The following is a 71,733-nucleotide window of genomic DNA, read 5'->3' as shown; positions in this document are numbered from 1 at the left end:
TAGCACTCACTTCCGTCAACATGAAGTGCTTTGAGAGACTAGTCAAGGACCATATCACCTCCACCCTACCTGACACCCTAGACCCACTCCAATTTGCTTTACCGCCCAAATAGGTCCACAGACGATGCAATCTCAACCACACTGCACACTGCCCTAACCCATCTGGACAAGAGGAATACCTATGTGAGAATGCTGTTCATCGACTACAGCTCAGCATTTAACACCATAGTACCCTCCAAACTCGTCATCAAGCTTGAGACCCTGGGTCTCGACCCCGCCCTGTGCAACTGGGTACTGGACTTATTGACGGGCCGCCCCCAGGTGGTGAGGGTAGGTAACAACATCTCCACCCCGCTGATCCTCAACACTGGGGCCCCACAAGGGTGAGTTCTGAGCCCTCTCCTGTACTCCCTGTTCACCCACGACTGCGTGGCCACGCGCGCCTCCAACTCAATCATCAAGTTTGCGGACGACACAACAGTGGTAGGCTTGATTACCAACAACGACGAGACGGCTTACAGGGAGGAGGTGAGGGCCCTCGGAGTGTGGTGTCAGGAAAATAACCTCACACTCAACGTCAACAAAACTAAGGGGATGATTGTGGACTTCAGGAAACAACAGAGGGAACACCCCCCTATCCACATCGATGGAACAGTAGTGGAGAGGGTAGTAAGTTTTACGTTCCTCGGCGTACACATCACAGACAAACTGAATTGGTCCACCCACACAGACAGCATCGTGAAGAAGGCTCAGCAGCGCCTCTTCTACCTCAGGAGGCTGAAGAAATTCGGCTTGTCACCAAAAGCACTCACAAACTTCTACAGATGCACAATCGAGAGCATCCTGGCGGGCTGTATCACCGCCTGGTACGGCAACTGCTCCGCCCTCAACCGTAAGGCTCTCCAGAGGGTAGTGAGGTCTGCACAACGCATCACCGGGGCAAACTACCTGCCCTCCAGGACACCTACACCACCCGATGTTACAGGAAGGCCATAAAGATCATCAAGGACATCAACCACCCGAGCCACTGCCTGTTCACCCCGCTATCATCCAGAAGGCGAGGTCAGTACAGGTGCATCAAAGCTGGGACCGAGAGACTGAAAAACAGCTTCTATCTCAAGGCCATCAGACTGTTAAACAGCCACCACTAACATTGAGTGGCTGCTGCCAACACACTGACACTGACACTGACTCAACTCCAGCCACTTTAATAATGGGAATTGATGGGAAATGATGTAAATATATCACTAGCCACTTTAAACAATGCTACCTTATATAATGTTTACATACCCTACATTATTAATCTCATATGCATACGTATATACTGTACTCTATATCATCGACTGCATCCTTATGTAATACATGTATCACTAGCCACTTTAACTGTGCCACTTTGTTTACATACTCATCTCATATGTATATACTGTACTCGATATCAGCTACTGTATCTTGCCTATGCTGCTCTGTACCATCACTCATTCATATATCCTTATGTACATATTCTTTATCCCCTTACACTGTGTATAAGACAGTAGTTTTGGAATTGTTAGTTAGATTACTTGTTGGTTATTACTGCATTGTCGGAACTAGAAGCATAAGCATTTCGCTACACTCGCATTAACATCTGCTAACCATGTGTATGTGACAAATAAAATTTGATTTGATTTGGTAGGCTTGATTACCAACAACGACGAGACGGCCTACAGGGAGGAGGTGAGGGCCCTCGGAGTGTGGTGTCAGGAAAATACCCTCAGGAAACAGCAGAGGGAACACCCCCCTATCCACATCGATGGAACAGTAGTGGAGAGGGTAGTAAGTTTTAAGTTCCTCGGCGTACACATCACAGACAAACTGAATTGGTCCACCCACACAGACAGCATCGTGAAGAAGGCTCAGCAGCGCCTCTTCTACCTCAGGAGGCTGAAGAAATTCGGCTTGTCACCAAAATCACTCACAAACTTATACAGATGCACAATCGAGAGCATCCTGTCGGGCTGTATCACCGCCTGGTACGGCAACTGCTCCGCCCACAACCGTAAGGCTCTCCAGAGGGTAGTGAGGTCTGCACAACGCATCACCGGGGGCAAACTACCTGCCCTCCAGGACACCTACACCACCCGATGTCACAGGAAGGCCATAAAGATCATCAAGTACAACAACCACCCGAGCCACTGCCTGTTCACCCCGCTATCATCCAGAAGGCGAGGTCAGTACAGGTGCATCAAAGCTGGCACCGAGAGACTGAAAAACAGCTTCTATCTCAAGGCCATCAGACTGTTAAACAGCCACCACTAACATTGAGTGGCTGCTGCCAACACACTGACTCAACTCCAGCCACTTTAATAATGGGAATTGATGGGAAATTATGTAAAATATATCACTAGCCACTTTAAACAATGCTACTTAATATAATGTTTACATATCCTACATTATTTATCTCATATGTATACGTATATACTGTACTCTATATCATCTACTGCATCTTTATGTAATACATGTATCACTAGCCACTTTAAACTATGCCACTTTGTTTACATACTCATCTCATATATGTATATACTGTGCTCGATACCATCTACTGCATCTTGCCTATGCCGCTCTGTACCATTACTCATTCATATATCTTTATGTACATATTCTTTATCCCTTTACACTTGTGTGTATAAGGTAGTAGTTTTGGAATTGTTAGCTAGATTACTCGTTGGTTATTACTGCATTGTCGGAACTAGAAGCACAAGCATTTCGCTACACTCGCATTAACATCTGCTAACCATGTGTATGTGACAAATAACATTTGATTTGATTTGATTTATTTTTCCTTCGTTGCTGTCCTCGCTGCTTCTCTTTCCTCTTCTTCTTGAATTGTACATTCTTCCTGTTCACTCTCATCATTCTTTCTACTTTTACTCTGTGTTCGGCTTCAGTGTCACATTTTGCTCCATCCTCTGTTTTCTGCTTTTGTCTTCCATTCCTCTCTTTTCTATGATCCTCTAGCTCTTCTTCTTCATGTTCTCTCTCCTCTTTTTCTCTCTGCTCCTTTGCTCTGGTTCTTGTCTTGGCTGGCTGCGTTCTGTTTTCCGCTCCAGCACCTTCTGCAGCTCCTCCAACAGCTCCTAATCTCACGGCTCCTCCACCTGGCACAGGCCCACCCCCAAGTGGGTTATGAGGGTGTGCGAGGCCACCAACTCTGTCTGGGGGTGGAGGATTTGGCAGTGGCAGATACAAGGGGGGACCCCATGAGAGGGTTCAACTCAGAGAAAGGCCAGCCAGCCAGGCTTTTTTATTTTGTCCTTCTTCCTCTTTCTTCTCCGGTTCCACTTGATTTACCATTAATCGTCTTACAGTTTTATCTTTTGCATTTTCTGCTTCTCACGCCCACTTTCTGAAATCGTCTCACTTCACTATTCATCTTGTTCAGTCTTCTGTTTGGTCCAGTACCCTACCCATTTTTTTTGCCATTACACTACACAGTCCTTTTGGTTCCCAGCACGGATCCTCCATCGTACTCTTACTATTTCCCTTTCCCATACTTACCCTTATGCATCTTCAACGATTCTCTTGTCGTTACCTCCTATGCATACATATGTATCTTTAACGGTTCTCTTGCCGCTACTTCTTATACATATAAAATAACACCAGGTGCTATTACCAGTGGTTCTCAGACACGTAGACACTTCTCATAAATGCCTACAGACAACTGTCAGTGGGGCTTTTCCTGCACTCACTCTAGCCTTCTTCTAAGATGAGCTCTATTCTTCTAAGACTATGGTACATTTCTTAATTTTTATGTTTAGTTTTATTGGTTTTATAATTATTATTATTTTTCATACAAATTCATTTAAATTGACTGTGCCTCAGAGGTTCGTGGATCAGGTATCTTCCCCCGGGCAGCTCACAGTAAAATTCTGGCCTGGGTGGGTCCACGTCAACTTTGGTCAGACGGGAATTTCCTTCACACGGAATGCACCCCTGGTGTTCTCTTGCAGACCTTCACTGGGATGCTCCAAGGGTGGAATCACTGATCCTGTAGAAATTCAACACCAGGGACACCTGAAGTCAATATTAAATGAATCACTCTTTATAGTCAGTTAACTGGAGAGTTTACAACAAACACAGGTACAAAGTACAAGTGTGCCACAAGCTCCCCCAGGGCAGTCCATTCAGTCCTCTTATATACTGCTTCACAAAAAAGCTACATAGGCATGGTTCATAGGGTTGGTTCCTTGCAGGCTGTTATCACACGGGCTCAGTTTCCCAAGAAACTTCTTCTGGGCACATTCTGGGCATTCTGCCAATTGGTCTGAGGAGGAGGTCACAGTCACCTGCACGAACCAAGATCGAGTGAGGGAACATGCATACATACTGTGTACAATTCAAGGCTCTCTTCAGACTATAACATGTTCCCTTACAAAGTGTTGGAAAGACAATGGAAAGATAGGAAGGGTGTTGAACCATCTGATTAGTTAATTATGCATTTTTTCAAGATTATTGATGAGAAAAGTATCATCAAAACCCATCGGGTATCTCATTGCACCCTCGTATGTCATGTTTGTAGATATGCAGACTGTCACGTCCTGACCATGGAGAGCCTTTGGTTCATGGAGAGCCTTTGGTTCTCCATGATGTTTAGGTCAGAGCATGACTAGGTGGGTGTTCTAGTCATTTGGTTTCTATGTTTTGGGATTGAGTATGGTTCCCAATTTGAGGCAGCTGATTATCGTTGTCTCTAATCGGGGGATCATACTTAAGGGTTCCCTGTTTTCACCTGCTTTGTGGGATATTGTTTTTGAGAGAGGGCATGTAGCACTTCAGTACTGCACGGTCAATGTTTGTTTCTTGTGTTGTTTGAAAGTTTCACTAAAATAAAGATGTGGAACTTTAATCATGCTGCGCCTTGGTCCGTCTCTCCACATGACCGTGGCACAGACAAACAGAGGAAAAGTACATTTACATTCCAATACTTCTGACAGCCAACTTACTAACTGTGCCCATAACAAATTCAAAACCACAGAAATCCCATAATTAAAATTCCTCAAACATACAGGTATTTCACACCATTTTAAAGATAAACTTGTTGTAAATCCAGACATCATTCAAGTTTTAGAAACTTCAGAGTGTTTTCTATCAATATCTACTAATTGTATGCATATTTTAGCTTTTAGGACTGAGTAGCAGGCATTTTACTCTGGGCACCTTTTTATCCAAGCTACACAATACTGCCTCCCAGTCCCAAAGAAGTTAAAGTACCAGGCACTTTTGGATGAATGTACTAACAAGGGATTGAAGGCCAAGTGTCTACCAGTGGAGGTTGGGGCAAGAGGCTTCCCAGGCCAGTCATAGTGGAGGGCACTAATGATCCTTGAAGTAAATAGAGTACAGAGGAAGAAGATCTGTCACACAGTTGGGCAGGAAGCAGAGAGGTCAACACAATGGCTTGGCTGAAGAGGAAGGAGAGGTGGTCAAGCCAACCTTGCTCAGATCGGGCTGGATAAAACTGATCGGCGCACTTTTCAGAAGGTGTAGTGAACAGTGCCGGCACACCTAATGAAGAGGGGACCTCACCTGAGTATGAGCCAGGAGCAGCACTACTGCTGTTTGCAGGTAATTCCACAACTGAAAGTTCAGTGACAACCAGGAACAGACTGGTTGGCAACCAAGAAAGATTGGTGACAGCTGGAAAGACAGCATTGGGAGCAGAGGCCTGGCTAGCAAAAGCATGCAATAATGAGGGAGCTCTGTCATGAGAAGTAGTTTGGAGTGCTGCGTTTCAATTTTTAAAAAAATAAGAATTATTATTGTATTTTCAGCACCCATACTTCCTGTGGCTATGACCCAAAAAGCATTGCTATGGAATGATTTATGGAGAGATACCCCATGAGGCACCCGAGAGGGGGGAAGGAAGAACGGCTCAGACTGTCACAAGTGTAGAGAGGCGTAGGCAGGAGGCAGTCGCAGGTTTAGAACTTCTGAGTTTATTAAAGCACTATAACTATAAAAGCGAGACGAAACCCATAGTGCAAAATAATAAAGTACTCAGGAAAATAGTAGGAGAGATTCCTCTCAGGAAAACAAGCAACATTTACAAAGACAAATGACAGAGGGAGTATATACAGTGCCTTGCGAAAGTATTCGGCCCCCTTGAACTTTGCGATCTTTTACCACATTTCAGGCTTCAAACATAAAGATATAAAACTGTATTTTTTTGTGAAGAATCAACAACGAGTGGGACACAATCATGAAGTGGAACGACATTTATTGGATATTTCAAACTTTTTTAACGAATCAAAAACGGAAAAATTGGGCGTGCAAAATTATTCAGCCCCTTTAAGTTAATACTTTGTAGCGCCACCTTTTGCTGCGATTACAGCTGTAAGTCGCTTGGGGTATGTCTCTATCAGTTTTGCACATCGAGAGACTGAAATTTTTTCCCGTTCCTCCTTGCAAAACAGCTCGAGCTCAGTGAGGTTGGATGGAGAGCATTTGTGAACAGCAGTTTTCAGTTCTTTCCACAGATTCTCCATTGGATTCAGGTCTGGACTTTGACTTGGCCATTCTAACACCTGGATATGTTTATTTTTGAACCATTCCATTGTAGATTTTGCTTTATGTTTTGGATCATTGTCTTGTTGGAAGACAAATCTCCATCCCAGTCTCAGGTCTTTTGCAGACTCCATCAGGTTTTCTTCCGGAATGGTCCTGTATTTGGCTCCATCCATCTTCCCATCAATTTTAACCATCTTCCCTGTCACTGCTGAAGAAAAGCAGGCCCAAACCATGATGCTGCCACTACCATGTTTGACAGTGGGGATGGTGTGTTCAGGGTGATGCGCTGTGTTGCTTTTACGCCAAACATAACGTTTTGCATTGTTGCCAAAAAGTTCAATTTTGTTTTCATCTGACCAGAGCACCTTCTTCCACATGTTTGGTGTGTCTCCCAGGTGGCTTGTGGTAAACTTTAAACGACACTTTTTATGGATATCTTTAAGAAATGGCTTTCTTTCAGATTTTGCAATATACGACTGATTGTTGCTCTTCCATAAAGGCCAGATTTGTGAATAATTTTGAATAATTTTGAATAGTGCTCCTTGGGATTTTGCTTGGGAAATCTTTTTGCCCTTTAAACTTCTTTTTCAGTTTTTGATTTAACGGACCTCTGAGAAAAAGTTTGAAATATCATTAGTCAATAAATGATCATTCAGAGATCCTCCACTTCATGATTGTGTCCAATTTTTCAGTTTTTGACTTAAAAAAGTTTGAAATATCCAATAAATTGATTCTTCTTGTTGTTGATTCTTCACAAAAAAATACAGTTTTATATCTTTATGTTTGAAGCCTGAAATGTGGCAAAAGGTCGCAAAGTTCAAGGGGGCCGAATACTTTCACAAGGCACTGTATACGGAGTGTGTATTGGAACCAGGTGTGTGTAACGATGACGAGACAAGTCTGGGGTTGATGAGTGAAGGGCGTTTGCCAGCAGAAGGTTCGGCAGCAGCTAGAAGGCCGGCGACACCGAACGCCTGAGCTGGACAGTAGGGGGAGCCAAAGCGAAGGCTGGTGTGACACAGACACAGATGATGACTTTGCCTAAACAAAGGACAAGGAGAGAGGACTCGGATATAAAACATGCAGTTGTGGAAAAGTGCTTGAGAACCAGAGAGGGCTGAAAATCCACAGCACCAACATGGGCTGTTCAGTGAGCCAACAACAGTCAACACGCACAAGGCGAGACAGAGGAGGAACCAAACCAGGACTCAAACCACAGTTTTAGGAGCCTCCAAGTGCCGGTCGAGGGAAGAGCAGAGAGGGTAGGTGGACCAGTGGAGGCTCCTCAGAAGAGGAAGGGATGGACCTTCCTACTCAGTGAATCTCATAAAAATGGTGAGACATTAAAACCCCCCCGAGTCCAATTTAACACAATAAAAAAAAATCCATAAATATTGGTCAGTTTAAGATAGAGATCTGTCTCGATCCACCGCATCCGCCGATGTCGCTCTTCCGTATCTGCGGTGAAAGGTGACAGAGCTTAAGCGGTGTTTGTCAGACCATAAAACATCCTGAAAATGTCTTCTCACAAAATCGCCTGCAGTGTCCAAACGGTTTGGCCTACAAACTAAATATGAGACTTTCACAAACACGACGGTGTTCTCCATTTTGCTCTATGACCCCCACATGTGTCTTGGGACTTGTCTGAAGTCGGTACAGTCAATCAGCCAAATTCTGTCTGTAACGTCCAAACAGTTTGGGCTACACACTGATATGACCCCTCTGAGGAAAGGTGAGACTCTCGAACACGTACATGTTGATTGTTTTGCTCTAGGACGCCCACAGGCCTCACAAGAATCGTCTGACGGTCCCCTGGTACCAGTTGATAACATGAATGAAATTATGGAGACTGTTTAGTGCCAAAAATACATTGTTTTTTGTAAAAATAAAAAATAAAAATGTTTCCTGATCTTTCATATATCCCTCAGATATAGGACAGACACTTCAGAACAAAAGCCCTTTAGATTTTTTGGGGGAGACTATCTGTTGTTCCTTGTAATCTGTTATTCAATGTGTTTGTACGGGCTAATAGCAGTAAGGACAACAACAACAAAAAATTACATTTTTTTATTTTATTCTTCAAGGGGTACAATTCAAGATCAAACAGCTAAATAGTCTTTGGAATGACCTTCTTTAAACAATTCCATACAGCTTAGTAGAACCCCCCGGCTTAGAGAGGGCTTAGATTGTTATGGGTTAAAAAAGTTATCATTTTTAGATTAAACTATACTAAATATATTCACGTCACCAAATAACTGACTAAAACATTGTTTTGCAATGAAGGTCTCCAGTACCCTCAATGCTCTCTGGAGTAGCACCATGGTGTAGCTGGAAGATAGGTATTTTCCCTCCTCCTCTGGTACTTCAATACAAAACTTAGGTGGCTGATGACTCTCGCCCCCTTCCAAAGCCTTACACAGGACGTCCCCTAACCTATCAGAGCTCTTACAGCATAAACTGACATGTTGTCAACCCAATCAAAGGAATGAATCTAGTAATGAAAGCATAAACTACAGCAAGCTAGCACTGCAGTGCATAAAATGTGGGGAGTAATTGACTCAAAGAGGGAGAAAGACAATAGTTGAACAGTTTTGAACAAATACATTTCTTCAAAAATTAAGGAAAGGTAGCAGAGAGAGAGAATGAGAGAGAGAGAGAGAGAGAGCTAGCTATATTTCGTTGTATTTTTTTCACTTTCACTTACTTAGCTAGCTAATGCAGCTAGCTAATTTAGCCCACTCAAACACCCAGCTCAAACAGTGTAACTGCTAAACTGCTTGCAGTACACTGTACTGCTTGACTGTAGCGGGTTAAGTATCGGGTTAGTTCTAGTAGCTATGTTGACAATGACTTTCGCTTAAATGGTGACGATGATGTAGGCAGTGTGTAGAGTTTAGCGGTTGTCATGACGTTGGCCTGTGGGTAGGTTTATGACAGTCATAAATACCTCTTCAACCCTTTTTCCTCTCTCTACCCTACTGATGTTACATTTGCAAAACCCTTGGTTATTGGTAGATTCTGTAACATAGAGATTCTGGGAACATCAGTAGGTGGGGGGAAATGAACTATATTCTGGTAATCCGACCAACTGAACATATGTGGTGGTACTTAATGAATATGATTCAGTCAGTTCGGTTGTCATATGAGACATTCTCATCAATGATAAGATGACAAACTCTACAGAGGAAAGTCTACACATCAGAGTTATCGGATTCACATGGAATTGTTGTAATTTTAGCTTCTAAAATGTAAGATTTGGGTTTTCATAAGATAGGGCTCTGCTCAATCAGTGGCCCGCCCCTGTGAAGGGACATGGGCTATAAAACTTTTCAAACACGCCCTCCTCTCCCTTCCTATATAAAGCCTTGACAACAATGTAACCTCCTGTTCCGAGGACGTGAGGACGACGGTCCGATGTCAGAGTGGTTCAGATAATAACTACAGTACGAAGACAACAGCAGCGTGAGCTTTGGTTGCGAATGGTATGAACTTTGAACTCTTATTCACTACAGAAGTGATACCTCCTAGCCGTTGAGTTGGCAACAGCCGCTGCAAACAAGGGTTAGGAAGGAACAGACAGAGTATCCCGTCTACCATACAACGACGTTACTACAACGTATTCAATTTGCCAGCAGAGACATTCTTCAAGGGACAAAGGACTCGGTTGGGCAACACAGCCTTCCATCTACCACCAACCTACCGAAGCGCAGATCAGAGTAAATATTTATTGCATTTCCCTTTTCCAAATGGGCGGTAATTTAGAATGCATAAGATACTGTATTTACGATAGCACAGCTTCGCCCTTTGTTCCTCAGTCTTCTCGCTCTTTCACTCAAACCCAGCCCCTTTTCTTTTGTGTAACCAGCTGTCATACCTGTTCCGCCCGCTAGGGACGTTTTCCTTTATGACATAATTTGTAATCAAGTTATGATTTAAATATGTGTTTGTGTAATTCTGTGTGATTAGTTAGGTATTTAGTAAATAAATAATTAAACCCAATTTTGTATTGCTGATTCAACTTGTTAGCCAAGGTTCGTGCAAATAACTAAGAATTTACAACTTTCAGATGAGACTGAATTAAGATGACGATTAATATTGACTGCTATTGATGTAAAATATTACTAGGTCTTTAAGAGTTTATTCAGAAGATCACAGCTCTATAAATATTATTTTGTGGTGCCCGACTCTCTAGTTAATTACATTTACATGATTAGCTTAATCAGGTAATATTAATTACGAAGAAATAATTTTATAGAATAGCATGGGGCGGCAGGGTAGCCTAGTGGTTAGAGCGTTAGACTAGTAACCCGGAAGGTTGCAAGTTAAAATCCCCAAGCTGACAAGGTCCAAATCTGTCGTTCTGCCCCTGAACAGGCAGTTAACCCACTGTTCCTAGGCCGTCATTGAAAATAAGAATTTGTTCTTTAACTGACTTGCCTAGTTAAATAAAGGTAAAATTAAATATCACTTAATCCGGCATAGCCAAAGACAATTTTGGGGCTGTAGGAGCTGTCGTGTTATGCACTGAAGTCCACAAGCAAAGGGAAAAGGTAAGAGGAGGAGAGCGCATAGATGCGAGAAGGAATTATACAACAAGCAAATTGATGATGCTGTTTGTATGGAGCTGCTATGAAAGTGAACTGTGTGCGAGTGAACAGGGGTGTATTCATTCTGCAGATTCTGTAGAATTTTTTTTTTAAATGGAAGCAAACAGAACAAAACTGTGATAAAGTCACTGAATTTGTCCAGTATAAACTCTTGTTTGCAACTGTTTGGACTAATGATTACACCCTTGATCAGCTAGATGCAGGCAAGAGTGTGCAGGGCAGAATTGAAGTGTCACTGTCTGTCACCTTGTGCTACCAACATGGAGTTCTGCCCTAGCTACTCTGGCCCCTAATGGTGTACAAAATCCCAATACAGGCTATGGAAAGGAATATCAGTGGCTATCTTAGAAGATGGCTTGGAGTGCCCCAAAGCTTCAGCAGCATTAACCTCTACAGCCGGGTGGACAAAGTTACAACTGCCATTCCGAGGCCTGAATTAGGAGTACCAAGTGACTAAAGCAAGGCAGGTCCTTATTATCAGCTGGAAACTCACCAATGTACAACCTTGTGTTATGTAGATAAAATTGATGTCTCGAGGGTCTAGCGTTATCGTCTACAGCTGGACAGCCATTCTCACCCATGTACCATAGCAGGAAGGTCCTCATTGAAAGGCTACTGCACATGACACAAGGTTAGGTACATTTATTGAGGGTCTAGCCTGAAAATAATATGAAAAACTAGGATGAAGTGATTGTTATTATGGTAGTCTTTATTGAAATTTGTAAAGTGTGAATAAGAAAAACAGCAAAATCCAAACAGGAAAACCAAGTGTGTAGCTCATAACACGATATGTGAACAGACATCGACCAGAAGAAGAGAACATACAGTTGAAGTCGGAAGTTTTACATACGGTTAGGGTGGAGTCATTAAAACTCATTTTTCAACCACTACACACATTTCTTGTTAATTAACAAACTATAGTTTTGGCAAGTCGGTTAGGACATCTACTTTGTGCATGACACAAGTAATTTATCCAACAATTGTTTACAGACAGATTACTTCACTTATAATTCACTGTACCACAATTCCAGTGGGTCAGAAGTTTACATACACTAACTTGACTTTAAACAGCTTGGAAAATTCCAGAAAATGATGTCAGAAGCTTCTGATAGGATAATTGACATCATTTGAGTACCTGTGGATGTATTTCAAGGCCTACCTTCAAACTCTGCCTCTTTGATTGACATCATGGGAAATCCAAAGAAAACAGACAAAACCTCAGAAAACAAATTGTAGACCTCCACAAGTCTGGTTCATCCTCAGGAGCAATTTCCAAACGCCTGAAGATACCACGTTCATCGGTACAAACAATAGTACGCAAATATAAACACCATGGGACCACGCAGCCATCATACCGCTCAGGAACGAGACGTGTTCTGTCTCCTAGAGATTAACATACTTTGGTGCGAAAAGTGCAAATCAATCCCAGAACAACAGCTAAGGACCTTGTGAAGATGCTGGAGGAAAAAGGTACAAAAGTATCTATATCCACAGTAAAACGAGTCTTATATCGACATAACCTGAAAGGCTGCTCAGCAAGGAAGAAGCCACTGCTCCAAAACCGGCATAAGAAAGCCAGACTACTATTTGTAACTGCACATGGGGACAAAGATCGTACTTTTTGGAGAAATGTCCTCTGGTCTGATGAAACAAAAATAGAACTGTTTGGCCATAATGACCATCTTTATGTTGGGAGGGAAAAGGGGGATGCTTGCAAGCCGAAGAACACCTTCCCAACCGTGGCAGCATCATGTTGTGGGTGTGCTTTGCTGCAGGAGGGACTGGTGCACTTCACAAAATAGATTGCATCATGAGGAAAGGAAAATTATGTGGATATATTGAAGCAACATCTCAAGACATCAGTCAGGAAGTTAAGCTTGGTCGCAAATGGGTCTTCCAAATGGACAATGAACCCAAGCATACTTCCAAAGTTGTGGCAAAATGGCTTAAGGACAACAAAGTCAAGGTATTGGAGTGGCCATCACAAAGCCCTGACCTCAACCCAATAGAAAATTTGTGGTCAGAACTGAAAAACATGTGCGAGCAAGGAGACCTACAAACCTGACTCAGTTACACCAGCTCTGTCAGGAGGAATGGGCCAAAATTCACCCAATTTATCATGGGACGCTTATGGAAGGCTACCCAAAATGTTTGACCCAAGTTAAACATTTTAAAGGCAATGCCACCAAATACTAATAGAGTGTATGTAAACGTCTGACCCACTGGGAATGTGATGAAAGAAACAAAATCTGAAATATATCATTCTCTCTATTATTATTCTGACATTTCACATTCTTAAACTAAAGTGGTGATCCTAACTGACCCTAAAACAGGGAATTTTTACATACATTAAATGTCAGGAATTGTGAAAAACTGAGTTTAAATGTATTTGGCTACGGTGCATGTAAACTTCCAACTTCAAATGTATTTAGAGTATCTTACCTGGATATAGTCACATCCGGTTTCCCCTCAGAGGGAATGCCTCCGACAAAGACATATGGGCATGGTGTTTGGGTCTCCGGCAAGCCCTCTGGCCGTGGTAGCGGCAGCTGGCCTGAAATGAGTTAGGAGCCGAACTTGCTTTGCGAGAAGATTCCCTCATCTCCCTCAAGACCATATCGGGAGGGAGGGAGATGGTGAAGCTGTACCTTGCATCGCAGACAGCCATCAGGACCATTGCGAAAAAGCCCTTGTAGTTTTAGTACTTGCTGCCCGAGTTTGCCAGAGCTCGGATCCAAAAATGTTTTCCATTGGCACCTCCTGCACGAAACTGAGAATTCCAACGATCCACAAAATCTCTGCAGATTTCTGCTCATTTTGCAGCAATTGCAATTCAAAAAATGGCATGTTTACTTCTACTTCTGTGGATAAAAAGTAGTGTCGTAAAGTGTATGACACCAGACTAGGCTGACATGTAGCTAGTTAGTATTTGTAAACAGGCAGAACACCGGATCAGAAGTTTTAAGCCAACCTGGCTCAGATCGTGCATGATCAACACGATAGTATTCAGAAGGTGTAGTAAGCAGCGCGGAAACAGCTAATGAAGAGGGGACCTCACCTGAGGATGAGCTAGGAGCAGCACAACTGCTATTTGCAGGTAGAAGTGTGACAACCAATCTCCCTTACTGTGTATATACTGCAGTGCTGACCCACTCTCTCCATTCTGTGGATCATCTTACACACTTAACTTCTTGCTTTCTTGTATTCTATGATGTCTATTTACACTGTACAGCCCTGATTTATTGAAGGCTTACATCTGATTTGTAGTTAACCCAAATCCATCAACCATTTCACACTTAGTTGGTGTGTATCACTATCGGGCTAGGAAGGTTCACAGTTTTGACACAGAAAAGACCAAGCAATGTTGATTGATAGCTGGTTAAATGTTATGTTTAATATTTAGAATAACACATGGGTAATTACAAAATATGTGCAAAGAAAAAGGTTCATGATATTAAAATGTTTAACACTGAATACATAATAAGTATCAGAAATATTGATTGAATAGGTTATATCTATACATATAATATCTACATCTAAGGTATGTAATCTTTATGTTCATGAGACTCAGAGTATCACCCTGTTGTGCCAGGCCCGATCTCACTCCATTGGTGGTAGTGTGTTACAATGACATCCACTGAAAATATGAACATTTTCAATTAAATCTATCCTGAATATATAACCAGAGCACAGTTGAATTGGAATGTGAGGCTGTATAGGGAACACAACTGAACACACACATGCTACTGTGTATACCAGGGGAAGGCAATCAGATTCAGCCGCTGCTGATTTTTGTCTGAGAGGGTGATCTGCGGGCCGTAACATAATTAGGATAATTTGTACACTGCAAATTAGGCCCCCAAAAAATAATTATTTGAAAATAACAGTCACTGATTACATTGATCACATATCACATGTTTTAATTCGTGGGAATACTTGGGAACAGATTTCCTAAGTTAAACACATTTTTTTCCTAAATTCCTGGTGATTTTACAGTCTTCTTTTATTACCAAAAAATAAATTAAATAAAAATCCACTAAAAACTTTGCGGGGGCCCAATAAAATCACTCGCGTGCTGATTTTGGCCCGCCAGGGAGCCTGTTGCTGACCCCTGCGGTATACAGTGCCATTCATGGATTTGAGGACACAGAGTAACTGGCTCCGTACCTGTGACCTAACTGTGGTATGAAAAGTATTTGGATAGTTGCAGAGGGAAAACACTTCTTTTCCTGTTTAAGTGTCCATCAGCGAAACTTTACTTACTTTAACACAGTGATGTTCCCTCAGCCTCTTTTCACACATTGCAGTTGCACTGTTTATAAATTGCATAAGATGATCATACAACCATAAATTACACCCTTTCACTATTGCTCTACAGTTCATTGCACCCTTCACCTCCACCTCCCCCTTCCCTCCTCCCAGTCCCTCCTCCCATCTTTCCTTCACTCTTTAATCTCCTCTATCGTTGACTCCTTTTTGAAGGGCGTGTGGACAAGTTTCTCGGGCTTATATTCCATGAAGAAGTCGTTGCAGGCCACCGTCAGGGCTCCCATGAGGATGATGAACTCTGTGAAGTCCACCTCACCGTCACTGTTGGCGTCCAGGTCATTCATCACCTTCTCAACCCCTTCTCCATCCCGGGCATTCTGGATGAGAAGAGGGAGAGGAAGAGGGACAGGGACAGGGGGAGAGGGAGGGAGAGGGGTTGAAGAATTGTGTGTATTCTTGTCAGTACATGTATTTTCTTTGCCTGTGAGTGAGTGTTTGTGTATGTTTGCGTGTCTGTGTGTGTCTCGGCTTGTACACTCCTCTTACCCCTAGGTAACTCCCCAGCTCCTCTGTTAACAGCTCTCTCAGCTCTCCACGGCTCAGAGTGTACTTGTCCCCCTCCTTCCCCGAGTACTTGTGGAAGGTTTTGATCAGCATCTGCATTGCGTTCTCCAGGTTGGAAGAGGGTTCTTTGGACATACTGGAGGGAAGGGCAGAGGTCAGAAACTATGACAGGATGCACGCTCCATCCAAACCGCATGTGCGTTCACATGATGGACATGGGTGTGAAGCATCCACCAAGACAGAGTGAAATATACACGCTGGATGGAAGAAGGTCAGCAAACTAGAGAAAGAGGTGACCTAATTCTAAGCCTAGGCTACTATATTGGGAGGTTAAATTGCAGGCTACAAATGAGCTATTCCTTCTCGACATACTGTGGCCACTGGACAGTGTTTTGTAACCTTACTTGGTTTGACGTGAAAGATGTGATGGATGAAAGATGAAGAGACAGCTTTTTAAAAGCAACAGTCTTACACACATTGTGTCCGGCATCTTGGAATCTTCTTGAGTTGGTTTCGTTGGAGAGACTGTGCACACACAGACACAGATAGGTCATTTAATCTCTCTCAGTTGACAGACTTGTAAGCAGCTTGTTAAGTAAAGAAAATGTCACTGAGGTAACTTCAGATGGAGGTTTCAGGGTTTCACAATCATATCAATCATGTGGCAGAAGGAAACCACAAGTGAAACACAAAACTGTCAAAATGCAGATAAACCACCTGGCAATCAGGAACTCAGGCCAGGTGATCTGGTAACCCGAGGCACACACACACGCACAACAATCTGTCTCTAGTCATTCCAAACTCTGAAAAATATTCCTTTGCAGATGTTGACTGTGTGATCAATAATACAGAACTGCTCAATATAATTTTAATGTGAGATGGACTAAATAATCTACTAAGGAATTCAATTTAATCAAATAACTGCAGAATAGATTTTAAAAAGTCTGGTTATAAAATGTTTCTGTCATAGGGCTCATCTGTCTCATTAACAGACGTTACACAATGGGTGGGTCTAATCCCGAATGCTGATTGGTTTAAAGGGCATTCCAGCGGGTGCCTATTCTACAAGTTACCACCGGCTAAATCTATGATGTTAAAATGTCTATATGTTCCATCTGACTGTGCAATCCACTATCTCATCAGCCCAGCCAGGCAATTTATAACCTTGATCTCCACTATAAAAAGTTTCTAGACATCATCTCACATTTCTTTTAGAATAACATCTAGTTTATTCTAAAAGCGTAGATTTGCATAAACCTTGCCTTCTGTCTCTCCGACATTTGCAACATTGTTGCAATATTCAAATTCGATCTCCAGCTGTCCCCTAGTAATGAACGTGTGAGGGTCGGGGGTTGGGTTGAGACAGACAGACAGGCATGCAGCTGTTCTCAGCCAGTCTAAATCATGAATCAGCTGGTATCATTTTTATGGATATATATACAAAGAAATGCCAATTGAAAAAATGTCAAATGAAATGAAGTGCAGCTAGTTTGCAGTCTTTCCAGATTCAGATTCAGATTCAGATTCAGATTCTATGCCAGGCGAAATCGCGCCTCATTAGCTCATTGTGTACGGATGCATCCAAATAAAAGTCACTGGAAAACAGCTTAAACAAATGCAAATGCAGCTACTGTTATTCTTTTTGACGTTTGACGTGACTGTAAGTTAGCCATAGTTGGCTAGCTAGCAAGCAAGGGATAAGAACGTTGCCAGCCAGTATAGCAATGGAACATTTAGAACGAACGACTGGGTCACGTCTCTGTCAACAGAACTAATAGAACAAACGACCAGCCGGCTTGGGTAGCAACCCCAGATTTGGGTCGGGACTATATCTTGTGGAAGGATGACATAGTGTGAATAAATTCATCCAAATAACGTTTTTAATGAAAATATGTCAATCATTATTTGAATATGTTGGTAACTCGTTGTATAAAAGTGATAATGCCCTTGAAGCTGGTGTTTGGACAATATATTGGCATGGCATTATCACTTAAGATGATCACTCTTAAAATTACAATTGTTCATGAATGAAACAATGAAATTGAGTCCATGTCAATGTCCATGTCAAACAGGTTAAATCACATCAGAAGTCCATTTTTTGTTTTGATCTCGAGAGGAAAAAAAACTATCTGGCACTTTAATTGAGTGTCAAGCAAGTGATTGAGTGTCTAGCAAATGAGGAATGTGCCATCTAATGTGCCAGTCTAGTGATGGTTCTGTACTGCTGCTGCTCATTTCATGGCAAAGTTTGCAAATAATAGATACAAATGATATACTTCCTCCTGATATACTTCTGTAAGGTAAGCCTACTTTGCAGTTAACATTTAATAGAGAAGGTTTTGGGGAAAGTATTTATGTCAACCCACAAGATGGTTATCACATCAACTGGCTACACACGGAGTAATAGACAAACGTGCGCACCACACAGACAGACAGGGACAATATTGCTGGAAATTAATTGCCAGATATTGTGTTTGGTGTAGCTTTTTAAGCCAATAGTGGCTAACCAGGGGTGGAATAATGTCAATGTTGCTTTGATTAGATAGTAGCCTGGAGCTTGCGGTGTCTGATACTTGTGTGAGTTGTTTATGACAGTTTGGGTGGAACGTGAAAATTGCATGTACTTTCAGAATTGTTTGGCGATCAACTCATAGGTGGCCTGCGAGATACTGGTAGCTTGCGATCGACCTGTTGGAGACCTCTGTCCTAAGATAACATATGGAATTGTTTTAAGATGGTTACACCATGGATCATTTAGCTATTTGATTTTGAATTCTGGGTGGTATAAAAACATTTTTAACAAATGATTTGAAAAATATAGAAAATATTGTCCTTTAGTAGTATATAGTAGTATAGCCCATAGAAACACATTGAATAACACGTTCATAAATGGCAAAACAGTCAAACAAATATCATAAGGAATAAGGTTTTGAGGTGTCTGTCCTATTAACTAGGAGATGGAGGTAAGCTTTTGTTTTTTGGAAACATATTTAACTTCTTTTTGTTGTTGGCACAAAACTACCTCCATACTGCCTTCCATTTTTTAAACCAGTATGGAGTTACTTTTAGACCAGTCCCATGACACTCGTAGAGCAAAACGGAGAACACCATCGTGTTTGTGAGAGTCTTAACTTTCCATAGAGTGGTATTAGTTTGTTGGCCAAACCGTTTCGGACTCTACAGACGTTTTGAGAAGACCGATTTTCGGGAAGTCTGATGGTCTAAACACCACAGGTGAAGAAGGCTGACAAAGACGGATGTGATAGATTGAGACGCAGCCCATGCAAAAAAACTGATGGATTTCGATGGGGATTTTTGTATTATATTACATAGATTGTCTTAAAATTAAGATATTTCATATATTAGCATTGATGGAACAAGTTAACTGACTTTCTGAGCATTATATAGAAAAAAACATTTTCTTCACAGGTTTTGGTCTGTCCAACTTGAACGTTTTAAACCTCCTTTACAACAGGCAAACCAATTGTAGTTTGAGGTGATGGGCTCAAATTATCGGCCCATAAGTTTTATTGCTCTGGATACCAAAGGTGCTCGCCTGGGTATCTCACTGTGAAAAAGTGTTTCACTATTCGCAATAAGGCACATATATAAAAACATGGGTAAAGCTGATCCCAGAAAACAGTTATCAGTTACAGAGAAGAAATAAGGAGAAGGGCACAACTTTCCTCTAAACTGTCAATCTTACCTTAGTGCTGATGGAGGGCCTCCTTTGTCTTTGGTGAAGAGGGAGGGAGAGAGAGAGATGAGAGAGAGAGAGCCAAGGAAAGATGGATGAGAAAGATGAGGAGAGAGTGGACAGCGGCTTAAATATCACCTGTCCCCTCGTCCTTCTTCTTCCCTTCTCCCACCTACCCACCTACGTACCACCATAGCTGCTTCTATTTCTCTCTCACTCTTTCCTCTCCCCCCTCCCTTCCCTCCCTTTCTTCTCAGGTGCTCACACATACAGACAGAGTGCTTGACCTCAGCACGCAACAGTAGCATCAGGACAGATCAGACAACAGGCTTGCGTCAAAGTATTTTATTTTATTATGGGCTGTTACACAGTGGTTAACATACTGTAAATACTATTAGCATAGTTTAGCGAAAATGATACAGCATTGGTTGTGAAAGTGTAAGATTGGCATAGTGGTTAATTTATTATGGCTTTTGGTGAGCATGGCAGTGGCTCTGTGATAGAGCTTGTGTGCAACAGCATGTCATGTGGTGGGTGGTCTACCTGTAAACACTACGCATGTCTATTTAGTACAGTATACCACTGGAAAAGAGACCTGGAAACGGAAAAGAAAATGTGCATCTGTGTATCCTGTACGAATCAGATTTGGGGTCAATTTGATGTTAATAAGCCAATTCACAAAATTGCTGTTTATTTTTGGTGAGGATTTTTCAATTAATCTACTGAATTGGCTGAGTTGGAATGGAACCCAACCCTGGTACATAGCAGAGTTCTTAAAATACACTGGGGTAGAGCACAGTGTGATAGGTCACATTGTCTATCAAGCTATAGTGTCAGCCTACCTGCATTTAGGTATAGAGTGTCATAGTTTCATCATCCTTGAGTGGACACAATTCTAACACAGGTGTACATAGTGTCGATGTTTAGACTGTGGGGAACTGCAGGAGGGTACACAGCTAGCTCTTGCATACAGTACACTGTGCTAGTGGATGAGGCCTATGTATATTCTGTAGCATTAGCAGGAAATGTTAGCATGTTGCTAACTGCTAGTGAGTGGCATGGTTTTTCACATAGTCGAGATAGGAAAGTAATGTCGTTGTGCATTACTGTTGTGCATTACTGTAAAATACACTGGTTTCCTCAGAAAATAATATTACAGTACAAAATATGCTCTTTAACTAGGTTAAGTTGAAGAAAAAAAGCATGCTCGGATGTGTAAAGAATGCCAGATGAGCATTTGCTTTCCTTAGTTTAAATGAATCATGCAAGCAATGCAGCATAGCAAGAGAAGAGCAAGAGTGTAGTAAAATGCTTGGATAAGTAAAGGGAAGACTTTTTACAAGTGTCAAGGTGCGACATTTTGATTTACATGTAATTCTTATTAGTAGATTGGACATCCTCTGTATTTCACTGAAGGGTTTGAAGCTCAACCTGTCATAATTAAAAAGCATTTATACTGTATATCTCCATGTCTCGGTCGTTGGTCCAATGTGGTTTCATGCGTGATGCAACATGAGATTTTTCCCATGATTGCATTATTAATGAAGGAACCATTTAAAAAAACATTAAACTACAATTAACGAATTGTCTGTATCTATCCGAGAAATATTTAAGTGTGTTGGGCTGTACAGTACAACCCCTGCATTCCATTAAAGTAACTGTACAGGGTCTCCAGATTTCTGTTAAATATGACCTATAATTAATTACAATATGAATGAAACTTAGTCAGGCAGATTTAGTCAGGCAGATGAAGCTGATTGGCCAGCTCAGCAATTAAGCCAACTTGACATCACGTTAAATTAGGAAATGTATGGCCTCTAATACTTTGGCCTCTAATACTAATTTATGCTTTGGCCACAAAACGAATATAGGACGAGTCAACAACATTATTTGGGTATGAGTTAACAGAATATGAGCTTTTAAAAGTGAGATTTCACTGGAGAGTCATTTTAAGGCTTCCAAAACGTGTTAGTGGTCCAATTCAGGACATACTGTACCTACTCTTTCAATGGTTTTCTTTATTTTTACTATTTTCTACATTGTAGAATAATAGTGAAGACATCAAAAATATGAAATAACACCAAAAAAGTGTTAAACAAATCTAAATATATTTGATTTTATATTCTTCAAAGTACTTGGAATGCTTTTCCAACAGTCTTTACCTGGAATGCTTTTCCAACAGTCTTGAAAGAGTTCCCACATATGCTCATATACTCTGTCCAACTCATCCCAAACGGTCTCAATTGGGTTGAGGTCAGATGATTTGTGGAGGCCAGGTCATCTGATGCAGTACTCCATCACTCTCCCTCCTGGTCAAATAGCCCTTACACAGTCTGGAGGTGTGTTCGGTCATTATCCTGTTAAAAAACAAATGATAGTCCCACTAAGCGCAAACCAGATGGGATAGCGTATCGCTGCAGAATGCTGTGGTAGCCATGCTGGTTAAGTGTGACTTGAATTCTAAATAAATCACTGACAGTGTCACCAACAAAGCACCCCCACACCATCACACCTCCTCCTCCATGCTTCATGGGGGGAACCACACATGTGGAAATAATCTGTTCACCTACTCTGCGTCTCACAAAGACACAGCGGTTGAAACCAAAAATCTCAAATTTGGACTCATTACACCAAAGGACAGATTTCCACTGGTCTATTGTCCATTGCTCAAGTTTCTTGGCCCAAGCAAGTCTCTTCGTATTATTGATGTCCTTTAGTAGTGGTTTCTTTGCAGTAATTCGACATCTGAATAGTTGATGTTGAGATGTATCTGTTACTTGAACTCTGTGAAGCATTTATTTGGGCTGCAAATTCTGAGGCTGGTAACTCTAATGAACTTATCCTCTGCAGCAGAGGTAACTCTGGGTCTTCCTTTCCTGTGGCAGTCCTCATGAGAGCCAGTTTCATCATAGCGCTTGATGGTTTTCAGACTGCACTTGAAGAAACTTGTCACAACAAAACTGATTGGCTCAAACGCATTAAGAAGGACATCAATTGCACAAATTAACTTTTAACAAGGCACACCTGTTAATTGAAATGCATTCCAGGTGACTACCTCATGAAGCTGGTTGAGAGAATGCCAAGAGTGTGCAAAGCTGTCAAGGCAAAGGGTGGCTACTTTGAAGAATGTCAAATATGAAATATATTTTGATTTGTTTAACACTTTTTTGTTTACTACATGAATCCATATGTGTTATTTCATAGTTTTGATGTCTTCACCGTTATTCTACAATGTATAAAAACCCTTGAATGAGTAGGTGTCCAAACTTTTGACTGGTACTATACTTGCTAAAAATAGTATAATATACTCTCTGTAACACTACTGGTTTAAGGATTATATCAGTTTACAGACCTCGATTAAAATACTATTTGAAATAAATTGCCAAGGTTGCCTGGTGTAATGGACCGATAGAATAGTCCAAAAACGTCAAACCCCGCCCACCTGGCACTCCAGGCGGGCTAAAGCAAACACTCCCAGCATTTAAAAGATTTAAAATAGTATTTGAAGTCTGGCAAATTCGTTGCAACTCAGGAAATTCAGATGAGTTACAGATAGCTATCAGTAATCAAGTAACTCTTGTGTTGGTTTTGTCCAAGGGTGTGCCCACTATGGTTAAGTCAATGGTTTTAAGCACTAGGATGTAATTTCAGGTCAAACAGGGTCTCTCAACACAGAGAACAGGGGTGTGACCAGGTAACCCAGCAAACCTGATGGTAACAGAACTAGGAGGAAAACAACAACAAAAATACACTTGAAAAAAGGGTTTCAAAAGGGTTCTTCAGCTGTCCCCATAGGATAATCCTTTTCGGTTCCAGATCAAAACCATTTTGGCTCTCTGTGGAAAGGGTTCTACATGTAACCAAAAAATAGTTCTTCAAAGGTTCTCATGTGGGGACAGCGGAAGAACGCTTTTCGTTTCTAGATAGGAACTTTTTTTCTAAGAGTGTAGAAACAATACAAACACATTACCTATACAAGGGTCAAGTTTCTGTTGTGACTTTTCACATCAGGTGTAACGTTTCAGGCTATAAGAGACACTTTTCTTCAAGTTTGGGTGTCTGTTTCGTTTTCCTTTCCTCTTGGTTCTGGTGGATTGGGTTGCATGGAGAAACGGCTCACGACCCATATCAAGGGCCCCTAGTGGCCTCCCCGGGTCAGCGGCCTGCTGCTTAAGGGCTATTTTGGGCTCCCTTGGGGCTGCAAGGATCCTGGCAAGGGTTCTGGTGTTGATTCCATCCTGGGCCCTCAATTATTTACTAGAAGGCCAATATTAGGACACACCACACCTGATCTTCCATGGCTATTGGCTAGCTAGTTGTGGAGAGGAGTCCATAAACTCCAGATGCTGCCCTGCCTGGATTTTCCAGGAAATTAGATTGACGAAACAAAGACAGAGACAGAGAGAGACTAGTCTGAACTAAGAACCCTAGCAACACAATTTGTTTATTGTCATTCATGCCATGTCAGAGCTTAATATCAATGACAGAGTTGCAAGGGAAGAAAAGAGAGAGAGAGCACTTAGACAATCTTGCAAAGCAAATTGGTCAATGTAACATTTCTAATGTTAAGTCATGTTAAATTCTCTCTTTAATTGTTAAATGAACACTCATTGGTGTAAAAGAATACCAGTGTTGATGTTAATAACCAGTGTTAAACCAAAACCACGCCCATCATTATCATATTTCCCAGCATGATCTACTGCAGGCATATTTTTAGAATTGTTTCAATATCTATGTATTTGCATGTACATTCATTAATCTTATTCTTCTCAAATATAACTAACATACATTTTTCTAAACTAATCCAATCTGGTACTTGGACTTCCGCACCATTACTGAAATAGTTGTTCCAGTTAAAATGGTTAAGTTGGCCTTATATGCTAATCTTCTCAACCCAGTAGTTGTTCTGAATGCAGGATGAGTGTCATTAAAAATTCTAAATGTTTTATATCCACACTCTGGCTGGATTCCAATAGAAATTACACATCGCTTTGCAAGCCAGCCTAATGTGACTTGCAGGCATGATGTGGCCTGTAAACAATGAGTTTCAGGTCACTGTTTAATGGTAAAAGGCCTTAAGAAATACATGATATATTGTGTTACATAATAAAAACTGTATGATAATGTATTCACTTATGTATTCACTTGGTGGAGGCCACAGGGCTGAAAATGGATGAATGCAACAACCATGTCTCTGTCACTAACAAATACAGTCATGGGTGGTAACTCTAAACTTCACTCGAAAGGCAAGGCGGGCCTTCTGGGAAATTTGAAAATAAGGCTTTTACACTGAGCAGTGTGTTAATTTAACACTGAAAAGTGTGGATCTGTATAGACACTGGACCTGTGTTAAATGTAACGCTATCTGTGTTGATTTAACACTGTCAGTGTTAATCTAACACTGGAGAATTTGATGTGTAGCAAATGTCATGCAACATCTCAAGAACAACTTGAGATGGCCTGACTTGACTGTACATTGTGGAATGTACTGTAGTATAGTGTTGCATTGCGTCATAGATGGGCAAAGGGAGAAAGAAGGAATGCAAATATAAAAACATTTAGTATTGCATGTGTGTCAGTGTATATCAAGATTAATCAGCTCTACAGGTGTGTAAATGTGTCAAAATTTCACATCAATGAATGGCAGAATGAATTATATATACATATAATAAAGTATAGTGTGCTATATAGGGGGGAAGTATATCAACATAATGGCATGTACTGCTGCAATGTAAGTAATTGTAGTGTAGTTTATTTTAGTACCAAATACTGGGTTTATGTATGTGTGTATGAACATGTATGTGCTATTATGGTGTTGCAACATATACTGTACTGCATGGTATTATTATTATTATGGTATTAGCACTCCTGTTTGAAGGGTGGGTTGTATAATGTACTGTAGTTTGTATTAGGGTAGTGAGGTGTCTATCAGTTTGGTGTTGGTGTGTATTGTAATGTCCGGACTGGACCGGTGGTAAACTCCTATGAGGCCTCCTTTGTCTTCTCCTCCTCGGTTGCTGCTGGTGCTGGCTCCTCCACCTTTTTCACCTCTTCCACCTTTTCTGCCTCTACGACTGCCTCTGCTGGTGCCTCTACAGTTGTGGCTGTCTCTGGCTCAGCCTGTGCCTCCTCTGGCTGTGCCTCAGCTTCTGCCTTCTCTTCCTTTACCTCTGTTGCTGCTGGTGCTGGTGCATTCTTGGTCTCTGTTGTAGCGGCCGCACTCTCAGCTGGCGTGTCCACGGCAGCGGTGCATTGCACGCTCAGGGAGGTTGCTAGGTAGCCCACCAGCTTCATGTACTCCTCGAAGTTGACTTTACCGTCCTGGTTAGCATCCAGGCCCTGTTGCATTTTCTTCACCGCCTCGGAGCTGTCAGTGTCCTGGGTACAGAGTAGAGACGGGCAGACGTGACTCAAAGGTGACACCAGCAGAGGTGACCTCTGTAGTAACTGACCCCTTACATCACAAAATGCAGTACTGTTTGTGCAGCCTGATTAATACATAGACCTTGATTTAACCAAGTTTAAGAGTTAATCCATGTTGGTGCAACACACCCTATTTTATATGTTGGTCTGTAGTGTCTCCTATTTCATACATACCATAGATATCTTACTAGTGCAGCAGGCAGCATAGCGGTTAGAGAAATAAGCCAGCAACCGGAGGTTTGCCAGATTGTATCCCAGGTCTGATGGGAAAAATCTGGTGGGAAGTGAGCTGGCAACCGAAGGGTTGCTGGTATTAAATCCTAGACACTGTTGCCTGCTGTTGTGCCCATGAGCAGGGTACTTAACCTCCCACAACTGCTACAGGGCGCCCAGTATGACAGCTCCCTGCTCCAACCTGTATATGTACAGTGGCGTCCAAATGTATTGACACCCTTGATAAATATGAGCAATAATATATAAAATAACGAATTCAAATACTGAGCTATATTGAACGCTTAAAAAAAATTGGGAAATTATATTAATTTATACTAATGAAATTGCTCAGAGAAAGAGATTTAGTTAACAATTAATACTTTTTTCTCTCAAAAAAGGTAGGGGTCAAAATTGTCACCCCTATCCATGCTAACCTTCCCTCTTATTTATTAATGGTGAGAGGTTAGCATTTCTTTGGGGTATGATCTTTGACCCTCTGTAAATTTCTCACGTATCATTATCATTCATTCAGGATTATCCGTAATCATGATAGCATCCACATTAATGCAGAAGTGTTTAGAAACGTATTCTGTTCTTATTTATAATAAACGTGACTCCAAAATGACACAATACATTACTTATAATACATTTGGACACAAATAATCTGAAACGCAACCAAAACTAACTGCAAATGCATCCAACAAGTCGCAAACTTGATGTAGTCATTGCATGCTAGGAATATGGGACCAAATACTCAACTTTTGACTGCTTCATTTTAAGAATCTTTAGGGGTGTCAATTATTTGGACCCCTACATTTTTTAGATTTGTTTGTATTACTTAGAGAAATATATTTTGTTCAATATTTTTGTATGAGTAATTGAATTAGTATAAAATAATATAATTCCCCCTTGACTTTTTCCACATTTTGTTACATTTCAGCCTTATTCTAAAATTGATTAAATTGTTTTGTTTTTACTCATCAATCTACACACAATACCCCATAATGACAAAGCAAAAACAGGTTTTAAATTTATTTGTAAAATGTATCAAAAAAAGAAACTGAAATATTACATTTACATAAATATTCAATCCCTTTACTCAGTACTTTGTTGTAGCACCTTTGGCAGCGATTACAGCCTTGAACCTTCTTAGGTTTGACGGTACAAGCTTGGCACCTCTGTATTTGGGGAGTTTCTCCCATTCTTCTCTGCAGATCTCTCAAGCTCTGTCAGGTTGGATGGGGAGCGTTGCTGCACAGCTATTTTTAGGTCTTTCCAGAGATGTTCGATTGGGTTCAAGTCCGGGCCACTCAAGGATATTCAGAGACTTGTCCCGAAGCAACTCCTGCGTTGTCTTGTCTGTGCGCTTAGAGTCGTTGTCCTGTTGGAAGGTGAACCTTCGCCCCAGTCTGGGGTCCTAAGCACTCTGGGGAAGATTTTCATCAAGGAGCTCTCTGTACATTGCTCCGTTCATCTTTCCCTCAATTAAAATCAAATCAAATTTTATTTGTCACATACACATGGTTAGCAGATGTTAATGTGAGTGTAGCGAAATGCTTGTGCTTCTAGTTCCGACAATGCAGTAATAACCAACAAGTAATCTAGCTAACAATTCCAAAACTACTACCTTATAGACACAAGTGTAAGGGGATAAAGAATATGTACATAAAGATATATGAATGAGTGATGGTACAGAGCGGCAATTCTGACTAGTCCTCCAGTCCCTGCAGCTGAAAAACATCCCAACAAAAACATCCCACAGCCCACAGCATGATGCTGCCACCACCATGCTTCACCGTAGGAATGCTGCCAGGTTTCCTCCAGACGTGACGCTTGGCATTCAGGCTAAAGAGTTCAATCTTGGTGTCATCAGACCAGAGAATCTTGTTTCTTATGGTCTGAGAGTCCTTTAGGTGACTTTTGGCAAGCAGGCTGTCATGTGCCTTTTACTGAGGAGTGGCTTCTGTCTTGCCACTCTACCATGAAGTGCTGCAGAGAATGTTGTCCTTCTGGAAGGTTCTCCCATCTCCACAGAGGAACTCTGGAGCTCTATCAGAGTGACCATTAGGTTCTTGGTCACCTCCCTGAACAAGGCCCTTCTCCCCTGATTGCTCAGTCTGGCCATTTGGCCAGCTCTAGGTAGAGTCTTGGTGGTTCCAAACTTCATGAAAGCTAACTGTGTTCTTGAGGACCTTCTATGCTGCAGACATGTTTGTGCACCCTTCCCCAGATCTGTGCCTCGACACAATCCTCAATCTCAAGGTTCTACGGACAATTCCTTCGACCTCATGACTTGGTTTTTGCTCTGACATACACCGTCAACTGTGGGACTTTATATAGACAAGTGTGTGCCTCTCTAAATCATGTCCAATCAATTGAATTTACAACAGGTGGACTCCAATCAAGTTGTAGAAACATCTCAAGGATGTTCAATGGAAACAGGATGCACCTGAGCTCAAATTCGAGTCTCATAGCAAAGGGTAGAATACGTATGTAAATAAGATATTCCTGTTTTTTAATTTTAATACATTTGCAAAAAAAACAACAAAAAATGTTTTCAGTTTGTCATTATGGGGTATTGTGTGTCGATTGATGAGGGAAAAAAAATATTTAATACATTTTAGAATAATGCTGTAACGTAACAACATTTGGAAAAAGGGAAGGGGTCTGAACACTTTCCAAATGCCCTGTAGCTCAATCAAAGTGTTCAAAAAAGGTGTAGTGTTTATAGCTGGTTTATAACCATGGTGAGTGTACAGGCTGCTAACTGACCATCATGATGTTGTGGAGCTGGCTCTTCACCAGCTTCTGGAAGTCATTCCCTCCCAAACTCTCCTTCCCTTTGGCTGATTTCAGGAAGACACCCACTACCGTCTGAATGGCTGACTCCATGACTGCTGTCTCTCTCTGCCCCGAGATAGAGGGGTATGGTTTTGTAGAGAGGGATGAACAGGGTGATTGGGGGAAAGGGGGGAGAGGAAGCAGGTAAGAAGGAATGAGAGAGAGAAAACAGAGATGGTACGAGATATTGAGTGACACAGGCAATGCACATTTGACAAAATTATTTCCATAACAATCTATTTTAAGGAGATAAAGATAGGACACCACAGTGGGAAAAAGAAACGGTGGATGTCCTTGAGATACACAAAGGCTTGTCATTTCAGGTGTTGAGTCTGGAACTCCTTGGTAGAATAGGGTAGGTACGCAATGGATAGGCGATGTGCGATAAACTAAGAGGGCGAGAGAGTCTGACTGAAAGACAAGCGGCGATGCGCAATGGAAGTTCGGATCTTTGATTGGTCATCTGATCTACTGAAGCCACTATTGGTCCAAGGTTTCAGATTACCTCAGGGATTACCTGCCATCTGTCTCTCTACCTTTCTATCTCTCTCTCTCTTTATATGTCTCTCTCTCTTTCTTTATCTGTCTTGCTTTATCTCTGTTGCCTCCTCACACCCTTATGCACTCTCATGTGACAAAAAAAAGTATGATTTTTTTGAGGGACAGACATTTTACATCGTGAATATGTTAGTATGTGTGCGTGCATGCGTGTTAGTGTGTGCTGTATGCGCCTTTATATGTGAGTAATCCGGTATGTATGTAATATAGCCCGTAAGCGTTGGCCTGATTGAATGAGATATGCGTGATGTGTCCTATTAATCACAATAGACAGCTGTATGTGTAAGATGGCCCTCACATGGAGCACAAAATACAATGCATGCCAGTGAGTGACACATCCATGCAGGAATTCCCATTCCTTTCTGTCAGAGGAGATCACTTAAACAGGATAGGAATGTACAGGCCACACTAGTTTGCCCCAAAGCAGTGGAGGGAGATGTTTGCTCGTTTAATGAACCAACCTCACTCGATTGTCAACTTTAGTATTTAAATGTAGCACACACACTACACACACACGACCGCCAAGAAAAAGCATACACTGTAAAGGGATTACTGTGAATTTGACAGTAGCTTACAGGCAGCTCGGTGGCAAGTCAAATTCTGTATTTCATATTACAGTACACCTACTGAAATACAAATACAGTATCAGAGCAAGTCCAGTGTAATGATACACAGTACAATATGTAAAATTCACTGCATTATAGTGTAAAAAAGTATATGCTACCATAATCGGAATCAATACAAATATGAATTCATTAATACAATTCATTGAGGGGTTTGTATTTCACAGTATTTTACTGTAAATACAAGGGATTAATGCAAGCAGGTTAGCTCCTGGGTAACTTGTTAACAAATACAGTATATTATTGTATATTTGGTGTTTTATAATACTTGCACTTCTAGAGGCTTTAACAAAGGCTTCCAAACTATAGGAACTACAGGGCAAAACAGACCAAAAGGACGTTGCAAAATGCTCAACCATTTTGTTGTGTTACTAACATGCTGACCACACATACACTACCGTTCAAAAGTTTGAGGTCACTTAGAAATGTCTGTGTTTTTGAAAGAAAAGCAAATTTTTTGTCCATTAAAATAACATCAAAGTGATCAGAAATACAGTGTAGACATTGTTAATGTTGTAAATGACTATTGTAGCTGGAAACGGCTGATTTTTAATGGAATACAGTGCCTTGCGAAAGTATTCGGCCCCCTTGAACTTTGCGACCTTTTGCCACATTTCAGGCTTCAAACATAAAGATATAAAACTGTATTTTTTGTGAAGAATCAACAACAAGTGGGACACAATCATGAAGTGGAACGACATTTATTGGATATTTCAAACTTTTTTAACAAATCAAAAACTGAAAAATTGGGCATGCAAAATTATTCAGCCCCCTTAAGTTAATACTTTGTAGCGCAACCTTTTGCTGCGATTACAGCTATAAGTCGCTTGGGGTATGTCTCTATCAGTTTTGCACAGAGAGACTGAAATTTTTTCCCATTCCTCCTTGCAAAACAGCTCGAGCTCAGTGAGGTTGGATGGAGAGCATTTGTGAACAGCAGTTTTCAGTTCTTTCCACAGATTCTCCATTGGATTCAGGTCTGGACTTTGACTTGGCCATTCTAACACCTGGATATGTTTATTTTTGAACCATTCCATTGTAGATTTTGCTTTATGTTTTGGATCATTGTCTTGTTGGAAGACAAATCTCCGTCCCAGTCTCAGGTCTTTTGCAGACTCCATCAGGTTTTCTTCCAGAGTGGTGCTGTATTTGACTCCATCCATCTTCCCATCAATTTTAACCATCTTCCCTGTCCCTGCTGAAGAAAAGCAGGCCCAAACCATGATGCTGCCACCACCATGTTTGACAGTGGGGATAGTGTGTTCAGGGTGATGAGCTGTGATGCTTTTACGCCAAACATAACATTTTGCATTGTTGCCAAAACGTTCAATTTTGGTTTCATCTGACCAGAGCACCTTCTTCCACATATTTGGTGTGCCTCCCAGGTGGCTTGTGGCAAACTTTAAACGACACTTTTTATGGATATCTTTAAGAAATGGCTTTCTTCTTGCCACTCTTCCATAAAAGGCCAGATTTGTGCAATATACGACTGATTGTTGTCCTATGGACAGAGTCTCCCACCTCAGCTGTAGATCTCTGCAGTTCATCCAGAGTGATCATGGGCCTCTTGGCTGCATCTCTGATCAGTCTTCTCCTTGTATGAGCTGAAGGTTTAGAGGGACGGCCAGGTCTTGGTAGATTTGCAGTGGTCTGATACTCCTTCCATTTCAATATTATCGCTTGCACAGTGCTCCTTGGGATGTTTAAAGCTTGGGAAATCTTTTTGTATCCAAATCCGGCTTTAAACTTCTTCACAACAGTATCTCGGACCTGCCTGGTGTGTTCCTTGTTCTTCATGATGCTCTCTGCGCTTTTAACGGACCTCTGAGACTATCACAGTGCAGGTGCATTTATACGGAGACTTGATTACACACAGGTGGATTGTATTTATCATCATTAGTCATTTAGGTCAACATTGGATCATTCAGAGATCCTCACTGAACTTCTGGAGAGTTTGCTGCACTGAAAGTAAAGGGGCTGAATAATTTTGCACGCCCCATTTTTCAGTTTTTGATTTGTTAAAAAAGTTTGAAATATCCAATAAATGTCGTTCCACTTCATGATTGTGTCCCACTTGTTGTTGATTCTTCACAAAAAAATACAGTTTTATATATTTATGTTTGAAGCCTGAAATGTGGCAAAAGGTCGCAAAGTTCAAGGGGGCCGAATACTTTCGCAAGGCACTGTATCTACATTGGCGTACAGAGGCCACCATCACTCCTGTGTTCCAATGGCATGTTGTGTTAGCTAATCCAAATGTATCATTTTAAATGGGTAATTGATCATTAGAAAACCCTTTTGCAATTATGTTAGCGCAGCTGAAAAATGTTGCGCTTATTAAAAGAAGCAATAAAACTGACCTTTTGGCTAGATGAGTATCTGGAGCATCAACATTTGTGGGTTCGATTACAGGCTCAAAATGGCAAGAAACAAATAACTTTATTCCGAGAAATGTTCTTGTTCTGAGAAATGAAGGCTATTCCATGCGAGACATTGCCAAGAAACTGAAGATCTCATACAATGCTGTGTACTACTCCCTTCACAGAACAGCACAAACTGTCTCTAGCCAGAATAGAAAGAGTGGGAGGTCCCGGGGCACAACTGAACAAGAGGACAAGAACATTTGAGTGTCTAGTTTGAGAAACAGACGCCTCACAAGTCCTCAACTGGCAGCTTCATTAAATAGTACCCGCAAAACACATGTCTCAATGTCAACAGTGAAGAGGCGAGTCCGGGATGCTGGCAGCAAGTCCTGCCACTCACATCTCCTCATTGGGGTTTAGGAGCATATACCCACGTCGGTGATTGAAAGATGAACTGAGCTGAATATGTGTTTAAAATTCACTGCTCGATTGAGGGACCTTACAGATAATTGTATGTGTGGGGTACAGAGATGAGGTAGTCATTCAAAAATCATGTTAAACACTATTATTGCACACAAGAGTGAGTCCTTGCAACTTCAGTGACTTGTTAATATTTAAAAAAAACTTGATTAGGCTTGCCATAACAAAAGGGTTGAATACTTATTGAATCAAGACATTTCAGCTTTTAATTTTGAATGAATAAAAAAAAGGTTATAAAATAATTCCACAATTTAATCCATTTTAAATCTGGGCTGGAACACAACAAAATGTGGAAAAATTCAAGGGGTGTGAATACTTTCTGAAGGCACTGTATAAATTGATATATCCACGTATGAGTTAAATTGGTACAGTCACGATTCTTGCATTTCCATTTCTGTCCTATTCTTACATGTATTATTTACTTGGTGGCCTGGCTGCAACCTGGCTATGCCTTCTCACGGTCAGGGTCAGTGACAGTCGACCTCATCTCCAAACGGTCGCCAGACAGCATGTGTCGAGCCGCACCACTCCCTAAATCTGATTAATGAACACAGGGCTTCTATTATTTAGCCAACGTCACAAGGACAGCTCTGACCCCGCCTCAGTTCCGACACACCAACTAATTCCTATTATTTGGAGCAAAAGGCAAACAAACTACTCAGCAAATAATTAAATATAGACAGAGGTTTCCCGTTTCACTCCAGAGCCCAAAGGAGATTGAGTGTTGTGTTTCCAAATGGGTGAATGTGATACAGTATGTGTTCTGAGTAATGGCAATACTACCACTCGTGTGGCATGAAATATTAAGAGAGGAACAAGTTAGGTTGTGGCTATATACTGCACCGAACAGGCTTGCAGTGCCTCTCTAACTTATCACATAGGTCTACTAAAATACTGCTGAACATCAATGGTGCACCAAGCTAAGAATGAGAATTCTGAGCCAGTTGAAGAGTGCCTTGAGCTCTGGTTGTTTACACAGGTTTTACTTTTGGACATTTATCATCATTGTAGATCTTTTAGGAAATAGGTTGTAGTATGTAGACTATGACAATTTATTTTATTTATTTAACCTATATTTAACTAGGCAAGTCAGTTAAGAACAAATTGTTATTTACAATGACGGCCTACTCTGGACAAACCCTAACCCGTACGACGCTGGGCCAATTGTGCACCGCCCTATGGGAATCCTCAATGCCTTAGACCACTGCTCCACTCGGGAGCAAGGCACAATGCGAATTATCACCCTTACACATACAATGTAACGGATAACTGTAAATGATAGACTGTAAATGATAGATTTCTTTTGTATTATCAACAGTATAATACTCTGAAACATTTTAATGCAGCATACTGTAAATTATGGTGCATTGTGGGAAAATGTTCTGGGTGGGGAAATAATTGCTGTATTTCTTATGGTACTGCAATTCCGCCCCACAGAATACAGTACCGTACCATATTTTTGGAGTGCAAAAAAACCACCTTTTGACCATTAGTGGGTGCATGGTATTGTTGTTTCTATCTCATTAACATATTTTGAGGCATGCCTTGTAAAACGCTATATTTGTTGCACCAGTGAGTGGGAATGCTGTACCAATTTAACTCATATGTGGTTATAATGCCCCATCAATTAAAAATGTATAGGGGACAGATTCAAGTGGCAGCAAGTCTTAAACTGTTAAGCATTTTGCCATGTCCCTTTGATCTGTTTTGCCCTTTAGTCGCTGCCAGTTCGCAAGCCTAAACTAAGGCCTCTAGAATGTGAAAGTGCTAAAAACACAAAATATTCATTAATATGCTGTAATGTTTGTAAACACCTTACCTAGCAGCCAACCTGCTTGCACCAAGCTCTTGTAATTATAGTAAAATACTTTGAAATACAAACCCTTCCCCTCAATGAATTTCATTCATTCATCCATTAACTCATTTATTAGTTCATTCCGATTATGGGAGCGTTTACTCTTTTTTTTCTTCTTAAACTTTGTGTCATTGCAGTGGTTTCTTTGATATTATATTTACTTTAGTGGGTGTACTGTAATATGACAAACATAATTGTACTTGCCACCGAGCTGCCTGTAAGCTACTGTCAAAATCACGGTAACCCCTTTACAGTGTAGGTTTACCCATAGGTTATATGTTCTTTCGGATAGTCCATACATTTTATGCCAGTTGTACAAACCAGACAGGCTCATATGGCCCACGGTAGGCTAGATAACAGCTGATCGATCCGTTTACAAAAGAGGCTCACTTATCTCAGGTATGTTTTGTTTGAGTGTGCACACGCTATGACTGATCAATAGCTATGCGTTTATGATAAATAATGCACTAACGTAGTTAAATCGTTTTTCCCCCTTTGAATTCAAACGTTATCGGCTACTTGCAACGTAAAAAATAACGAGTCTTTCTTGGAGTCTCCAAAAGCGTCGTCGTTGGCACTGTCCCTCGATGAGAGCGTGTAGAAAGTTCCTGCGAGGGTGAATCTAAAACGTGGCACACGCGTTATGATTTAAGCAAGTTTACAGTACAAAACCTTTTCAATAAAATATGGACAAAATGTATAACTCACCATATACTTCCTACAGGACAAGCGAACAGATCAAATGTGCCCAACTTTGTGTTTGTTTTCCTTCTTTTCCGTCTATCTCCGCTGCTTTGAGACCGCAAAAGAAACTTGCCAAACTAGCGCTGCATAATCTCTTCCGTGATTTAGTTTTTTCTTCTACTTTTTTTCCTGACAAGGCAAAGGGCGTGTACCTGGAAGAGTGCGACAAAATAAAGGGGGAATGTGGAAAAGATAAGACACTTTTTTTATGAGGGGCAGAAATGTGTATCACAACCTTGGAACCTAATTCCTATTTATTCTATTATCTTTGGTATGTGGTGCTAGTTTAGATTATGTGTGATTTGTATTGTTCCACGCCAATAATTCGAATTCATAGAAGGCTGTGTTGAGGAGACATTGAGGTTTGAGTGTTGAGCTGCTTTTAACCCTTTTGTATCCAACATTGACTTCCAGCTGCATTTTATTAAATGAACACAAGTCTAGCTGTTAGCCTACTGTATGTTTGGACAGTAGTGATCTTTACCCCCCTCATACACCCAGACTCATGGGAGTGGCAACTGCCTCAGGAGCATATCCAGACCACTCCAGGACCACAACACTAAAATGCATGTAGACACACACGCCCTGAGGGAGTGTTTCATGCTGTATCAGTGTGTCATTGTTTGTCAGAGTAGACACAGTCATTAGTCATCAGTCACACCCACACTGGCACCTTGCTGTGTTTAATTAGGATACAAAGTCTACAGTTGCCCCGTATCAAAATTGCAATGGAAATGCCTAACTTGTGAAGCATCGCTTAGCAGAATAAAATGGAGGGAAGTGTATGCTATAACACAGCGGGTGAGCATGCCAGAGAAAATAGCAGTGAATGTGTCCCAAATGGCACCCTATTCCCCATATAGGGCACTATTTTTGACCTTTCACTAAACAAACAACTTCATTAAACAATAGAGTACAGGGACAGGTAGTATTTGTACAGACACCAAGCAGCTCTCCTTTATCCAATGTATTGTTGTTGACCTAGGAAAAACGTATATTGGTAATGGAGACACAGAGATGGTAAATAGCAGCAGGGATGTAGACTGCATTTACATCACTGTGTAACACTTGGAAAGGCAGCGTTGTATAGGCATTATAAACCCGTATGGAATCGTTTTGCTGTACCTGGTGTAGTTGTGGGAGCAGTGTAGGGTTATGATCCAATTATGCTATTAAATCAATGTTGTAATACAGCCACACTAAATGAGAGAATGCACAAGAGGGGGGTGGACAGAGCCAGACTGGGACCAGAGATTGAGCCCGGCATTTCTAGCACAGGCACATTTCCCCCCCTCTAGGCTTCCACCTGAGTAATATATGTCATATACTGAGGCCAGTGAACCATAGGAGACAGAATGCGAGTTAAGACAATGGATCCTTTTATTCAAAGTCACCTGCTTTAGAAAATGATCAACTAAAGAATTGTGCATGTCAATTCAGATCAAAAGTTTACCACACAGCTACATTCAGGATAATTTAATTGGACTGTAGCCTAATGCACAATGCTAGTCCAACAGATTCCCATGAAGTCTTTTTATTGGCTAAAAGCCCCCTTGCTTGTTGGCAAGTTTTCCAATCAGCTGCCAAAACTCCAAAAATGTCAGCTCCCCATCATTGTTTTCGTCCAACGAGCCCATGAGCTGCTCGATCACGGCTGGATCGCTGGCGTTCTGCAGGCAATCAGAGAGGAGAAAGGGGACAGTGATCCATTCAGGCCCAGACTGGGTTAACAATGAGCTGCATGGTTAAGGCTACTCTGCCATCTAATGGTAAATAATAGTACAGTACTATAGAACAAATGGCACAGAGTTCCACAAACTTTGGTTGCAAAGTGCTGTTTTTGATATCACGTCATTCAGCCACTCACTCACGGCTCTAGATAATTTATTGCGAAATGGATGCCAAGTATGAAGTGGGTGCTGAAGAGGACTAAGGCTTGTGTCCCAAATGGTACCCTATTCCCTGTGTAGTGCACTACTTTTGGCCAGGGCCCATAAGGTTCCGGTCTAAAGAAGTGCACTACATATAAAATAGGGTGCCATTTGGGACTCAGTCAGATTTACCTTGACAAAAGTAGGTAGTTGAAAGGCCACCAGGCTGCTGAACTCCCCTTTGCTCAAGGTGTTTGAGGATCCATCCTTTCCAGCAAAGGTCTTGAACTGGGAGACAAGTACATTGATGGCAGATTCCATTGTAGTGAGTCTGTATGAAGGAGTTGACTGCAAATACATGACAAGAGAAAGAAACCAGTCTGCTTATGAATTGTCAATACATGTTATTACAAAGTTTTTATACATTGTTGAAGCAGACTTTAAAATAAAGCCAGCAGTAAATTAAGAAAAACCAGAAAATCATGTGAAATCAGATTCAGAGAGAAGACAGACAGAACAGCATTAAAGGAAAACCAGTCATATGTCGTCTCACCTGATGAGGTATGGTCTGGTTGCAGCAGGTATGGAGAACCTTGTCTTGTCTTTCCAATCTTTCTTCCCCTCTTTTATTGTCTCCATCCCCCCTTGATGATGCAGACGTCAGCGGAAAACCAACAAGTTTCCATCAGGATATTCTTATCTAGCTTTCTAATTTTCCATCACACCTTCTGGAAGGCACACAATCACTCCCAGACCCAAATGCACATACAAATTTGACATACCGCTGGACATAAACAAATATATTGATACAATGGGAGTTTACTACAGTCCAATTCAATACTATTCTGTAGTTTTGATGTTATAAACAATTGATCAAAAGTCAGCAAATAACTTCTGCAATATTGCTGACAGGACAATTTATTTCAGTTGGTTTCCTTGCAGTGTTGTGGACTTAGGATAACATCTCTGTCAGCTCCCTTTAATCAGGAACCTGAATCAAAACTGAATCAGCATAGATGCATTCATACATAACATCTCTCAAACCCTACATTGATGACAAAATGGTTTGAAGAAAATGTTGTATCATCAAATGATAGTGATCCAGGAGTGTAAGTCTGCACACGAATGTATGCATATCGGAGAGAGAGAGCGAGAACACAAGAGAGAGAACGTGTGTGTGTGTATGCATCTCTGAGAAAAAGTGTGCGGTGGTGTTTCCTCAGGTTTTAAAATGGGAGGCCTGTTGACTATGTATCTAGGCCTAGTGGGGAGGCCCAGTAGTAAAGCTTCTGCTTGACCAGTTGTTTGGGAGATGTAGAATGTTAGGTATGGACAGGAATCATCCATCATTACTGACAGCTTTACTAATCAGTTAATCTAATCAGGACTGGTACAGACTCACTGCTTCAGTCACACATAGGTTACCTCCCCAACAGAACCCTAATTCCCTGTATAGGCCACTACTACCCACAATGGTGGAAAAAGTACCAAATTGTCATACTTGAGTAAAAGTAAAAAGATACCTTAATAGAAAAGTTACCCAGTAAAATACTACCTGAGTAAAAGTAAAAGTATTTTGTTTTAAATATACTTAAATATCAAAAGTAAATGTAATTACTAAAATATACATAAGTATCAAAAGTAAAAGTCTAAATAATTTAAGATTCCTTTATATTAAGCAAACCAGACGTCAATCCAACGCTCAGCCTTAATTTACAAACTAAGCATGTGTGTTTAGTGAATCCCCAGATCAGAGGCATGACCAGGGATGTATTCCTGGCCGGCTAAGAATTCAAAATGTAATGAGTAATGTAGTGAAGTAAAAGTTATCAATAATATAAATAGTAAAGAACCCCCCCCCCCAAAAAACAAATCTACTTAAGTAGTCCTTTAAAATATTTTTACATAAGTGCTTTACACTGCTGACTACCCATATGGCCAAAAGGTCAAAAGTAGTGGACTATAAAAGGAATTGTAGGGTGCCATTTCAGAAGCAGTCACAGTGCTGTGCTTATGTGTGCTGCGTGTGGACATGTGTGGACATGTCTTTGTGTGCATGCTTCTTAGAGGTTCTTACAAGGTTTTATTATTACTTACAGGGGATTAGTCTGTGTCATAAATACTTTTGTCTAGTAATATGGACTCAACAAAATATTAATTCCCCACTTCCCCCTCTGCCAGTAGCCTAAGTGACACACACTTAAGCCTGGTTCACACTACAGGCCTTAATGCTGATTGTTCAAACAGCAAGTTACAAGTGACCAAATCAGATGTGTTCAGACAGCAGTCATTTGCTGGCATGGCTACGCTTGTTGTCATAGCGTAGCCATAACGGCAGGTGTATGTGCAGTGGTGCAGGTTGATTGGTGGTGCTTGTGCTTCCTATTCCTCAGAAGTTATGTAGCAAGCTAAGGTGACAACAATGCCTGCCTTATACGTTTCCAAGTGGCTTTGAATGTTCAAAATCATAGTGTAAGAACACAAACTTTCAAAGGGAGTCATTTTTGGCAAGTCACAACAGTCAGCTATAGCTAGGTAGCTGTTTAGCTTTCTGGTACATTCACTCATTTTGTTTGTAAACAATTAACAAGCTAGTTAGCTACAACCTCCATGTTCTTGTCAAACTCAACAGAGTAGCTAGCAAGCAACAAGAAATGACAAATGAGTCCAAAAACCACTTGATGGCAAATAAATCAGATTTGACCGTTCAGACAAGTTGCTTGGCCAGGAATGAGATTTATATCTGAATTCAAATCACCTACAAAGGTGGTTTTGAAATGTGGCTTGAAATATCAGATTCCATGTGCTTTTTGGCTGTTCAGACTGCAAGAAAATTAACAGATTTTAATACTCCCCCCAAATTAATTTGAGTCACTTCAAACTACCAGAGTGAACAAGGCTTTAGACAGAGGAAAATATATAATTCGTACAAAAATGACCACATATATTATCACTCAAGATTCTGATTTTTTTAATTGAAAGTCCAACACAAACCCACTATAAAGGAGAAATGGCTGCGGAGACGACTCATTCAGCTTAACTCAAAATTGTCACAGGATTCAGGACTTTCTTTACATGTATCAATTAAATGCTAAACTGGGATATGTCCTGACTCCTAAATTATATGGACATTGTAAAATAAAATTTTGATAAAACAATATATATCTTCCACTTGAATGAATACCCCCCCCATTTTTTTTTTTTTTTTTTAAATATACTCTGAACATTTTATTGTGTGCATTTGGGGAGTTAAACTTAATTTCCTCAGCTTATGCAGTTTGTTTATAATCTCTCAAGTTGCTTTTTTAAGTCTTTATCCACATCAGCTAGACTTCTTTGGTCAAAAAGCTTTAACAATTAATTAACATTTACAGGTTTTTTAATTCAACCAAAAACAAAGATGACATACTATATTTAATTAAATTCCCAAATGGAGTAACCTACATTTTCTCTCTTCATAAAATACCATAAAATAACCAGACCATAGCCAATCAAGTTTAAAAATAGCATGAATTCTTAAGCTTACAGAATCAAACCAATTTAGTTGCCTGTCAAACACTGAAACCAAGTGTATAAAAGGCAAATTGCTGGCAGAAACAAAATCTTCACTAAAGAAAATGGTAGAGACTTTCAAGCAATTTCTTTCACAATATATACTGTCTGGGACAGACACATGACATTTGAACAGCTAGAGTTGGTTTTATGTTAAAACCATAAATGTGTTGAGGCCAGGACAAGCAAAATTAGGGACGAGTTTTATGTTTCTGTAAAACACAAATAAGCTATGAAAACCTGAATAAATATCAGGATAACAAAACACTTCACACCTAATGTAATTGATAGTGATTGTTACAACAGATGAACATAAAAACAAGGGAAACAGTCCTTGTCTACAGATTCAACTCTCTTGTAAAGTACCAACCCATGACTTGTAATATGTACTAATATCCTAACCATGTACTTAATTTGACTTTCAAATCTGGCATAAACTCTATGTAAATGGCATTGCTTGATAAAACACCAGTTAAACACCACTTTCTTATATAGACACATCCAACAATCGTGTTATTGGGTATTTTCTAGGTTACACCACAGTAACCAAAATAACTTTAAAGAGGAAAATGCAACCGATAACAGTGCTCATTGAAAATCCAAATGATCAAAGCGTGTCAAAAACAATAGTTCAGATATGTCAAATTGCCAATATGGTTTTGCACTCCATTTACTGTATAAGTCCATGCATGGCTAACTCAGCACCACATAGTACACTGAAATATATTAGAATCGATTCATGCTACATTAGGACAGCACAATCATGGTCTCAGCGTTAATAAGAAGTAAGAACTACTGCTTGTGTCAAAAAGATTGAGGCAGTAGCGCTGGGCCGCCATCCTGTCTGTTCAGATAGTACCGGTGCATTAAGTCTGACATCAGTGGGCTCATTGAACAGCTTCTATCCCCAAGCAATACGACTGATAAATAGCTACGCGTAGTATCTGAGTTTACCTTGTATCTATATTGACCTTTTATTTCAATATTTGCACGGTCTCTATGCACATTCACAGGGCCCTACACACACACGCAAACACTCACTCCATGATTTGCTCACTCACAAATACATTTCTACTGACTCTACACACCCGCACAAGCTGATGCTAATCTGTTTCTTGTATCCTGATGTCTAGTCCCCTTACCACTATACTGGTCTACCTCCATTCCTCCAGTATACCTGCACATGTAAAATATGGTATTGGATCTGACTTTAAAATATTTCCTGTATATAGTATGCTTGCTTAATTGTGTACTTCATATTTCCTATTATTGTTTTTTTCTAATAATACATTGTTATTGATTATTGCATTGTGGGTTATTGAGTTTGCAAGAAAGGCATTTCACTGTACTTGTGCATGTGACATTAAAACTTTAAATTGTTCCAGAATGTTCTGCTTTCACTGACAGTTATACTCAAAAGGGTAAGACAATTAGTGAAAACCAGAAACCGAGCACTAAGGGCCAAGCGCCTACACAGCACTGTATGTTTGCAGAGCTGATACAACAGAAGCTAACAGAGCCGACAAAACCGGTTCAACTAGATCTGATCCTAACCATAACAACGGCGAAGAGACTGATCAGGATTCAGTTGTGGGAGCAAAGAGTTCACATTGCTGTGTATCTGATTATGTTTTGATCTTGAATTGTGACATTCAATTTTAGAAGTGCCAAACACTATAGGTAAATCAACTCCACACAACTGTCAATATGTAGGCCTTGACATTGAAGTCATGACACAGGTAGGCAACAACTGATTCCCAACAGACAAGAATGACTTCAGCTAATTAGATGCAGAGCTAGGGACATGTTTACGAGATGCAAGATCACTCCTTCTCATGCAGGAATCCCTTCAAAGGCAACAACACCTGCTGTTAACCACCATGTAATACCATTGCTGTATCTTGGTGTTCCATTTGTCTGGTTTATTTCTATCTATGCAGTGGCTGCAAACTTCCACAAAGCTTCTCGCTCAAACTCCTCCATCGCCTCCTCCAGGGCTTCATCATCCTGCCCATCAACCTCCAAGATGTCTGCCATGTCCTCTAAAATGTCCGCCACATCTTCAGCGAAGTCACTGAAGAGAACTTTGTCATGGAGGAACACACCGTCTTGAAAAAACATGCCGACCAACTTCTGAATCTCGGCTTTGCTGTCCGGCGTAGCCCTCTCCAGCTTGCTCAGGTAGCCGTCTAATAACTCCTCGAATTCAGACAGTTCCACAGGAAAGAGCCCTTCCTGGCTAGCGCAGTCCTCAACACTGCTACAGCCCGCCAGGGGGCGAACATTGCGTCCAAGTTTCTCCTCCTGGTGCTTCCAGAAGCTGGTGTGGTCATACTGGTGGGTCTGGTGGTGGTGGTGATGTTGCTGCTGATGGTTGGAGTCTTGTTGATGGTGATGATTGGACTCTTTCTTGTAGTCTTTCCTGGACTGCCAGGGCCTCTCCTGCTTTCTTTTATCCCTGTCCATCCTGCGCTCATTCTTCTTTCTCTCCCACTCATCCTGGGATTTCCTCCAGGCCTCTTTATGAGAGTTTTGTTTGTTTGCCTTCCAGTCCCTGTCCTTCCTCTTGTCTTTCTCTTTCCATCCACACGCATTCTTGTCTTTGCAGTGTTTCCAGTCTTTCTCTCCCTTCCACTCCTTCTTCTCCTTTTTCCAGTGGTCTTTGCTGTTGTCCTTGGCTTTCCTCCCGTCCCTCTTGTTCCCGCTCTCCCTTGGCTTCTTCTTGCCCTCAATCCTGTTCCCCATCTTCTCCACCTGCTCACTGAGCCTCTTCTGGATCTCAGCCAGGCTCTCCCTCACCGTCTTCTGGTACCCACCATCCTTCTTATACCCACCATCCTTCTTCATCTCCTCCAGTCTCTTCCTGCTTTCCTCCAACAGCACCTTCTGCCTCTGAAGCTCTTCCTTCACCCTGGCCCCCTCTCTCGGAACCCTCCTCTTTTCGGGCCCTGCTGTGGTGCTACTCTGGTTGCTAATCCCAGGTTGACCAGTAGGGGGTGGAGTTGAGCTTGAGGGAGGTGGGGGTGTTTCCTTGTTGGCTGAGGTAGACATATCAGAACAAAAATCAGTGAGTTACCGGTAGCTAAATCCGTTCCATACATATGAAGGCAATCGCGGCATTCAAAAAAGACTGCAATGAAAACTAATGGGACTGAAGCGAATGTTGGCATCAAAATCCAGGGTGTGAACTAAGTTTGGATTCAGCATTAATTGACATGGTAATGGACCAATACTAACTGACCCCTCTGATGCTGTACGTTAAAGTGTGATGTGTCACGATGTAACGTACAGCAGCATAATGCAACTCATTCTGTGTCATACAGCCTCTCTCCACCAGGTGTAGCACTTCTCTCGCAGATTAAAAACAAGAAATTATCAATGGTGAGTGTAAAGTTATTTACTTGTGAATTCATCAATAGTTAATTCAATCAATTGTTAATTTTTCGTGTAAACACTGCGAACCTTCATGACTCAAAAACCATGACACCCAGTTTAATTGTGAAGATAAATTTAGCGCCACCCTATGTATGTAATGAGACATTATATAAACTCTTTATATAGTGTTTTATTTACATTTTAGAGGTGATAAGTTGGACAAAACTTGTGAAAAAAGCCCTTTCACTATGATGCAGTAGCTTTCGCTTCCCCACCCGGAAAGGGGATCAATTGTGCTTTACAATGGTATTCATATTACAGTTGACCTGGAAGTATTACGTTTTTTGGGGCTCTAAAATAAAGGTCAAATGTACAGAACAGCGCAATGTACAAAAGTGAATTAGTTACAGTTACAGCATTGAGCTACCATACCAGAGAATTATGTTACATACATGTTAAAGAAGAGATTCACAACAGTAATTAAACCTCCACTGAACCATACAGTTAATTTTGATCAGGGTTGGGGTAAATTCAAATTGAAGGCAGTCAATTTAGGAATTGATTTGAATAAAACATTTTTAACATAAAACATTTTAAACTTTTGAAATAAATTGCTTCTAGTTTTCAGTTTATTTAGAAGTCACTGGAATGTCCATTCACTTCCTGAATGAACTGCCTTACTCGAATTAACCAAAATACTGACATATTTATAGATTATCAAACAAATGATGGATATTATCAATGGAAGAAAGACTAATGAATAACAATGTGTTCACAGTGAAATGAAAATACTGTACCTTCTGTGATTTGGGACAGTTCGGTCACTCTGGCCCTCAGCGACTCCAGCTCCTCCTTCAGGCCAGGCAGGGATGACAGCTCTTCTTTCATATCATTTTCTTGCTCCAGATCTCCTTTTCCGTTTTCATTACCCTTTGCGGATCCTGCATTTAGGACGGAGTCAAGTTCCTCTTTATGGGCCTGTAACAGAGAGGGGAAAATGTTGCTTTATTTCTCAGAAGGTAGGACATAATAATAAAGACTCCAAAAAGATTTAAATGTAAAATAATTAGACTGTGGATCAGACTTTTTCAGGATGTTTTAGTCCAAAGATCCTGAGCTTTACGAAGCTCTGGCGCATGTGTATATTCTCTACTTTATGCGCAGAGAACAGGCTACTCAGGCGAATGGTGCTCGTTTCATAAAGTTAGATCAAAACTGAATCAATGTCTGCAAGATCACATAATGGTCACTGTATTCAAGGGTGAGACAGGATTTGCCCTTTGGCGAGTGAGAATTAGCAATCATAAAAGCTAACACTGCCATTTCTTATTTTTCTCCTGACCTAGTCATCCAGATCAGAGAAACAACCTGTTGGTACAACACATCTTAGCCATAGAGCCTCAAAGTCTTTGTATAGGCCCTACAGGCGCCGAGGCACTTGAATAAAGAGTTGATTCCCAATATAAAAAGACTGAAGGCATTGCGGTCTGTATTGCATTCCTGATCTTGAATGGTCATGTGTCAGCTCAGCTGGTCTCATCTCAGTTTTCAAATTATTAACACATTTACAGTTGTGTTACACCTCAGGTCCTCTGCGCTGCAGGACGAAACAGAACTCCCTGTTGCAATGACGTCTGCAGATGATTACTAGATACAGAGCTTATACTTTTGAAAAATGTTGCATTACGAAGTGGGATTGAAATAGATTGAATTGTAATTTGTCAAGTTCCTCTTTATGGGCCTGTAACAGAGAGGGGAAAACGTTTCTTTATTCTTAGTAAGGTAGGATCTTTTAGTCCAAAGATCCGGAGCTTCCCTAAGCTTCTGCGTGTGACAAGCATTTCTCTACATTCGCATTAACATCTGCTAACCATGTGTATGTGACCAATAAAATTTGATTTGATGTGTGGATCATGTTTTGAGCATGTGTATATTCTCTACGCGCAGAGAACAGGCTGCTCAGGTGAATGGTGCTCGTTAAATACTGAATCAATGTCTGCAAGATCACATAATGATCACAGTATTCTACAAAACAGAAACAAATATAATAGTGATGATTTATTCTGTTATGTGGAATACTGTCATCAGAACGTGATCTTGCAGACATTAATTCAGCTTTGATCCAACTTTATTAAAACGAGTACCATTCGCCCGAGTAGCCTGTTCTCTGCCCGTAAAGTAGAGAATATACACATGCGCAGAAGCGTCGGAAGCCCCGGATATTCTAGTCCAGCGGACTGGAGATCCTGAAAAAGTTGGATCCACAGCCATTCCCAAAAAATTATATGGTTCATGGGCTGACCTGGAGTTGTGTTTCTAACTGGGAGATCTGCAGATTTTCTTGTGCCAGTTTATCCAAAAGCTCCTTCATCTCCTGAGGATCGTTTAGCCAGTCCTGGTCCAGCAGAATACAAATCACAGACAATCAACACAGCATTATATACACTACCATTCAAAAGTTTAGGGTCACTTAGAAATGTCCTTGTTTTTAAATGAAAAGCAAATTTTTTGTCAATTAAAATAACAAATTGATCAGAAATACAGTGTAGACATTGTTGATGTTGTAAATTACTATTGTAGCTGGAAACGGCTGATTTTAAATGGAATATCTACATAGGCGTACAGAGGCCCATTATCAGCAACCGTCACTCCTGTGTTCCAGTGGCACGTTGCATTAGCTAATCCAAGTTAATAATTTTAAAAAGGCTAATTGATCATTAGAAAACCATTTTGCAATTATGTTAGCACAGCTGAAACTGTTGTCCTGATTAAAGAAACAATAAAACTCGCCTTCTTTAGGCTAGTTGAGTATCTGGAGCATTAGCATTTGTGGGTCCGATTACAGGCTCAAAATGGCCAGAAACAAAGTACTTTCTTCTGAAACTCATCAGTCTATTCTTGTTCTGAGAAATGAAGGCTAATCCATGCAAGAAATTGCCAAGAAACTGAAGTTCTCGTACAACGCTGTGTACTACTCCCTTCACAGAACAGCGCAAACTGGCTCTAGCCAGAATAGAAAGAGTGGGAGGTCCCGGGGCACAACTGAGCAAGAGGACAAGAACATTCGAGTGTCTAGTTTGAGAAACAGACACCTCACAAGTCCTCAACTGGCAGCTTCATTAAATAGTACCCGCAAAACACCAGTCTCAATGTCAACAGTGAAGAGGCGACTACGGGGCATGCCCCTTTTTATATCATTCCATTACACATTCTTATCTCTAAGTTTGTCCAGTTCCTTTAACTTCCATCCCAATACAACATCGTTGAAAGTGACGATGACCGAGAAGGTAGGATAGAGCAACAGACCTGGTTTTGTTCTTTTCCACTCAGCTCATCCGAGTCATCTGTCAAAAAAGAAAACAGTACATCAAACCACATTTTCCAAACTTATGTAACGTACATCAACACACCTGTATATATTTGATCATCCAAAAGGCAAAGCCCATTTTTAACTACTCTACCAGAGCATAACATTGTTGGGAAGTTATTTGGTCATTGGCACAATCTCTGACTATTTGAAAGGTTCTTCCATCTCCATAGAGGAACTCTGGAGCGCTTTCAGAGTGACCTTCGGGTTCTTGGTCACATCCCTGACCAAGGCCGTTCTCCCTCAATTGCTCAGTTTGGCCGGGCGGCCAGCTCTAGGAAGAGTCTTGGTGGTTTCAAACTTCTTCCATTTAAGAATGATGTGGGCCACTGTGTTCTTGGGGACCTTCAATGCTGAAGAAAGCTTTTGGTACCCTTCCCCAGATCTATGACTCGACACAATCCTGTCGTCTCGGAGCTCTACAGACAATTCCTTCGACCTCATGGCTTGGTTTTTGCTCTGACTTGCACTGTCAACTGTGGGTCCTTACATAGACAGGTGTGCCTTTCCAAATCATGTCCAACCAATTGAATTGACCACAGATCGACACCAATCAAGTTGTAGAAACATCTCAAGGATGATCAATGGAAACAGGATGCACCTGAGCTCGATTACAAGTCTCATAGCAAAGGGTCTGAATACTTGTGTAAATAAGGTATCTGTTTTTTATATTTAATACATTTGCAAACATTTCTAAAAACCTGTTTTCACTTTGTCATTATAGGGTATTGATGTGTAGACTGATAAGAAAAAAAAAATCTTGAAACAGTTTTAGAATAAGGCTGTAACAAAATGTGGAAAAAGTCGTCAAGGGGTCTGAATACTTCCGAATGCATTAAGTCATAGATTTTATCATAAGAATGAAATTGACGCATTGTTCAGTCTGTGTGTATTAAAAAATGTCCATTCCATAAGAAAAGAAATGGAAAAAGATTACACAAGCAAAAATCTGGTTTAGGTTGAACTCACCAGAGAGGAAGAGGGACCCTAGACAGAGCAGGACAAGGGCACACACAATGCATGTATTCATAGAGAAGCCCTTCTCTTTCCTCTCTGCCATTTTGAACTCCACCTCTTCATCTTCCGATGTCATTTCTGGTGGCACATATCTCCTCCTCAGAGCAACTCCTTCCTCAGAACTTGTGTCAGCTCTTCCAAAGTCAAAGCTACTGGGAGATTCTAGCAGAGGAACAGACAAGAATAACAGAAATATCGATGATAAGCTAAATTAAAGAAAATCATGCACTAAAGCTATTGAACATTTTATACAAAAGTGTTAGATGGTAGAATGCTCTGAATGTAGATATATCTTGTGTGTAATTCTAGCGCAAATGTTGTTTTTGTAACTGTTCAATGAGTCGGGGTGTGTTAACACCCATGTGTTTTTTGAATTTGGATGAGCCGGAGTCAGATGGAGGACTGGATACTGATCCTGAAATCGACTATGGCGATGACTGAATGTGGGGTCTTCATCTGATTCTGATGTTGATTTTCTTTCACATTTCTGTTTTGCATTATTTAGCAACCATTGGTGTTTATGGCAAAATTTTAACTGGATTGGATTCTATTACTCATCAAATGTACAAATAAAATGTGTTGCAGTAGACCTTTGTAGAATAATAAAGAACACATTCGTAGGTGCATGTTATGTACTTAAAAATATACAAATATTCAATATAAACTAAATATTCTTAAGACAACTAGAGTCAATCAAATTATTATTTTGTACAATGGTATTTATTTAGTTACAACCCAGTAGGTGAATCTGATGCGTAGACTAAAGGAGACACCAGACAACATTCTTTATCAGGTACTTGTAGGATGAGAAACCATGTTGTTCTAGGGTTAATTGTATGCCATATCTCAGAAAATGTTTTCTGATTTCCGACCTAGTGTACAAATCCATACCGTCTTCCTTTGGTATATCAGTCACTTTTTCAGGCAATTCAGTCTCCTCCTTTTCCACTGCTGGATCTTCTGCTGCCTCCTCTGAACCAATGGTCTCTGGAGGAGGACCATCAGGGTCTGGGCTTTCTGGAACAGCATGGGGTTCTGGGGCAGGGCTTAGAGGCTCCTCAGAGCTCTCTGGGAGGGGGCCAATATCAGTGACAGTGTCAGATTGGGAGCCCGTTGGGATGAAAGAGTCTGTGTGAATGCTTATGTCAGATTCGGCACTAGTTTCTAGGGCAAGACTCTCAGGTACAGGGCCTAGAACAGTGTGGGTATCAAGAGTGGAGCTCTCAGGGACAGGGCTTAACTCAGGCTCAACCTCTGAGGGGGGTGGTTCTGTGAAGGGAACATTCAGTGGCACAACCATGTCGACATGAGTGACAAAGGGCATGGCAGCGAGTTGCTCATTGTCAGTGGGGGAGCTGGTTACCATATCATGGATAATGGGGGGTTCAGGTTGACTCGCCAGGTCAGGGTCAAGGGGCGCATGGCTAGACAGGGATGGGCTTAACAGGGTAGGGATGGAGGGGACAGGGCCCTCGCAGATTTCAGGAGTTGTTTCCTGGCAAACCTGGGAATCAGAGGAGAATAAAAGCACAAACATTTATAGTAATTGGTAATAATGAGTTATAACCATAGACATCATATGCCATATAGCATAAGACACCATTTTGAACGTTGTATTATGAAAGATTATGCTGTGAGAACGATACCCTCAGAAAGCATTGTGTTCATCAGGGACTCACAGTACAGACCTGTTGGCCCTCCTCTGACAGAACTGTTTGTACTGGAGTCTCCGGGTCACTTGGCTTAGACTCCACAGTGGCCCCTGGAACAGCATCCAACAAAACATTAATAACACAACATGAACAACATCCACACAAGTTCATTATGCAACATCTATACATTTGGACAACAACAGAATACACCACACAGAAAGCATAGGGAAACCGTATCATTGTAAGATTGAGATCAGGTACCTGTGACTTCCTCTGACAGACTAGGGACATCACAAAGACTCTCAGTCCCATCATCCACTGGACCCACGCTCTCAGCAGCTTCCTAAGGGCATAGGGTTCTCACGGTCAACTCAACCTTTGTCTATTCACCTCACCATTCATTCATTCACACTGCCACAGAATGTGGGTAAAGTGGAAATATAATTTAAAACTCACAGCATTGAACACCAATCTATAATCAAATGCTGTGTTGGGGTGATCAGCCTATTCTTTCATCATAACATTTGGCAAGGTGTCAGCACCAGACCTCAATTTCAAATACTGAGCATTTGCTCGAGTATGCCTGGAGCAGAGTTGCCATGGCCACGGTTTTCCACAAATTGGGCTACTTTGAAAAACAATGTCGTGGGTGAAATTGTATTGGTTGCGGGTTTTTGGGCTACTTCTAAGTTGCACTGCAGCCGCTATGACATTTCTCTTTAAAAATATATATATTTCACTGTGACCTGATGCTGTTGACTATCAGGCAGTGAGGCAGGCTGTTGCAGTGTCTGTGTGAGCCTGATGGGGAGGGCTGTCTGAGAGTGTGTTGAGAGCGCTGCAGCAGGCAGCCGAGTGCACTAGTCGAGTGAGTGAAGACAGAGCAGAACGCGTGCAATCGTGACAACTTTTTACCAGTTGTAGGACATTTAGATTGTCCTTATGGAGACCTCTTTTTTACCAATCCCTTTTCCATAAAACATTAACAAGCTAGAACTGATGCACATCAAGAAATAACAGCGAAAAAGCACTGGAAAACAACTATTTTATATTATAGATATATTTGCTCGGAGGTGGTTTAAATTCCATTCAAATGTCGACTTTGCTTACAAACCGTTACAAGCGAAGTGTTTAACCCATATTCAGTTCTAGGGTCTCGAGGGCTGGAAATTTGAAATGGAAGTTATGAACCTCTCTTGCGTGCTTCTGTTATGGGAGGAAAAAGTCCTCAATAAAACTGACATTAAAATGTGGAGAATTATACAGTGGGGCAAAAAAGTATTTAGTCAGCCACCAATTTTGCAAGTTCTCCCACTTAAAAAGATGAGAGAGGCCTGTAATTTTCATCATAGGTACACTTCAACTATGACAGACAAAATGCGGAAAATAAATCCAGAAAATCACATTGTAGGATTTTCTTATGAATTTATTTGCAAATTATGGTGGAAAATAAGTATTTGGTCACCTACAAACAAGATTTCTGGCTCTCACAGACCTGTAACTTCTTCTTTAAGAGGCTCCTCTGTCCTCCACTCGTTACCTGTATTAATGGCACCTGTTTGAACACCTATCCACAACCTCAAACAGTCACACTCCAAACTCCACTATGGCCAAGACCAAAGAGCTGTCAAAGGACACCAGAAACGAAATTGTAGACCTGCACCAGGCTGTGAAGACTGAATCTGCAATAGGTAAGCAGCTTGGTTTGAAGAAATCAACTGTGGGAGAAATTATTAGGAAATGGAAGACATACAAGACCACTGATAATCTCCCTCGATCTGGGGCTCCACACAAGATCTCACCCCGTGGGGTCAAAATTATCACAAGAACGGTGAGCAAAAATCCCAGAACCACACGGGGGGACTTAGTGAATGACCTGCAGAGAGCTGGGACCACACTACGCCGCCAGTGACTAAAATCCTGCAGTGCCAGACGTGTCCCCCTGCTTAAGCCAGTACATGTCCAGGTCCGTCTGAAGTTTGCTAGAGAGCATTTGAATGATCCAGAAGAAGATTGGGAGAATGTCATATGGTCAGATCAAGAAAATCTTTGGAGGGAGTTGAAAGTCCATGTTGCCCAGCAACAGCCCCAAAACATCACTGCTCTAGAGGAGATCTGCATGGAGGAATGGGCCAAAATACCAGCAACAGTGTGTGTAGACTTACAGAAAACGTTTGACCTCTGTCATTGCCAACAAAGGGTATATAACAAAGTATTGAGATAAACTTTTGTTATTGACCAAATACGTATTTTCCACCATAATTTGCAAATAAATTCCTTAAAAATCCTACAATGTGATTTTCTAGATTTTTTTTCTCATTTTGTTGGTCATAGTTGAAGTGTACCTATGATGAAAATTACAGGACTCTCTCATCTTTTTAAGTGGGAGAACTTGCACAATTGGTGGCTGACTAAATACTTTTTTGCCCCACTGTACATTTGCATCTGTAGCCTATTAATTTATATGCCATTGTTGGCTACTTGAGCCTATCATTTGATCCAATAAATGTAAAAATGAAGCCATTACCTGAGCCATCTCAAATCAATGTGTGCCTCATGTGTAGCCTACTTGGACATGGCAAACAGATTTAAATAGTCTATAACTTCAGTTTATTGTTGTTGTAGCCCTTTGTTATTATGCAATTATTGATGGCCATGTTTAGTTAATTAAATTGGAAGTCATCAAAGCTCTATCGCATTTGCCGATCAGTTGTTAGAAAACAATTAGATTGACGTAACAGTCAAATTAGGTTACAGTTTTTTTTAAATGATAAAAAACACTGGCTGTTGTTGACAAGCAAATTCAGTTCCTAGCCATATTATTTATATTTGATTAAAATTACACCATCGTCAGTAGCCTATACGAGCAGGTTACTGGGCGACACGCACTTATCTCAAAACCGCCTTGCTATTCAAGTTGAATAAATTAATCTGTCAATTTGAACTAAGCAAGCTGCTAAATCATTCAGCTTACATATTGGCCTATCGGGGTCTGTAGGGTCGGCAAACAAGCCATTTATAACGGTTTGTATACACCGCAAAAATGCAAACCTAAGATCAAATATCTTAAATCAAGACAATATATGCTTGATTTTTTGTCTGACAAGATATGTCTTCTTACCAGGCAGTTATGTTAGAGCATTTCACTTGTTTCAAGCTTTTTTGTCCTTAATTCTTTTAATAAGATATAACTTGTTACTGAGATTGTATTACTGGTTCTGAGTAACTTAATGCTCGAAACTAGAATTACCAGAATTATAAAGCTGTTTGATCAACACTGACAAGTACAAAACTGCTTTGTCAAAGTCAGAATTTCTTATTTCAAGCATCTTATCCCTTTCATCTCTTCACATATTAAGAACAGATAATGACCAAGTAGAATTCACTGTTTTATTGTCAATCTTACACACAGCACAGCAATCATGTAGACAAAATACAGTACAGAACAAAGACAGTACACTTTTCATATCTGGGGAACACACGGAGTCATTTGAACTGTTGTACAATTCTATTACATCCCCAAGATGGTATTTGACTTGTACATAAAGTTCGGCTCTTGTTGCTAATTGTGTAATAGGAGGTAAACTCAACCAGCTTTTCAGCATCCGCTAACTCAGTGGCCTGTGTAAGGTGTGGGACCTCAACTTGACAAGCCATGATGTTTCTATCAAAGCATATCATTTGAAATGGTTGATATTCCAAACAATAAAGCCTAGAATCAACAGGAAATATGTTTTTGACCAGTCCAAATTGTGGAATTCAGAACTTTAGCAAAGATCATGGACTTCTGAGTTATGTATTTATTACAAGCCATTTGACAGATACAGCATGGTTTACTTCATTGAAATCTAGGAAGTCCCTCAATGTTCCACATGAATAAATCTTCAACCAAAGATCTTCAACCTTTGATACAGGTCACACCTCCCTTTCATTTGAAAAAAATTGGTTGCATTGAACTGTCAACATTTTGGCAGCTTCATATATTTGGTTCTGATTGATCAAAGACTTGAAAATATTTTTTAAATTGAGCTTGGAGGTGCATTGTTTAAAGAAACAATGTTTAGACTCAAACCGCATACACGTCTTACCATTGGACCCAATGACTATCTGTGGTGGCAAATGTATCATATAATGCTGTTTAGGTGTAACATTGCAGTCTGGAAAAAGCTCCTTCAAATGCTTCAAATGATTTTCAATGAGTAACTTCAACCCAGACACAGTCGCAATGGAAAGAACAGGTGCAAATACTATCTGTACAATCTCTATTAGCTCAATTATCAGTTGTGTATGTTCCCCAGTATGTATGCATGTATGTATGTTTTTCAGGAAATGGCTTCCTGGATTCCCCCAAGCAGCTGATTGGTTGGCCCCATTGCAGAGTGGAGGTCTGATCCCACCCTTTCGTTAGGGGATCCAGCTGTTGGAAATGACAAACTCCTTCTGCAGCTGGATAAAAGCCTGTGTTCCTTTGTTAGGAAGGAGAGCGCTTCTTTGTATGTCCTGTGTTTCGTTGTTGGTCTGTAAAGGATTTTGTAGCCGGTCCTACTGAGGTATGTGTATGCCAAAAGGACTGCGTTTGTAATTATTGAAATTGTTCACTTTAAAGTTAGTAATTATTTCATTTCTTCCCAGGGGGGAAGGGGAAGGCACCTTGGGTGTGCTTAGGCAAGAAGCCTGCGGGCATATATATACCCGTAGTGTGTAACTCTGTCTATGCACACAAGGTAAGACCTGGGCGGACCACCCCCTATATTTTGGTTAGCGCACCAGGTGGCGTTAAGGTTAGGTAAGTAGTGGCTAGGCAGGTATGGTAGAGGACTAACATTTACTTTCTTTGCTTTGGTTCCATCCAGCCCCTTTTCCCAAATTACCGTGTGAAGGAAATACATTCCCTGGTAACAGTAAAGTTCTTTGCCATCCTTACCCGCACCTGCAATCCCATACTACTTTCACTCCACAGGGAGCTAAGTGTAGCAGGGTGTTGCGTTCCCACATTGCTACTAGGGAACGATATCGCTGGTGGTAACGTCACTCCTGTGTTAGGTAGTAGACAAATTGGTTCAAGCATTTCCCTATTTTTCCTGCTTGTGTGTTAATAAGGGCACAATCTCACAAGCTGGGAAATGTGGTGGATTTGTCTAGTTCCATTTTTGAGAATGTTGAGGTAGAAGACACTGCACCTAGTATTCCTTCTGCAATGCTGATGGTTTTTACCCCTGTAAAAACTATGGCAAGGGAAAGTGAAATCGTGCACCAATTACATGACATTGTCTGTCACCCCCAAGAAGGTGATTGAATGTCAGAAGGGAGACACTAGTCTTCAAGTGTTTTGCTTCAGTAATTTCCACTGAGGAAGCTAAAACTAGGGAGACCGCCTACTTCATGGAAGCAGGAGTTTTGATGTGTAAATGGGAAGCTCATAACAGTGACTGGAGTGAAGTGTGTCAAGTGGTTGTTCCGACAGCTGGTGCTGTCACTCGCCCATGACCAGGCGTGGTCTGGACATTTGGGGATCACAAAGACTTTAAACAGAGCCCTTCAACATTTTTTCTGGCCAAGTTTGAAGTCTGCCGTGGTCTAATTTTGTAAAACATAATACAATACATCAAAATCAATTTAGCCTCAAGTAAATAATTAAACGTGTTCAATTTGGTTTAAATAATGCAAAAAAAAGTGTTGGAGAAGAAAGTAAAAGTGCAATGTAAGAAAGCTAACGTTTAAGTTCCTTGCTCAGAACATGAGAACATATGAAAGCTGGTGGTTCCTTTTAAACATGAGTCTCCAATATTCCCAGGTAAGACGTTTTAGGTTGTAGTTATTATAGGACTATTTCCCTCTATACCATTTATATTTCATTAACCTTTGACTATTAGATGTTCTTATAGGCACTTTATTGCCAGTGTAACAGTATAGCTTCCGTCCTTGTCCTCGCTCCCTGGGGTCGAACCAGCAACAACGACAACAGCCACCATCGGATCAGCGTTACCGATGCAGAGCAAGGGGAATAACTACTAGAAGGCTTAGAGCGAGTGAAGTTTGAAACGCTATTAGCGCGCGCCAACTAGCCAGCCATTTCACTTCGGTTACACCAGCCTCATCTCGGGAGTTGATAGGCTTGAAGTCATAAATAGTGCAATGCTTGACGCACAACGAAGTGCTGCTGGCAAAACGCACGGAAGTGCTGTTTGAATGAATGTTTACGCGCCTGCTTCTGCCTAGCACCGCTCAATCAGATACTTGTATGCTCAGTCAGATTATATGCAACGCAGGACACGCTAGATAATATCAACCATGTGTAGTTAATCACTAGTTATGATTTATTTTTTATAAGATAAGTTTAATGCTAGCTAGCAACTTACCTTGGCTTACTGCATTTGCGTAACAGGCAGTCTCCTTGTGGAGTGCAACGAGAGAGGCAGGTCGTTATTGCGTTGGACTAGTTAACTGTAAGGTTGCAAGATTGGATCCCCCGAGCTGACAAGGTGAAAATCTGTCGTTCTGCCCCTGAACGAGGCAGTTAACCCACCATTCCTAGGCAGTCATTGAAAATAAGAATGTGTTAACTGACTTGCCTAATTAAATAAGGTGTATTATATATATATATATATATATATAAAGTGTTTAAAATCGGCGCTCAAATATCGATTTCCGATTATGAAAACTTGAAATCGGCCCTAATTAAATCGGTCGACCTCTACTTTAGCACTCCCTCCACCTGCTTCCTGAGGTTGTCCAATAGTGATGATTGATACTGCTGTACCCCAGCAACCATGTCATTCACGCCTTTCTGAGTGAGAGAGAAAGATCAATCATGGAGGTTGGAACACCATGTATACAGAATTTGCTTATGACATTAACATAAGGGATCAACAATTGTAAGGCGGACAACCTAGCACTAAGAATAAACTTAACCATCACTGAACCACTACAAAATGTTCTGCATAATGCAACTAACCAAATGCTGTGCTCTGTTCAGAAAAAACATCTTACCTGTGAGACAATGCTTGGCTCTGGCATTTATCACAAAAGCAGTGGCATGTGCTGTCAGATCCAAAAAATAGAGTTGACATTGAATGTTCCTGACATGAACTAGTAATGTCCAGCCTGCACATGACAAGTATAATGTTTGTGACAGAAGTGATTGTGAAGTCTATGAATGCTATTAGTATAGCCAAGTACTTAATATGGTCAATTTCAGTAGATTGCCACCAACAGAGTAACTTACTTGTTGCACTGACAGCTCCATGTTGGTCAATGCCCCTTTGCCCTTCATCCAAGTCAGGTGTTTGGAGTTAGCTAGAAGCTGATCGGGATGAATGTTGTCCTGTGTACCACATATCAAAGAGATTATTATTTGAAATTGTATTTAGTTTCACCAAGAGCTTTAAGTGTTTTGCACCCATTTATCATTGATTCTTTTCACATTAATCCAGCTTTAGAAATTATAGCTGCAATTATCAAATAGTTCATAAAATATATTTTTTTAAATCCAGGAGAAAAAAATCTTAACTAGCTACCTACTTGTTCCGGTGGTAGTGGGCTTTCCTCCGATGGCTGTTCACCTGGTCTGGTGCCTTCAAGTAGGTGTTGAAGGTGTCTTCTCTTTACATGATAGAAGGAATTGTACACTATATTCCTCAGTGCATCCGTCAATACCACAGAGCAACTGGAAATCAGGGCTGCGACTGTGCAATATTGATATGGCTCAGTTTCAATTAAAAAGTAATGAAAACGCAGCAGATAACGCACCGCCAAAGCATCTTGAACGTTACTAAAAGCAAGTAAAACGGTCCCACTGCTTTCGATGAAAAGAGCGTAAATAACTGAATGTTCACAAGTATTTATAATACGACCAAGTAATTTGATTGGAGTAGAGTATAACAGCACGGACTTTTAACTATACATGCATCACTCCGCTTTACAGGTGTTCTAATAACCGTTAATTACATTAACGATCGTTATCTTAGATTGTTACAAACTTCGCACCGCAAAGATGAACATATTCCCACAAATAACATTTGAGTTAAATTATGAAGGATTATGAGAGGACGGTAACGTGTAGACCTACAGAAAGTAGCTTGGCTCCAGTTCCGTTGTGGAACTTGTTGGCGGAGCCAAATAAAATATTTTGGTGCTCATTACTGTCAACTAATAAATGGCGCTTGTAGAACTGTTGTATAAAATCAACATCACACTCAAGGTCATGCTGTTACAATGACTATTATCCTCAGTGTTAAGGTGTAAATGTGCCCCAATGACTGACAGTCGATTATTTAGCGTTGCTGTCTTTGGAGTCCTTTCTGTTGACAATAGAAATGAAATAGAACGGGCGCCAAAGACTGCGAAGATAATGACTGACAAGTCGATAATTTGTCTACAATCTTAGTTACGTTAATATTTGCTTGCCTAGCTAAGATTTTCAATATGGGCGACAATTTAGCGTTAACGTTATTTTCATTAGGGAGGTGACAAAACCCAATGGTCACTCAAAGCGCTCCAGAGCTCCTCTGTGGAGAACCTTCCAGAAGGACAAACATCTCTGTAGCACTCTACCAATCAGGCCTTTATGGGAGAGTGGCCAGACGGAAGCCACTCCTCAGTAAAAAGCCACACGACAACCCGCTTGGAGTTTGCCAAAAGGCACCTAAAGACTCAGACCATGAGAAACAAGAGATTCTCTGGTCTGATGAAACCAAGATTTAACTCTTTGGCCTGAATGCCAAACATCACATCTGGAAGAAACCTGCCACCATCCCTACGGTGAAGCGTGGTGGCAGTATCATGCTGTGGGGATGTTTTTCAGCAACAGGGAGACCAGTCAGTATCGAGGGAAAGATGAACAGAGCAAAGTACAGAGAGATCCTTGATGAAAATCTGCTCAGGACAGGCTGGGGGCAAAGGTTAACCTTCCAACAGGACAACTACCCTAAGCACACAGCCAAGACAACGTAGGAGAGTCTTAGGGACACTCACGTCCTGGAGTGGCCCAACCTGAGCCTGATCGAAGTTCTGTGGAGAGACCTGAAAATAGCTGTGCAGCAACCCTTCCCATCCAACCTGACAGAGCTTGATAGGATCTGCAGAGAAGAATGGGAGAAACTCCCCCAAATACAGGTGTGCCAGGCTTGTAGTGTCATACCCAAGTAGACTCGGGGCTGTAATCGCTGCTGAAGGTGCTTCAACAAAGTACTGAGTAAAGGGTCTGAATACTTGGGATATTTCAGTGTTATTTTTAATATATTTGTAAAAATGTCTAAACCTGTTTTTACTTTGTCATAATGGGGATAATGTAGATTGAAGCAACCCAGATTTAAGTCAATTTTAGAATAAGGCTGTAAAGTAACAAAATGTGAAAGTGAAGGGGTCTGAATACTTTCCAAATGCATTGTAGTTATGCACATGCAGAAAAGGGATTTATTTCAAATTATACACCAAAATTAGCTTCTGAAGTCCTTACAAGTTCCGTTGATATTCTTTCCTAATTGGCTCTAATGCTATGGAAAAAGGGTTTATTGGATAAATGCTGCAACACCTCTCTCTCAGTGTAAAGAAATGTTGTCCTAGTTTTCAGGCCTTTTGGGCAGGTTTAAGTGGTCATAGGGCTAGAGATTTTAGCTAGACCTGGCATGGAATGTCAGGTGGGGTTTGCAGTTTGGGGACTTTACTATTGATTTATTAAATAAGGCAAGCTCAAACAGGCAAAGTATTTAAAACCCAGGTCTGGCTGGCACACCATAGGTTGGTAGGGGGTGTATATCAGGGATCAACTAGATTCAGCCGCGGGCCGATTTATTCTTGAGTGGATGGTCGGGGGGCCGGAACACAATTACAAATAATTTGTAGACTGCAAATTGACTGCAAGAAGGCCAAACAGATACAGTATAATGTTTGCATAAAACAATAATTTCAAACCTTGCTTATTTGTATACAATCACTTATGCGTGGGAATACTTGGGAACAGATTTCTTAAATGAAAATCACTTGGCGCTGATTTCCTGGTGTTATTGCAGTCTTATGTCCTACTATGAAACAAAAAAGTATTATATTTGTATTTTGGGGGGGCAAATAAAACAATTTGGCCCACGGGCCACCAGTTGGGAAACCCTGGTGTATATCTTACCTCTGGGGACAGCATGGTCCAACTGTTGGTTGAGGATCCACTGCGGCTGCTGCCTGTGCTGCTGCTGTCAGACATTGCCCCCTTGATGCTCAGCACAGCAACTACAACTTATTCTGCAGAGGACAGAGATTCACTGACTCATGTAACAAATGTCATTATGAATCACCCAATAACTCATTATGTGGTTTTAAAAAATGTCTGCAGTTTCTACATATAGGCCACTAGAACTGTGGCCTACCTGCACTGTGTTCCCATTATGCAATTGAACAAACTATTCATATAGGCCTAAAGAATCAAGAAATATCACGACAGTATATTATCACGGTATTGGTAAAGTGATTTTTTTCAAACCAAATTCAGAAATTGAATTAAACCAAATTGTCAATTGTTGGGCTACAGTGAAGAATTTAACATTAAGAAAACCATCTGAGAAATAGACTGCATAGCCTACCTTAAACTCCAGTTGCAATAATTATATAGCCTACACAAAAGCCTATAGGCCCTACAAAAAGTAAGAAATAGCTCAAATGTAGCCTGAGACATTGATAACATTGGCAAACAGTTAGCGAATCACGATGGAGGGAGTGGCCATTTTAAAAACAGACGGATCCTTTTTTGTATTCTCACTTGTATAATCTATTCGCATATACTTCAGACACGCCACTATGGGTTTCTTTACAGTACCCACGCCAAAAACAGATTTAATGCATCGCTTAGTTATGTGTAGAGCCATGTCATCAGAATGGTCTGGCACGAGGTTACTCAGGCAAAAAAGTTTAGCTTTAAAAACATTGTATCACGGCGCCTCTCCTATTTCTAAATGATCCAATTTAAACTGCATTGTATTTAAATGTACATATGAAGTGTGTAAACAGTATTTTTACACACACACACCAGTAACTCTTATACTATCTATAGGTATGCGCTTGGGTAAAATTAACATTTTTGTTTTATTCTACAAACTGACATTTTTTTGCAGAAAATGACAATTGGTCAAAATAAAGATGCAGTGTTGTCAGACCTTGAATAATGCAAAGAAAATAAGTTCATATTCATTTTTAAACAAATGTTTTAATTTAGGAAGAGTTCAGAAATCAATATTTGGTGGAATAACCCTGATTTTCAAATCACACCTTTCATGAGTCTTGGCATGCTCTCCACCAGTCTTTCACATTGATGTTGGGTGACTTTATGCCATTGCTGGCGCAAAAGTTCAAGCAGCTCAGCTTTGTTTGATGGCTTGTGACCATCCATCTTCCTCTTGATCACATTCTAGAGGTTTTCAATGATTTCAGGTCTGGAGTTTGGGCTGGCCATGACAGGGTCTTGATCTGGTGATCCTCCATCTACACTTTGATTGCCCTGGCTGTGTGGCATGGAGCATTGGCCTGCTGGAAAAACCAATCCTCAGAGTTGGGGAACATTGCCAGAGCCGAAAAGAAGCAAGTTCTTCCAGGACAACCTTGTAGATGGCTTGAATAATGCGTCCGTCAAAGATTCCAGCCTTGCTGAAGCACCCCCAGATCATCTCCGATCCTCCACAAAATTTCACAGTGGGTGCGAGACCTGGAGAGGCCTACAAGCCAGTGTCTCACACCCACTGTGAAATTTGGATCAAGACCCTGTCATGGACAGCCCAATCCCCAGACCTGAAACCCATTGAAAACGTTATATATATATATATATAAACGTTATGTTATTCGAGGTCTGGCAAAATGGCATCTTTTGTTATTTTGACCAGTTGTAATTTTCTGCAAATAAATGCTCTAAATGACAATATTTGGGGGGAGGGGGGGGTGTTGTCAGTAGTTTATAGAATAAAGCCAAAATGCTCATGTTACCCAAACACATACCTAAAAATTGGTAAAACTGAGTTTTGCAGTGGTCTCTTAATTTTACATACATATATTGGGCCAGTAACCGAAAGGTTGCTAGATCGAATCCCTGAGCTGACAAGGTAAAAATCTGTTATTCTGCCCCTGAACAAGCAGTTAATCATTGTAAATAAGAATGTGTTAACCTTTTCAACTAGGCAAGTCAGTTAACATAAATATTTGTACTTTTTATGCGGACCCCAGGTAGAGTAGCCGCTGCATGTGCAGTAGCTAATGAGGCTCCTAATAAACTAATCTCCTTCTTGCTTGATTAGGGCCTCACGCTGTAGCCTAAATGGCATCTAATCGTATCTGTGCCGTTCAGATATGAGCAAAAAGTCAGATCCAGTTGGAATTTAGGATGGAGGCTAGTTGTTAGCTTGGTAGCTAAACAAAACCTGAGCTTTGGATTAGTCTTCGACAAAACCAGGACGACGTGTTCTCTTTTTAGCCAGAGGCTTTACATTTCAGCTGTGTGAATTGTCCCCGTTTGCTCCAGCGAGCGGTGAAATAAGAGTAGAAGTCATGACACCAAACTCAAAGGAAATAAATGTTTGTAGACACATGCAGCATATTTTGATCAGCTTACCATGGTAAACAAAGGCAGAATGCAATCACTCCCACAGTTAACCCCTCTCTCTTCCGCTTCCAATAGCGTTGACCACACAAAATACATTTTCCAAAGGTAATATTAGACATGTTCTTACCCTGCGGACTTCAATTCAATTTCACCGTTATAGCTCGAATATGTCCTGGTATTCTTTTACAGACAGCTTTCCTGTCGTGAACATCGGAAAATGTGGGAATTCCAAGCTGCGTCACTCCAATGCCTCACAGTCTTTTCCAATGGGATGTCAATATGGCCGTTTGCGTCACCTCCCTCAAACAGAACAGCCAACCAGGGTGAAGTGTTGTGTCAGGAAAACGGCTTGATTGACGCGCGCAGGTGAAAGTGGTAGGTAATGGATACAGACCCTTCCTTCACGGATGATAAGATGCTTGCATGTGCACATTATATACGGGAGGGGAGGCAACTTCAACCAGCCTTACATTGACGTGTTTGCAGTGAGCTATATTTTGTCGGAACTTCCAGCCTGGCTATCCCACTTCAACCCTGTTGCATGAGATTGCCCATCTGTTTCATTATTGCAACCCCTACTTTCGTCCGATTCTAAAATAAACTGTACCGTTTTGTCTCTGTCGGACACCTGGAGGCCTATTGTCATTTATTGTAACCATTAAATCTCACCCCAAACTACATTTGACCTCCTTAAATTCACATACCGAATAAAAATCTAAAGTGCAATGTGTTTCCATCACATTTTTAACTCTACGGATAGTTTTGTCACGAAAACTGTTGCGTTAAATGCAAATGTGCCTACTCGTCTTGGCACGTGTGCTCTAGCCAACAGCTGGCAGATACAGTGCGGGAAGGCTTTGCGTAGGCCAGTCTACATAATGAGATTATTATGAATAAGAGGGAGAATATTTGTATTTGTCAAATGGCAGTCAAGCATTGTCATGTCACCAGAATCAGACCCTTGATATTTCTTGGAAGGGAGCATCTAGATCACCGTGCACTTTCACCACCTGTGAAGTTCATCATAAGTAATGCAATCTTTAGCCTAATAAACTGCATAGTTTCCCGAGTTGTAGTGGGAGGACCACACACCATATCATCGCGTGACTCAAAGTTTACTTCGATACGATGGTTTTTATATCAATAATTGAGCATTTTGCGTTTCCACCGCCATTCAACCGAAGAAAAATCTTACCATGTCGAACAAACAAATGATCTGTCGGCATTTACAAAAATGCACTGAAACTTCCTGCTTCCATCACAGCTGTTGTGATTTTTTTTCTTTCGTTATGTCTTAACTTGCATAAGAGCTGTGGATGGAAACGTGTCGAATTTAGTCAACAAAAAATGTAATTGCTAATTTGCTACATGAGGCTTATTTGATCAAGTATACATTTTGTAATGGTTAGGTTGTTACGAATGCACTGATAAAAGTGGACCACATGAGGCATTTCAGCAACTTTGGGGAAAAAAAGACTATATCAGAGTTGTGCCTGTTGTCATAGAGATATCTCCTGTTGTCATAGATACAGGACTCATCATGGCTATAACCTGTTTTAACATGGACATTGCCATTGAAGGATTCTACCATTTTAAAGTAGTCAACTGGGTGGGGATTACTATAAATTGGGAGCAATCAGCCAATGAAAAAGATGATTGACCACTTTAAAACGGAGATTGCATGGGCAGTTCCATTGAGGTTTATCACAGACTGTAATGGAGCCTATATCTATCTCGATTTTATTTATATTTGACCTTTTAACTAGGCAAGTCAGTTAAGAAGAAATTATTATTTTCAATGAGGGCCTAGGAACAGTGGTTCACTGCTTTGTTCAGGGGCAGAAAGACAGAATTTTACCTTGTCAGCTCAGGGATTTGATTTTGCAACCTTTTGGTTACTAGTCTAACGCTCTAACCACTAGGCTACATGCCACCGATGAGTCCCATCTTTCTCTGTAGCCTGCTGTTAAATGGTGTACGTGTCCTCTCATTGGCTAGAATGGTCACAGCAGATCTCGCCTCCTCCCGCCTGCTTTCCATCTTTGAGGACTTGTATTTCCATCGTTAGAGCGGTCCCTTCTTATCTTATAAATATATGTATAAAATGATACCATTAGTGCTCCTTCAGAAAGTAACAGATGTAAGACTTTTGTGTTCAAATACTTTTTTTAAAGACAATTATGCATAACATAGGTTTTCTTCGTTTAGTAAATGTGCATGCAATATTAAAGTTTTATTTAAGCGAAAAAGTACATTTTGTGTGTACTACGTCACCACACACAGATTTTTATCAGCAACAAGTCAGTTTGGTGGAAACACACCACTTGTGGGAAAATGTGCATATTTTCTTTATGCAGATTTTATAAGATTCACATGAAAATCTGTTGCCAATTGGATGGAAGCCTAGCTACTGAGCTCCATATCAAAATTCCTCACTTCGTGGGCTGTTTGGGCAGAGTAAAACTTATCTATTCGCCTCTTCCTCAGTGTGGAACTACACTGAGCCTACTACATTTCCTATAAGTAATAATCAAGTTCAAATTGGAAAATCTATAGGACTATAATGATGTGGATCAAATTAAGCAACTAAAATACAAAAAAGTGCTTAACATTGTGACACAAGCTTAAATCTTCCCCTGCTAGATTTCTGTCCATCAGAATTCTTAGCTTAATCTTTTATCCTTCAATATTCTTTTCTTCAGGCAGTCTTCTATCTATTGCCTATCTTACACCAGTTTCTCACCTTGTTCCATGCCCTGGCCTTCTGTAGTCTCTCTCACCTTTTGAACTTTAGCTCCCTTTCCTGTCCTTGTTGTCTACCTTGGTGTCTGTCTAGCCCTTCCCAGGACCTTTTTGTTTTACCACCAAGTTTTCATCTCATTTAAAAATGTGATCTTCTCAGTGTATTTGTCACAGATCCCCAATACTGCTGCTCATTCTGTTCACCAGTTCCGGAAGTCGACGTCACCGGCCTTTTAGGCTGCACTGAACTGTGTCATTACGCACACCTGGTTCCAATTCCTCACTGAGTGTGTATGTATAAATGTGCCCTTCGTTTCCCCATTGGGCTGTAGATTATTGCTCCCATGTCCATTGGTCGTGTGAGTACCTATGCGGTGTCTCAGCCTGTGCTGCGTGTTTTGTGCATTGTGTATTACGGGTCTCCTCCCATGTCGATCTACCAGGTTTACCCTCGCTCTTTTGTTTGGGTACAGCCCAGTGTTTTTGTATACGTGTTTGTTTTGGGTGTATTAGAAACCCAGGTGACGTATTCCTGTGCCTGTCACCAAATCCTTTATAACAGCGTGACAGAATAATCAACAGCAGGGAAGGTTGAGCTTGCGACCATTGTAGGGACAGTGCAGCACCACGAGGACTGTCTCTCCAGACTCTGGGTCACCATGGACAGTGTTCTGGCAACCATCCTGCTGCATTGGAGCGGAATGTGCAGTCCCTACAGTCTCCAGCACCGATTCCGGTACCAGCTGCCACACGTCGACCTACCTGCGTTCCATCGGAGCGGGTCCGCGGAATACCACTGTCCCTCCCAGATACAAGGGGTTCCTTCTACAATGCAACCTGTACCTCGCTCGCTACGCTGAGTCTGTTTCCGGAAGAGACACGGTTGCCACCGTCATCTCGGCACTGACCGGCTGGGCTCTGGATTGGGGTGCCGCAGTCTGGGAGATGGGTGGACCCGAGGTCGAGGCCTACAAGCGCTTCACCCTCCTCTTCCACTCTGTGTTTGATCATCCTGTGGAGGGACGAAAGGAGGGTGAGCGTCTACTCCGACTACGCCAGGGAGCTAGGACCGCCTTGGAGTTCTCCCTGGAGTTCCAGACCATCGCAGCTTCCACCGGTTGGAACGAGTTGGCTCTGGTCACCGTTTTCCTGCTCTGCGGCCAGAGCCGACGTAGGTGGGCTCGGCACGTTTGCCAGAGGCAGAGCATAGGTGAAGGAGGAATCTGGGCCTCTGCTTCTATTGTGGGGAAATGGGTCATTTCTCCCCAACCTGCTCTCTATCCCATAGGAGCCGAGGAGATGTACTATCCCAGGTAGGAGGCAAGGTCTCCTCTCCTTGTCTGTCAAATCCTCTCTGTTTTCCTCTCCTCTCCTTGTTTTCCTGTTAAATTCCCTGAGAATCAATCAATCCAATTGATTTATAAAGCCCTTCTTACATCAGCTGATGTCACACAGTGCTGTACAGAAACCCAGCCTAAAACCCCAAACAGCAAGAAATGCAGGTGTAGAAGCACAGTGGCTAGGAAAAACTCCATAGAAAGGCCAGAACCTAGGAAGAAACCTAGAGAGGAACCAGGCTGTGAGGGGTGGCCAGTCCTTTTCTGGCTGTGCCGAGTGGAGATTATAACAGAACATGGCCAAGATGTTAAAATGTTCATAGATGACCAGCAGAGTTAAATAATAATAATCACAGTGGTTGTCAAAGGTACAACAGGTCAGCACCTTTAGGAGTAAATGCTAGTTGGCTTTTCATAGCCGACCATTCAGAGTATCTCTACTGCTCCTGCTGTCTCTAGAGAGTTGAAAACAGCAGGTCTGGGACGGGTAGTACGTCCGGTGAACAGGTCAGGGTTATATAGCCGCAGGCAGAACAGTTGACATAAGCTGGAGCAGCAGCAACGCCAGGTGGACTGGGGACAGCAAGGAGTCATCAGGCCAGGGAGTCCTGAGGCATGGTCCTTGGGCTCAGGTCATCCGAGAGAGCGAGAATTAGAGAGAGCATACTTAAATTCACACAGGACACCGGATAAGACAGGAGAAATTCTCCAGATATAACAGACTGACCCTAGTCCCCTGACACAAACTACTGCAGCATAAATACTTGCGGTAGAGACAGGAGGGGTCGGGAGACACTGTGGCCCCATCTGACGATACCCCCGGACAGGGCCAAACAGGCAGGATATAACCCAATCCACTTTGCCAAAGCACAGCCCCCACACCACTAGAGGGATATCTTCAACCACCAATTTACCAACCTGAGACAAGGCCGAGTGGTGCCCGGACAGGAAGATCATGTCAGTGACTCAACCCACTCAAGTGACGCACCGTTCTAGGGATGGCATGGAAGAGCACCAGTAACCCAGTGACTCAGCCCCTGTAATAGGGTTAGAGGCAGATAATCCCAATGGAGAGAGGGGAACCGGCCAGGTAGAGACAGCAAGGGTGGTTCGTTGCTCCAGTGCCTTTCCGTTTACCTTCACACTCCTGGGCCAGACTACACTCAATCACGGGACCAACTGAAGAGATGAGTCTTCAATAAAGACTTAAAGGTTGACACCGAGTCTGCGTCTCTCACATGGGTAGGCAGACCATTCCATAAACATTTAGCTCTACAGGAGAAAGCCCTGCCTCCAGCTGTTTGCTTAGAAATTCTAGGGACAGCAAGGAGGCCTGCGTCTTGTGACCGTAGTGTACGTGTAGGTATGTACGGCAGGACCAAATCAGAAAGATGGGTAGGAGCAAGCCCATGTAATGCTTGTAGGTTATCAGTAAAACCTTGAAATCAGCCCTTTCCTTAACAGGAAGCCAGTGTAGAGAGGCTAGCACTGGAGTAATATGATCACATTTTTTGGTTCTAGTCAAGATTCTAGCAGCCGTGTTTGGCACTAACGGAAGTTTATTTAGTGCTTTATCCGGGTAGCCGGAAAGTAGAGCATTGCAGTAGTTTAACTTAGAAGTGACAAAAGCATGTATAAATTTTTCTGCGTCATTTTTGGACAGAAAGTTTCTGATCTTTGCAATGTTACGTAGATGGAAAAAAGCTGTCCTTGAAACAGTCTTGATATGTTCATCAAAAGAGAGATCAGGGTCCAGAGTAATGCCGAGATCAAGATTAATTGTCAGATTCAACAGAAGATCTCTTTGTTTCTTGGGAACTAGAACAAGCATCTCTTATTTGTCCTAGTTTAAAAGTAGAACATTTTCAGCCATCCACTTCCTTATGTCTGAAACACAGGCTTCCAGGGAGAGCAATTTTGGGGCTTCACCATGTTTCATCGAAATGTACAGCTGTGTGTAATCCACATAGCAGTGAAAGATAACATTATGTTACCGAATGACATCATCAATATATAGTGAAAACAATAGTGGTCCTAAAATGGAGCCTTGGTGAACACCGAAATGTACAGTTGATTTGTCAGAGGACAAACCATCCACAGAGACAAACTGATATCTTTCCGACAGAAAATATATAAACCAGGCCAGAACAAATTGTAGACCAATTTGGGTTTCCAATCTCTCCAAAAGAATGTGGTGATCGATGGTATCAAAAGCAGCACTAAGGTCTAGGAGCACGAGGAAACATGCAGAGCCTCGGTCTGACGCCATTAAAAGGTAATTTACCACCTTCACAAATGCCGTCTCAGTGCTATGATGGGGTCTAAAACCAGACTGAACCGTTTCGTATACATTGTTTGTCTTCAGGAAGGCAGTGAGTTGCTACGCAACAGCTTTTTCAAAAAAAATTGAGAGGAATGGAAGATTCTATATAGGCTGATAGTTTTTTATGTTCTGGGTCAAGTTTTGGCTTTTTTCAAAAGAGGCTTTATTACTGCCACTTTTAGTGAGTTTGGTACACATCCGGTGGATAGAGAGCCGTTTATTATATTCAACATAGGAGGGCCAAGCACAGGAAGCAGCTCTTTCAGTAATTTAGATGGAATAGGGTCCAGTATGCAGCTTGAAGGTTTAGAGAACATGACTATTTTCGTCAATGTGTCAAGATGTATAGTATTAAAAAACCTTAATGTTCTTCCTTGATCCTAGGTCATGGCAGAGTTGTGCAGACTCAGGACAACTGAGCTTTGGAGGAATAGGCAGATTTAAAGAGGAGTCCGTAATTTGCTTTCTAATGATCATGATCTTTTCCTCAAAGAAGTTCATGAATTTATCACTGCTGAAGTGAAAGCCATCCTCTCTTGGGGAATGTTGCTTTTTAGTTTGCTTTGCGACAGTATCAAAATTACATTTGGGATTGTTCTTATTTTCCTCAATTAAGTTGGAAAAATAGGATGATCGAGCAGCACTGCGGGCTCTTCGATACTGCACGGTACTGTCTTTCCAAACTAGTCGGAAGACTTCCAGTTTGGTGTAGCGCCATTTCCATTCCAATTTTCTGGAAGCTTGCTTCAGAGCTCGGGTATTTTCTGTATACCAGGGAACTAGGTTCTTATGATAAATGTTTTTAGTTTTTAGGGGCGCAACTGCATCTAGGGTATTGCGCAAGGTTAAATTGAGTTCCTCAGTTAGGTGGTTAACTGATTGTTGTACTCTGACATCCTTGGGTAGGCGGAGGGAGTCTGGAAGGGCATCTAGGAATCTTTGGGTTGTCTGAGTATTTATTGCACGACTTTTGATGATCCTTGGTTGAGGTCTGAGCAGATTATTTGTTGCGATTGCAAGCATAATATAATGGTTGCCCGATAGTCCAGGATTATGAGGAAAAACAATAAGATCCACAACATTTATTCCACGGGACAAAACTAGGTCCAGAGTATGACTGTGGCAGTGAGTAGGTCCGAAGGCATGTTGGACAAAACCCACTGAGTCGATGACTGCTCCGAAAGGCTTTTGGAGTGGGTCTGTGGACTTTTTTTGTGACTTTATTAAATGACTACAAGGTCCGATAGAATTCAGGGAACTCGGTGAGGAACGCTGTATATGGCCCAGGAGGCCTGTAAACAGTAGCTATAAAAAGTGATTGAGTAGGCTGCATAGATTTCATGACTAGAAGCTCAAAAGACAAAACCATTGTTTTTTTGTAAATTGAAATTTGCTATCATAAATGTTAGCAACACCGCTGCCTTTACAGGATGCGCAGAGGATATGATCACTAGTGTAACCAGGAGGTGAGGCCTCATTTAACACAGTAAATTCATCAGGCTTAAACCATGTTTCAGTCAGTCTAATCACATCAAGATTATGATCAGTGATTAGTTCATTGACTATAACTGCCTTGGATGTGAGGGATCTAACATTAAGTAGCCCTATTTTGAGATGTGAGGTATCTCTTTCAATAATGGCAGGAATGGAGGAGGTCTTTATTCCAGTGATATTGCTAAGGCGAACACCACCATGTTTAGTTTTGCCCAACCTAGGTCGAGGCACAGACACGGTCTCTATGGGGATAGCTGAGCTGACCACACTGACTGTGCTCGTGGCAGACTCCACTAAGCTGACAGGCTGGCTGTCTCATTGTGGAGCTAGGGGAGTTAGAGCCTTGTCTATGTTCGTAAATAAGATGAGAGCACCCTTCCAGCTAGGATGGAGTCCGTCACTACTCAGCAGGTCAGGCTTGGTCCTGTTTGTGGGTGAGTCCCAGAAAGAGGGCCAATTATCTATAAATTATATCTTGTGGGAGAGGCAGAAAACCGTTTTCAACCAGCGATGAGTTGTGAGACTCTGCTGTAGATCTCATCAATCCCCCTAACTGGGAGGGGGCCAGAGACAATTACTCGATGCCCACACATCTTTCTAGCTGATTTTACACGCTGAAGCTATGTTGCGCTTGGTGACCTCTGACTGT

At 41.3% G+C, this 71,733-nt stretch overlaps 4 protein-coding genes and 1 long non-coding RNA gene across 7 annotated transcripts; all 5 read right to left on the bottom strand.

Annotated features, from left to right (window-relative positions):
- Positions 1-14,568: 14,568 nt before the first annotated feature.
- On the bottom strand, positions 14,569-19,819 carry LOC112229297 (protein S100-A1-like). Its single transcript, XM_024395129.1, has 4 exons — positions 19,690-19,819; positions 16,460-16,508; positions 15,966-16,119; positions 14,569-15,796 (listed from the first exon to the last, which is right to left on the bottom strand). The coding sequence occupies exons 2-4, from the start codon at positions 16,471-16,473 to the stop codon at positions 15,593-15,595; spliced, it is 372 nt and encodes a 123-aa protein (XP_024250897.1). The 5' UTR covers positions 16,474-16,508; positions 19,690-19,819; the 3' UTR covers positions 14,569-15,592.
- Positions 19,820-24,106: 4,287 nt separating this feature from the next.
- LOC112230004 (eukaryotic peptide chain release factor GTP-binding subunit) lies at positions 24,107-35,901 on the bottom strand. Its single transcript, XM_024396204.2, has 3 exons — positions 35,745-35,901; positions 29,089-29,223; positions 24,107-26,058 (listed from the first exon to the last, which is right to left on the bottom strand). The coding sequence occupies exons 1-3, from the start codon at positions 35,745-35,747 to the stop codon at positions 25,663-25,665; spliced, it is 534 nt and encodes a 177-aa protein (XP_024251972.1). The 5' UTR covers positions 35,748-35,901; the 3' UTR covers positions 24,107-25,662.
- Positions 35,902-37,136: 1,235 nt separating this feature from the next.
- LOC112229296 (protein S100-A11) lies at positions 37,137-38,353 on the bottom strand. The gene is made up of 3 exons (XM_024395128.2): positions 38,205-38,353; positions 37,844-37,999; positions 37,137-37,450 (listed from the first exon to the last, which is right to left on the bottom strand). The coding sequence occupies exons 2-3, from the start codon at positions 37,970-37,972 to the stop codon at positions 37,322-37,324; spliced, it is 258 nt and encodes an 85-aa protein (XP_024250896.1). The 5' UTR covers positions 37,973-37,999; positions 38,205-38,353; the 3' UTR covers positions 37,137-37,321.
- A 2,252-nt stretch (positions 38,354-40,605) lies between these two features.
- Positions 40,606-63,468, bottom strand: LOC112230001 (pre-B-cell leukemia transcription factor-interacting protein 1). 2 transcript variants are annotated; one of them, XM_024396202.2, is made up of 10 exons: positions 63,316-63,468; positions 60,735-60,847; positions 50,876-50,957; positions 50,642-50,724; positions 49,854-50,466; positions 48,915-49,124; positions 47,885-47,922; positions 46,881-46,973; positions 45,376-45,556; positions 40,606-44,241 (listed from the first exon to the last, which is right to left on the bottom strand). In XM_024396202.2, exons 2-10 carry the CDS (start codon positions 60,807-60,809, stop codon positions 43,136-43,138), a joined length of 2,481 nt encoding a protein of 826 aa, XP_024251970.1. In that variant the 5' UTR covers positions 60,810-60,847; positions 63,316-63,468; the 3' UTR covers positions 40,606-43,135. The 2 variants fall into 2 exon arrangements, with proteins under 2 accessions (XP_024251970.1, XP_024251971.1); XM_024396203.2 differs by having other exon boundaries at positions 50,651-50,724.
- On the bottom strand, positions 57,177-59,160 carry LOC112230003. Of its 2 annotated transcripts, none has more exons than XR_002950246.2 (3): positions 57,840-59,160; positions 57,605-57,655; positions 57,177-57,401 (listed from the first exon to the last, which is right to left on the bottom strand). It is a non-coding gene; the product is annotated as an uncharacterized LOC112230003 (long non-coding RNA). The 2 variants fall into 2 exon arrangements; XR_006080490.1 differs by having other exon boundaries at positions 57,177-57,655; positions 57,840-57,938; positions 58,136-59,160.
- Positions 63,469-71,733: the final 8,265 nt, after the last annotated feature.

The sequence above is a fragment of the Oncorhynchus tshawytscha genome, linkage group LG31 (genome assembly GCF_018296145.1).
Source record: "Oncorhynchus tshawytscha isolate Ot180627B linkage group LG31, Otsh_v2.0, whole genome shotgun sequence".
Classification (NCBI taxonomy): Eukaryota; Metazoa; Chordata; class Actinopteri; order Salmoniformes; family Salmonidae; genus Oncorhynchus; species Oncorhynchus tshawytscha.
This window is presented reverse-complemented; position numbering and strand designations above follow the sequence as displayed.

Bases quoted from the DNA above. Each gene is read 5' to 3' on its own strand.
- LOC112229296 (XM_024395128.2), bottom strand. From the start codon at position 37,972: ATGGAATCTGCCATCAATGTACTTGTCTCCCAGTTCAAGACCTTTGCT. The intron at 37,451-37,843 runs GTAAATCTGACT...GATTGCCTGCAG, and splicing joins AACTACCTACTTTTGTCAAG to AACGCCAGCGATCCAGCCGT.
- LOC112230001 (XM_024396202.2), bottom strand. From the start codon at position 60,809: ATGTCTGACAGCAGCAGCACAGGCAGCAGCCGCAGTGGATCCTCAACC. The intron at 50,467-50,641 runs GTGAGTCCCTGA...TCTGATTCCCAG, and splicing joins AGGGCCAACAGGTCTGTACT to GTTTGCCAGGAAACAACTCC. The intron at 45,557-46,880 runs GTCAGCCCATGA...TCTCTGTTACAG, and splicing joins AGTTAGAAACACAACTCCAG to GCCCATAAAGAGGAACTTGA.
- LOC112230004 (XM_024396204.2), bottom strand. The intron at 26,059-29,088 runs GTCAGTTAGCAG...CTCTGTACCCAG, and splicing joins AGCTCCACAACATCATGATG to GACACTGACAGCTCCGAGGC.
- LOC112229297 (XM_024395129.1), bottom strand. The intron at 15,797-15,965 runs GTAAGAGGAGTG...CTTCTCATCCAG, and splicing joins AGCTGGGGAGTTACCTAGGG to AATGCCCGGGATGGAGAAGG.